The sequence below is a fragment of the Equus quagga genome, chromosome 20 (assembly GCF_021613505.1).
Source record: "Equus quagga isolate Etosha38 chromosome 20, UCLA_HA_Equagga_1.0, whole genome shotgun sequence".
In the NCBI taxonomy this organism is placed as follows: Eukaryota; Metazoa; Chordata; class Mammalia; order Perissodactyla; family Equidae; genus Equus; species Equus quagga.
This window is the reverse complement of record NC_060286.1, coordinates 7,989,873-8,055,111: the sequence shown is the minus strand read 5'-3', so window position 1 is coordinate 8,055,111 and position 65,239 is coordinate 7,989,873. Positions and strand designations below refer to the sequence as shown.

Below are 65,239 nucleotides of genomic sequence, written 5' to 3'. Positions count from 1 at the left end.
CACATCTTTTGTTGGATTTATTGCTACATACCTTATGTTTTTGTGTGGCTATTGTATTTGGTATCTTTTAGTCCCTTACATTTTCTACCTGCTTGATTCCAATAAATAAAAATGCAATTGAATTTTATATTGATCTAATATCCAATCCCCTTGTTAAACTCGCGTTACTTATAATTGTTCATCTATAGATTCTTTTAGGGGTTTTTCTTTTTTTTTTTGAGGAAGATTAGTCCTGAGCTAACATCTGCTGCCAATGCTCCTCTTTTTGCTGAGGAAGACTGGCCCTGAGCTAACATCCATGCCCACCTTCCTCTACTTTATATGTGGGACACCAGCCACAGCATGGCTGGCCAAGCGGTGCCATGTCTGAACCTGGGATCTGAACCAGCAAACCCCGGGCCGCCGAAGCAGAATGTGCGAACTTAACCACTGCGCCACTGGGCCGGCCCCTCTTTTAGGTTTTATATGTAGCTGATATCGGCAGCTATGAATAATGATAGTTTGCTTTTTCCTTTATAATCCTTATTCCTTTTATTTATTTTCTCCTCTTATTTCATTTCCCTGGCCAAGACCTCCTATACTGTGTTAAGGTATAAACGAAGGAGCATGAGTGTGTGTCTGTTCACTCCTAGACCACTGGCACCTAAAGGTGCTTGGTACCCAGTAGATGCTCAATGAAAAGTCTAGTGACTTTTTCATTTCAGTTACTTTACTTTTCAACTCTAGAATTTCTATCTGGCTCCTTATTAATAATTTCTATCTGTTTATATTCTGTATTTGATCAGCCAAGGCCACCATACAGTTTTTCACATCTTTAAGCATGGTTTCCTTTGGTTCACTAACATTTTTAATGGCGGCTTTAAGTCTTTAGGTCTGTTTAGTTGGCCACCTGGATGGTCTGATATGTAATTTCTGTTGCCTGCTTTTTGCCTGTGTGTGGATCAAACTTTCCTGTTAATTTTCATATCTCATAGTTTTTTTGTTGAAAAGTGGACATTTTAGATAATTTATTGCAGCAATATTGGACACTGATTGCTCCCCTGGGGCTCGTTGCTTTTGTTGTTTACTTGTTTGTTTGTTTAGTGACCTGGCTGGACTATTTTAGTGAAGTCGACTTCCCCCAGAATGTGCAGCCTGTTACGGAGCTCCTCGGAGGCTAGGCACCCGTCCCCCTGGGATGACAGTGGTTGTAGTGGGGCTGTCTTTGGTTATCTCTTTGCCTGACCTCTCTGTTAAACTGTCTGGCTCCTTTGGTATCACGCCCAGCTATTAGTCTCCAGTAATCGCTGGCTAATTGCTCTATTGTTTTTGACCACGTCCTGGGGCATGCGTTGCTCCACAGTCTAGGATCCTTTGCAGAGGTAGTCTTTGAGTCCAGTCTTGAGGTTCGTTCTCATCCCAAGAGGCTTCTTAGTTATCTCTTTCCCTGGCTCTGGCTGGTAACTAGCTGGCCTTCAGTTCAGCTTCTTGCTGTCACGGAGCTACCAGCCTCCTCTTAATTACTTACCACCAAAATATCCATTGTTTTCAAAAGCACCTTTAGATTAGAATTTTCTCACACTCATTCAAATAAAGTCAGTTCCTCCAGGGAGAGCTTCAGAGTTCTCTCTCTGTTCTAATGGACTTCCCCCCCCCCCCCCCCCCCCCCAGCCCCGTGAGAAAAAGCTCTGAGCCACCGCTCTGGAGCTGGGATGGGGACAGTGGTCCCATCTCAGAGTGATACTACTGCTATAGGAGCAGGGCTCTGGGAGGGAGCAGTAGCTTTTTTTTTCTTCTCAGACTGCCTCTCCTGCCAGGGAACTCCCATCTGACGTGGGAGCTGTGGTGAGGGTGATTGGGGTCCCAGCACTCTTGATCTGCCACACCTGGGGTAGAGCCTCTCTCCCATGAAGAATGTCTGAAAGAAAGAAAGGAGCTCCCAATCTCTCCAATCTCCAGGCCATACTTCCTTGGAATTAGCCTTTGCAGCGTGAAGCTAAGGAGGATGAGAAATGCTGGCAGCCTGGCATCTGGGGGTAGAGGCACTCCATCTTCTTGGCCATGCCCATAGAGTGGAGGTTTCATCGTACTGAGCAGGGTGAGGAAGCCAGTGGATCATGGCTCAAGAGCCACTGACTCTTGCTGTTCTTACCAAGATTCAGTAGATTTTCTTGAATAAATGTTTCTTTATCTGCTAATTCCCTTCAGACAATTTCAAAAAACTTTAAATGGTTATTTGAAAAATTTTTGCCTGGTGTTGTTTTTATAGTTGTTTCACTGTGGAGAAAGTCCATAGACTTGCTGCCATTTTCCTGGGGATGCATTTAAAGGCGTAACTCCTGTCCTCAAGTTGCTCACCATCGAATGTGGAACTCACCCTGAGTAGACCATTTTACCTTTAGTGTGATAAATACTATGGAAGAGTAAGCACAACGCAACCTGAGAACACCGAGGAGAAAATCCTAACCCAGTCCCTGGGAGGATAAGCTTCCTCAACTAGAACTGAGTTGTGAAAAGTGAGGAAAGAACTAAGGAGAGGAAGATGAGCCAGGAAGAGTGCTGCAGACACAGAAAAAAGCAAGTGCAGAGGCATAAAGTGGCATAAAGAGAGTAAGTCAGGAGGTTACTTCACCGGAACACGGGATGCAAGGGACAGAAGTTGCAGAATATGGAAAAATAGGCAGCAGATCCCGTGCTTTGCGCTGGGAAATCTTCTCCCTGGATTTCTCAGTGTTCCAGCACGGTCTAGACCTTCGGAGAGGATGCCCAAATATCAGTCCTAAAGACAGAAAACTCTAAGGAGGTTTAGGACTTATCTCGCCTGGAACCACTGGCTGACATTCCAGGCTGGTAAAGGAAAGATGAAGACCTCCCCCCTCCTTCCTTCCCAGAGCAATGTTCTGTGGGGAGGAGGGGCAGATGAACCAGCCGCTATACATAAGCTCCAACTGTCACAACGTGGGGGCTCCTCCCCTGAGGTACGAACCCTGCTGCACATACAGTGAACATTTGGCTCTCATTGTGCAGTCCACGGAGAAATGGGGCATGAGGAAGCAGCGTTAATATGCTCTGTGAATAATAAATAGCCTGTTCTCTGGCCCAGAGGTCTGCTGTTTCCGTCAGTTTATATATGTAAAAATGTCAAACCCCTCAGTTTTGGACTGAACACCAAATATAAAAGCATTTGAACTCTTGTCTGAAGACAATCAATAACTGCTAATTTTTAAAAGTTTTTCTTTGTTAACAAAAGTAATCATAATCCCTATAAAATACTATAAAGATACAGAAGTGTATTATGTAGGAGGTAAGAGTCTTCTGGCACGCCACCTCCCAAGGGCAATTATTGTTTACATTCATTGTACTATCCCAATGAGGGAATTTTAAATATGGAAATCAGTCATAGCTTTGTTGTAGAAAGGTCACTTTGGCACCAGCGCAGCGGGGCTGGGATTGGGCAGATGAGAGGGTGAGAGGAGGAAAGGTAGGTGAGAACTGATGCGGCAGGAGCAGTGGACATGTCGGGAAGCGGGGAACTGAAGATCTAGACACAAAAACCAAGACTTTGGGTCACTACTTTGATGATACTAAAGCAGTAAGTTTTTAGGTGTGATAATAGTATTGTGGTTATGTCAAGACAAAGAATATAATTTTTAGAGCTACATAGTGAATTATTTACAAACGAAATCATACGTCTGTAATTTGCTTCAAAATAATGGAGCGGGGGAGGGGTGGGTAAAGGTATGACAAAGCCACGAGCGACAGCTGCTGATGCTGGTCCTGTGGTTGATGCTGTGCTGAGACACTGGATGTCTCAGGCATGAGACATCCTTCCGGCTGCTGGGAGAGCAGCAGCTGATGGTCCTCAGTTGTCAGTCCTCTGTGAGGACCGTCTTGGCTGAAACAAACTACCCCTATAAAGGTCACAACTTTTTCTGGGGGTAGCCCACATCCAATGCCTGACCAGGGTAGGGGTGTAAAGGTCCCCGCCCTCCCTGTAACTGGCGACAACTCTCAAGGGCTATCCCACGACCAGAGCTCCCCATGTGGCTGCTGAAGGCCTCTGCTGAGACTGCATCTTGGCTTGATTTCTCCCCCTGCCCACTTCTGCTCTTTCGCTTCCACGTGTGTTGGTCCTTAAAGCACTCCCTAACAAATGACCTGCCATCTCCATCTCACTCTACTTCCTGAGGCCCCCAAACTGCAAAGACACTTGGGCATCATTATATTATTCTCTTTATTCTTGCACAGGTTCAAAATTTTCCATAATGAAAATTTAAGGGAAGAAAAGACTAAGTCAGACTGGACATGGTGGATAAGGGTGTGACAAGTGACCTCCAGACCTCTGGTTTTGGAGACTGACTGGTGCCATTCACCGAGCAGGGGATGGAGGAGGAGAAGCCATGTGGAGGACACATGAGGAGTTAGTTTTTGAGAGGTCAAATTTAAGGTGCTTGTGGGGAGCAGTCTAGCGTGGATATAGATTTTCAAGCTAGACATAACTCATGAAAAGGAAAGGTAATGGTGACTTAGAACATCCTAAATGGCCAATAAAAATTGTATTTAGCCTTCAATTGTGTTTGCACAATTACAGTTGAATGTGTGAGTATCTCACAGAATGGGAATCAACCACACGCTCAACGACAAGTAAACATTCCAGCACATTTATATCACCCACAGGTCTTAGAATAACATTGTCTTAGTCCATTCAAGCTGCTTTAACAAAATACTGTAAACTGGGTAGCTTATAAACAACACATATTTATTCTTCACAGTCTGTAAATCCAAGATGAGAGTGATAGTATGGTTGGGTTCTAGTGACAGTCTGGTTCTAGACTGCCGACTTCCTATTGTATTGTCACATGGCCAAAGAGACAACTGAGCTCTCTGGAACCTCTTTATAAGGGCACAAAGGGCTGGCCCTGGGGCATAGTGGTTAAGTTTGGCAAGCTCCACTTGGGTGGACCAAGTTCATGGGTTTGGATCCTGGGTGTAGACCTACACCACTCGTCAGCCATGCTGTGGCGGCAACCCACATATAAAATAGAGGAAGACTGGCACAGATGTTAGCTCAACGATAATCTTCCTCAAGCTAAAAGAGGACAACTGGCAACAGATGTTAGCTCTGGGCTAGTCTTCCTCACCAAAAAAAAAAAAAAAAGGAGGAAGATTGGCAACAGATGCCAGCTCAGAGTGACTCTTCCTCAGCAAAAAAAAGGGCACAAATCCCAGTCATGAGGACTCCACCCTCATGACCTATTCACCTCCCAAAGGACCCATCTCCTAATACTATCATCTTGGAGGTTAGGTTTCAACATATGATTTTGGGGGGAACACAAACATTCAGACCATAGCAAACATCTTGGACTCACTCAACCCTCAGTAGTTGTTCACTGAATGAACAGATTTCACTGGAAGAGCTAGAAAATGGTCCTGTTTCCCTCATTCCGTTCCTCTGATCCTAATTCTTCCCTGGTCCCATGTTGTACAAGATCCTCTCCCAGCTTTAATCCTAAGAGTTGTCCTTGTGCAAACAGAGTTGAAAGTTTTAGCAAGAATCAAAGATGAACCAGGTGGGAACCGTCAAAGATGAACCAGGTGGGAACCGTGCTCTGAAGGAACTAAGAGTTTTGTAGGGGAGATAAGTCATGCATAAATGATCATGGAAGGTAAAAAAATGAGAAAAAGCAAGCTATAGGTGAAGTGACATGGAAGTTCACGGGGTGGCACATATTTGCAGGTAAAATCACCCAGGAAGAGGCACAGTACCCATCCAGGCCGTGCTGGCCCCTCTCTGATTTGCCGTGTGAGTAGCTCAGTTTGGTTGGGTTTTGTTTTAAATATTCTATCAGCAGACTGGGGAGTCCGGCAACAGTTTATGACGCTTACCCCACAGCTTGAATTGTTCAGTGCTCCTGTTAAATAATTTGCCACAGCAGTTGTGTGTAAAACCATTAAAAAAAGAGATCCATTTCAAAGAGCAAATAGTATTATCCAAAAATATTTGGAAAGGATCTCTACATAAAATAGTCTTTCTTAATGTTTTACTATTTCAAAGATCTCTAGAAAATAGATTTGAGAAGAGTCTAATCTACTTGTCAAGCTATGTATGATGTTTCTCAACTTTTTAAAATGCAGTATTCTTTTTGATAAACATTACGGCCCCCCTCTTACCCCCACCGCCTGTTCTCTTCTCTGGAGAATCACCAGTTTATAATTATTATATCCATAGGACCAAAAGAGTTGTAGCACTCTCCTTAAGTGTTAAATACAAACACACACAATGATTGAGGCTACAGATCAGTTTCTCTTAGTAAAAAGTATTTAAACACCTCAACCACTTTTTAAAAATGGACCCTTACTTTTCAGGAAATTCTTTCGAAAAACCATAAACAATGAATTTTCCTGAAGCAACAATTTAAAATAAAATGTAAAATGCACTCAGCTGTGGATATGCAGAGGCGAGATTATTCTAAACAAACCTGTCTTTCTACTTTACAACAAACTGCCCAATCATAACATACTAATTCGTTGGTGGTGGTGCCATTGATCAGTGACTCCCAGCGACCCTGTGTACAGCGGAGCCGAGCCCTACCGCGTCTTCTGTGCCATCCTCTCATCCAGGAGGGCTGTCAGAGACAATGCTCCACTATTTATAGGGTTTTTGTGGCCAATCTTTCCGGAATTGGGTGGCCTCGTGCTTCTTCCTAGTCTGTCTTAGTCCGGGCTCCGCCGATACCTGTTATCCAGGATGACCCTGCTGGAATTGGAAACACCGGAGGCACAGCTTTCAGCATCCCAGTAAGACGCAGCCACCGGAGTATGACAGTCACCACAGGAACCCACTAATTACAAGAGATTAAATTTAAGGCCGCAAGCTTTTCCCTATTCGGTAAACTCACCTCCCTCCTGTCCAACAAGATTATCTTCTCCCAAAGGATTCTCAACAGCTAGCCTCGATAACGTGCAGGCACACAACAAATTCAAAAGACACGGCAAGCAAAAAACGAAGCAAAGGAAAACACAAAAAACACCTGGGGCAGCTAAAGTTTCGGGCTACTCATTCAGGGATCTCTCAGGGTGCTTCACTTCAGTCTCTGAGTGCCTTCCGAGGAATAGATTTAAATAGACAACTCTATTTGTGACCGATCAGTAGACGACTGCTTTTTTAAAAACTGCTACATCGTTACCCACGGTCCAATCTGTTAGGAGACCTCGCTATTCTTCTATTCTACAAAGCACAGCAACACCCCAAGCCTCACGCCCTCGTCGCGCCCCACCGAGCAAACGAGGCAGGGGCCGCGCGGGCAGCAGGCCGGCCGCGGCCGAGACAAAGGGCAGCGCGGGCCGGGCGCCCCGCCCGGGCGGCAGCACGCGCCCACATGCGCCCTCACACGTAGGCGGGAGGCGCGAGCAGCCGCCCCGAGCGCACACAGCGGCCCGCGTCCGCCCCAGTCCCCGAGCCGCCCGGCCGCGGGCGGGGGCGGCGCTGCGGTGCTGCGCCCCAGCACGTACCGGGGCGGGGCCAGCAGCGGGCGGGCGGGGCCTGGGGAAGTTTCTCCGGGAGGTTCAGGTTTCGCATCCTCATCATGTAGCACCAGCCGCTCTGAGGATAGGAGGGGTGCCTGGTCCCTTCTGCATCCTGGGCATTTTCTCGGCTGAGGGTCTGATCGCTGCCGCTCTCAGGCACCTGCCTTTCCTCTCCATCCCGGAATGGAGCCAAGACAAGGGAATAAAGGAAATAAAATAATACAAGGAGATCGGGTGTCTGGGCAGCGTCTTGGATAAAACGGTCCACTACAGGTAAGAATAAAAATTATGCCCAAGCCTCTGAAAGGTGTGAACACAACAAAGCTCCAGAAGGCGTTCATAGGAGGGTGTGTGGTGAGGTGTAGTTTTTATCTTACAGGGAGACTATTTCGTATCAAATTCTACAGATTGAACTAATTCTCTGTAAAATGATCTGGGACAACAGGTTCAGCGCTATTTAAAGGGATGAAATGAAATATAAGCAAACTGGTTAGTGGCAGACTTAAGAAAACACTCGAGTAAAAGATTTTTTTCTTTACACTTTTGTTGGTTCCAGCTAGCAACATGTTCGCAAAGGTTCCATTTAATCAAACCCTATTGTTGAAAAAAGGAAAAATTCCATATACTTTGCAACTTGTTTTTGCCGTTGCTACATTAGAAATTTGAACTTTTAGAATGCTTAAGTTTCTGCAAACCCAGTAACTTGAAGTTCATCTTTTCTGTATTTTAGAGATTGTAGAGGGAAATCAAGGTTTGCAATAATTGTGAGGATATGCAAACTTAAACATGCCTCTTATACTACTAAGTTCAACAGCTCTGGGAGAACCATACATTTGCACGGCCTTTTAGTTTATTAATGTGCTTTTCATACACTATCTCATTTCCCTGAGTTAATGTCTCCATAACCAGGCCCCTGCATCTCTAGTTCAGACTAAAACCCCACTAAATAGCACTTCAAAACACCACTTTTATTAATTTCCACTTATATCCTATATGATCTCATCTGCCTTCAAGGGCGACCCACCCTCAGTTCCTTACACACTGTTTTCTCCTGTTTGCTATTTGAACAGTGAACAATGGGGAAAAGGGTATGTTCTACCAGACTGGCTTGCACGGCAGGATGATTAGCACCACGGGCTGTGGAGTCAGGTAGCCAGCTCAAATGCTCTGCGCCTTAGGCCACCACTCCGAGACTATTTTCTCATCTACAAAAATGAGATACAAATACTAATTCATCTGGGTTTTTGAAGATTTTGAGATAACATGCAAAATGCTTAGCACAAAGTCTAGAATATAGTACTTAGCTATTAGATTCATTTTAACTCCTAAACTATGAGCCATTGAACCCAGTGGTGGTAGGGTCTCTGGGGAACTATTTCTAGTTCCAAGGTTAATAGTGAGGCATAGAACAAATGAACAAAATAAACTAAACTCTTTTGCCATACTTTCTTCAAGTGTGAAAATAATACTGTGGTCATTCATTCACAGCACCACCAGAGAAGGGGAAAGTATAGGCATGCATAAGGAGGGGAGAGGAATATTAAGGGGAAGAGAGCTTTTATAGAATTGTGGTTGCTAGGGTAGAGTTGTACTTCTTGATAAAGGCACTACACAGAAGTCTATAAAGACGGTGTCACAGAGAGAGGGCACAGTGCTGGGAAGGAGGGCTGGTTCTGCTATTTCAGACAGCTTCAAGCACTCCAAGGGGTTTGTTTTCTGAATGACCCAGAGGTGGGTACTTGTTTTCTTCCAGCTCTACTGCCCTTAAAGTGGCTTTCTCTTCTAAATCATTGCTCTCACAGATAATTTTCCCAGACTCCTGGTCATCACATAATCTGACCCCTTACTAATAGTATTTGAAAACTAGACATAAACCTCTAGTTTTCAACTTAAGCAGAATTTTTGATATTTTGACCTGGGAATATTAAGCAAATACTTTCTCCTAAAATACCACCTCTAGTACTACGTATCTTCTGTATTTAAATACAGAAGCAGTTTGGATCATAGTATTTACAGTGAAGTATACATGTGCCCCCAAAATCTTGGCTTGAGTCTTAGTATTGTAAACTTTTGTTCCCAAATCTTCTTCATTCTAAGATAAAAACAGCCACCTAAGATTTGTGGCCTAGTTCATTTTGTCCAGGTTATTTTGTTCCTGTATCCTCAGGCTACAGGACCTAAGACTCTGGCACTACCTAGGCAATTTGTCCATAAAAATAACTTGCTGTCACCTCTAGGTGCAGGGATTCACAGCAATTTCCCTGTTTCTTTTTTATATCTTTCTGTGCATTTTTTTAAAAAAATGAGAATGTATTACTTTTATAATCAGAAAAGAAATATAGTTATTTCATTTTTTTAAAAAAAGGAGAAAACGAATAAAGCTATTTTAAAAAATTTAAATATACAGTATCATTAAAATGAAAACAAAGCAAGGTTTGTTCTCAGTTTCATATCAGAGTCAGAAGACCTGAGTTTAAATCTTTGGTCTGCCATTTATTACCTTTAGGGCTCTGACAAATCGCTTATCATTCGTGGTCTAAATTTCATCATCTGTGAAAGGGAATAGGTTAGAAATCTTTAGAGGAACTTCTAGCCGTGACAACATTATGTGACTATAATGTTCAGGATTTGCTTCACTCATACCATTAATATTAAAACATTAAAATTTTGTTTTACTTTCATAGGTTCATAAATTTATAAATGACAAGTTTCTTTTCTAAAAGCATACTCTTTATAGTGAAACATTATGGTTTGTTGTTATTTAACATGACATTTAGGGGCACAGTATACATTACAGTGATAGCAATAAGATAAATGTAGGCATAAGTGATGCCAATGTAATTTTCATAAAATACTTAAATTGTTGGTACATAATTTTAAGAGTTAGAGGTGTTGAAGTAAATATTATTTTAACATAAAAGCTGATCAAGGGGGGCCTGGTCCACAGAAGATGTTTATTTGATGTAACAAAACAATACAGTTAGTGTTAGATCCAACCACAAAGAGCAAAAGGAATGAAAAATTTGTACAATGCACATAGAAAAACAAGATGTTTACTGTGACAACTATATATCTCTAAAATAATACCTCTAAAATTACTCAATTATTGAAATCTATATGAAAACAGAAGAATGTTAATAGCGACAAAGTGCATAAACCAAACATCAAATTTTGAGCAAATTAACATACTAGGCAATTTTGCTAACGAAACATGATTTTTTTTCTTGTCCACAATCTGCTCAAAATATCTTTATACCAACAGGGTGGGCAGGACATTTAGGTTTAATATCAATTACACAATATTAGCATAAACTTCCACAACTACAGAGAGGGTATTGTTTTCTTTTGAGCTGGCAAATTGACTATGGAAACATCAAGATCATTTCTCTGAATTGAGAATTTTATCCAAATAAATGCCACATACCTTCCAGATATATGCGTATCTTTCTATATCATGTAAATGGCTTTACCCATTTAAATAATAAACCATACAAGCATTTAAGAATCACTATTATATGATTAACAATGTCATGTTCCAGGTTTAACAATTTCATAGGCCAAAAAAAAGTTCTTCTTAAAAACTAGTTTTATAAATGCAGAATATATTGCATGAGTAACTGCTGGTATTTTTTAAGAAAATATATTGTGCAATTGTGGCTACCATGTACTGCCGGCAAATCATTATTGTTTATGTAAAATGTGAAAAAACTGAGTAAAAATTTTTCAAACCGATCCTGATGAAACGTTACTGCCTCCTTAAAAAATTATATTGGCATTTTATTAAAAATAATTCGATAAGGGACAAACTCCCCAGCCCAAAATAAATAAATAAAAAGGTGCATTTTAAAAATGATGCTACTGCAATGCAATGGTTTAAATACCAAAGAACTGTGAAAATGTGCTGTGATCTGGCATTAAAGAACATACTAAAAAAGAGCATAAATGTAAATTAAGTAAAAAGGGGATCAAAATTGAACTAAGAGAGTTTGTGCAGTATTGTAGCCAGGCTTCTAAAATTAGATATAGAAAATATAAATAGACTGCTTTAGGTAATGAGCCACCAGTGTCCAAAAAAAGGAATGAGATTATGAAAAAGCTCAGTTAACTTGATCCAAAGCTCTGAGTAACTCTTCACCCTGCAGTAGGTTTCTGCTGCCTTGTATGGGAGCGTTAACTTCACAATCGTAACTGGTCAGCTGTGGTAGTCCACTCTCATCCATTGATTGCCCCAGCAATCTACATGCTAAATCTGAAAAACAAAGAGATACTTCAGTATTCACTCATCTAGTCAGTAAATATTATTAAACACCCACTATTCGCTAGGTATTGGGAAAAATAAGGCAAATTAAGCTTTGGAAGGTTTTTAGTCTATCAGGCAGAAACCACAGCTATGTCAAGCAATAAGTGCAATCAGGCGTTACTGTGCCATGTCAGAAGTGTTTACAGGAGACAACAAAGGCACAGAAGTTCATAGATCGATTCAGAAAAAGGCGTAACAACTTACAGTTTCAGCTTCTATTCAACACTGATAGCACAGACATAGATATACCAAAGATAATTACTAAAAAGTTAAAATTCCATCTTGAAATAGCTATTCCTGTGTTAGAAGCCGTTAGATAAAATGCTGCCTTGTTTTTTAATCTTGCTAAGGAACAAAAATCACTCTCACTTGAAGTAAAGCTCTTAAATAAAAAAGTTTCGTGTATTTTAATTCTCTTTGTGAAGGGCAGAAAGAATAAACTAACCAGAGGGTATTAAAATAATTGTCTTCTGCTCCATTCCATTCTGCTCACTAGATTTGCATCCTTTTATGCGTTTCCAAGAAAGTGATGTAGTCGTTGCACGATCATCTGGCTGCTGTAGTAATGCGCCCTAAAAAAAGGAAAGTTAGTTCAACTTTACTATGTTCAAGTTTTTTAAAATCAAAAACTTTGAAATCAGAGTAAGTTTAGTAACAATATATAGGCAGGTTTCTTAAATCAAGTACTGCCCTAAATTATTTTTAATTCTTTCTCTTAATACTACAATGATAAAGTCATTTGCCATTAATTACAGCTAATGTGTCTGTAAATGCTTTCTAGTTAATTTGGTCTGAAAATATCAGTGTCGATTACACTAGCATTGACTTAACCACCGTGTTTTCGGGGTAAGAAGTAACTTAAAGCAAAAACATCAAGACCAGTGGTGATGTCGGAGCTGGAATAAGGGAGAACTTTACTTTTTACTCAAAATACTATCTATAATGTTTGGAAGTTTTACACCCTGAATGTATTCATTAAATGTTTATGTTTTTAAGAAACAGTATAAAAGTGAAAAAACCAATGTATAACTTCTGAAAATATAACTTTAAGATTTGGAAAAAACAAGGAATTACCTATATATATAACTCAGAAATAGCACATTAGCCAGAATAGAAAAGCAAACATATATTCTAACACTTACAATTCCTACTGCTTGAAAAAGTGAACCATCATGTTCTATTTTTCGCTTTCTCTGAGCATTCTGCAACGCCAGGATCTTTGGATTTAGTTCTTCCTCAGGAACGGTAGTTCTGAAAAAAAATGCAGTTCTTTTATTATCTTTAAAAATATCCATCTAGCTTTTTTAAACAAAATATATAATGCCTGTTTTCCAAAATTAATATACATAAGGGGACTTTCCTGATTACCAAAGGTTATCACTTTGAATGCCAACATTCAATTTTTAAAACAGAAAATTTCCTAAAATATGCATTTCCCTATTTAGAAAATAGAACTGGACAGAACTAAACTGGTATTTTTGTAAGTCAAAAAAATATTGGCCTTTCATTCCATCTAATATAATACACGGATATTCTTGGGACTACTGTAATACAAGATTAATTTCACATTTGCATAACATTTTCAGTTTATAAAACATTTCATGTTCTTGAGTTCATTTTAGGCTCACTCCCATCCCCAAGATAGGTAACACAGGTACATAATACACATTTTATAAGTTAGAAACCTGAGGCCTGTCAGGTCACTCGCTCAAAGTCCCACTGCTAATTAGCTGCAGATATGAAGTACATTCTGGGTCTCCTGATACCCACTCCCCTCCCAATGATCTTCCCAGTACGCCAGTTTGCCCTCAGTATTGATCTGGTCATCAAACCTGAACCACCTGCATCTAAAATTAATATTAGATAGTGAAGAACTGTTTGATGTGTCGAGTCCATCAATTTTGTTGTATCTATTTTGTCCTTCAAGAACTCCCCTCACCCCCTCTACATAATCATAATGTCTCCTTGCTGTCTGTTCCATATAGCTGAAAATGCCATATGGGTAAGTGATATGTTACTCTAACTGCTCTGCTACATGCAGTTTTGTTTTGTACTTTTAAAAAGTCTATAAAACCTCCAATATATAGACAGGCAGGTTTTAAAATCCTTATATAAATACATTATCTTTATGAAGTATAACAGCATATCCTGTTAATATCATCTTAGTAACAGTACTTTAAATGGTTTATCTTTAGTCTTTGCTCTAAACTGTAAGTCATGTGATTTAGTACAGTACTTCAATTTTTGCAAATAATTACCTAGAGAAGTAGTAAAGAGAAAGCCTCCATATAGTTCCGAAAGGTAAGTTCATCTCTTAAAGTGTGTAGTGCATACTGTATTGGAACTAATGTAAAAAAACAATTGCTAAATTGACTAGATTTAGGTTTAATAGACTAAAAATAGACTTTGGTTTTGACAAGCACACAGTTGTTCAGAAAACAATATCCCATAATCCTCTGTAGCTAATAGTAAACTGTAACTTACAGGTCATTGCCATTTATATTACTATATTCATTCATCTGTCCATCCAATAACCATTTATTGAGCAAGTACTATACATTAGGTACTGAGGTAAGTACTAGTACCACTAAAATGTCCAAGACATTGTCATTGCCCTGGAGGAACTCAGAGAGTCAGTCAGTTGATGACATGGTAATTTATCAAGTAATGTAAAGTACCTTACATTTTGTTCTTTATTAATCTAAAGCCCCAAGATCTTTTCCTAGCTCTAGGAAAAGGCCTCTCCCGGCATTCTAGGTCAAAGTAGAGACGCAGGGCAGGGGAACTAGCTCTGGCTCTGGCAGTGCTTTCTCCTGGTGCTGTCACTGTCTGGCTTGGTGGAGGCACAGGAGAGGAGGAATCATTTCTCTCCTCCACACACCACACCACTGACTAGCCAAAACTTACTTCCTGTGACTATAGCCTCAAATTTAAAATATGTCAAATCCCATTACAAATTACATACAGAAATTATAACTTAAAATTTGGGTGGTGTCCAGATGTTTGCTCACATTAGCTCCACAGAAGCAATGTCATAAATCATGCTTAGATTCCTGCTGTAGCTCTTAAAAATCTATTTAACCTATAATATAGCTAATGTTCTATAAATATTTAATGAAAAATAAAAGCAATTATAAGTAACTATACATAAAATTTAAAAAGAAGTATTATAAATATCTATGTTGAATACTGAGGATTGAAGACCATCAGGCTCAATTTGGAATGGGGAATTGGAAATACCCTTAAGGTGGAAAGGGTTTTTTCAAGAAAGCTTAAAAAGAGCTCTAAGAAATGGAAGCAGTGAGGGTAGTTAACTAGTCTGATTTAAACAACTGCAAGAAACGGGGCCAATTTTTGTACATGTATGGAACTTATTGGCTGGATTTTATTTTTAAAGGTATTAGAAGACTTTCCTACCTCCTACATTTGGACAGGTGATATGATTATTTTAGAGAAAATAAATACACAACCTAATTTAGAAACAGTTTCTGGAGTGCATGTTTTAAGTTCAGAATTTGTATGTCAATTTTATGTTCCTTAAAGCATATATATCAGAAGGTTTCCAATGTTTAGAAATAATTTACCACCACACACATTTTCTAAAAAGACATAAAAGAATTATAACTTTAATGTTACAAATAAATACCTTTGACTCAAAGTGACAGATAACACATTAGGGCTTCTTGGATGAGATTTTTCTGTCTGTTCTATGACTCCTTTTCCTGCTCTGTTTGGTGAGGCTGTTCGACTTCGAGTATCACTATATGGTGATGTTGTGGCACTAGTAGTTTCTTTAGGGATGTGGGTAGGAGATGGAGATGCAATCAATATTTTAATGTCTTCCATACCATCTTTTGTCACTGTTTTTAATTCATCATTGGCGGCAGTGTTAGTGATGGTAGTAAGAGCAGGTTCTTGCATTTGAGTCGGCTGGAATACTGTAATTGTGCTCGCACTTTGAGGGCTTGAAGAACTGCTTTCCAATGGTGACAACTGATCGAAGGAACGTAACTGGAAATCATCATCCATTGGGATGTAAGGAGCTAACATCTCCAGGTCTAAGTCCGTGTCCTTTAAGACAACAAGTACATGAGTTTTTACAATGGCCACACCTTATAAAAGGAAAACAAGCTAAACCCAAAGTCACTTCAGACTAAAAATTAATAAGGTTTAATATAAAATATAGGGGCTGGCCCCGTGGCTGAGTGGTTAAGTTCGCGTGCTCCGCTTTGGTGGCCTGGGGTTTCGCCAGTTCAGATCCTGGGCATGAACATGACACCACTCATCAGGCCATGCTAAGGTGGCGTCCCATACAGCACAACTAGAAGGACCTACAACTAGAATATACAACTATGTACTGGGGGGCTTTGGGGAGAAGAAGAAAAGAAAGAAGAAGATTGGCAACAGATGTTAGCTCAAGTGCCAATCTTAAAATATATATATATATAAATATAATAAACAAGTTCATATACCTGAGTGGAAAATGGATTCTTTGCTTCTGTGTCTTCAGCAAAAAGTTTCTCTACCAATTCCAACTTGAATTCATTGACCATATCACTATCCACATCAAAACAATATTCACTGGGACTGTTAGGCTGTAAAAGGAATTAAATATTTACTTCTCCCTGAAGAAGCCAGCATGTTTTGCTACTTGGTAGAATTCTCAAACCACATCTCAGAGAATACACAACAAAGTCCACCTCTTCTGTCAAGTGGTGCACCTACAACATGACTGACAAACATTAATGTACAATTGAAATTTCACAAGATTGTAACCTATCAATAACTCAATAAAAAAAAAACTGAAAAAAAAAAAGTCCACCTCTTCTGTCAAATTTTATCTGACTAGTGAGAAGTTTAATTTTTGAGCTTACACTTAAAACTAATTTTGTCAATATACACATTTCTGACTGCATGTAATATAACATCATTTATAAAATTAAGATTAAAAGATGCATTCATCTGCTTATTCTAAGAATAAAACTCATCTAATAATTCAACTCCCACATGGTACTCAATTGGCCAATAATTAGACGATATCCCCAGTGGAGCCTACCTTGGTACTGAGAGGGCACACTTCTGTGGCCATCTACCCGGAAATCTCATAGCCACCCGGGAGGTAGGGGTGGAGACTTAAGTCCTTTTACTTGCATTCACCTTAATGAATGTGCTATTATTTTAGAAGTTCTGAGCAAGAATTTTAACCAAAAAACTACAGCTATGTATTCTAAGCATAAACTTCTGCCTCTCATTTTAACATTTTTTTTTAGATTTACTTTTGTTAGATTAAAAACAAACTAAGTCGAACATTTTTGTGCTAGGCAAAATGAGCAACCAGAGCATAGGATATATTCTCTAGAAGGCTATGAGATGTCAAATCTACTCTCAGCTTGCCAGTTTGAATCAATAAATATTTAATGTAAGACTATTTACCACTTATTGAGGCTTATTTGTGCCTCATTTATCAAAGCATAATATTCAGATCTTGGTCACCCTACTCTGGAGCATATTTTTAGACATATGAAGCTCCGAAATTGACTCATTCTAGATTCAGAAATAGAGCTCTATGTGATACCTTTAGTCTTGGCCCAACCTAGCCCTTAAAGACTATTTTTATTGTGTTTATAAGAAAACTAATATCAAGACAGAACTTGAATAAAAAGCAGTTATTAAGTATTTATTCTGTGTAAGACTTGGTATTTTCATGTTACACTTATCCAGAATTTCAAAACAGTGATGGAAACTGGAATAAACTGGGCAAAGAGCTTAGAGTCCTTTCTAAGCCTGGCTAAGCCTTTTGCACTGGACTATTTTCCAAATCAAAGGGTATTATGTGTGGGCTTGGAGCTCTCGTACACACACACACACACAGTATTGTTCTCTGTGGATGTCTAAATTCAAGACTTTGTCTTATTGATATAAATATAGAGAGAAGCAACATAAGTTTTATGTTTCATGTTAAACCAGTTCCTTCCCATGTTCCTATCTTTGACCCTAAAACATGCACTGAGGTCTAAGTTAGGCTCATAACAGCTTTTGTAGTAATTTTAAAGTGCTAAAATTCACAAACAAAACTGTGACACGTGGTTCAAATCAAAGTTTGAATCAAAATTTCAAATACATTCCTGAATATTAAAATCTGAAAGTTATCCTTTTCTTATTAGAGCACAACACCTACCTCTGGTGAACTTTGTCTAGTGCTTCCATCAGAAGGACTAGCTGGCTGATCCTGAATCTGGGGCATGGTAAAAGAAAGTTCCAGTGACTCTGGATTTGGTTCCAATTTTAATGCAACTTCCTGATTGAGTGCAGGGTCAGCACTACTTCGAAGTGGCTTTGGAGTTTCAGAGGCAGGTAATGGAGACATTGCCAAATTTATATTCTGTATTTTTTCATTGGATAATGGGAGCATTACATCATTATACAATGGAACTTCCTCAAGTTGTTGGTCATCAGTGTCTGTGTCTGTAGGGAAAAAAATTAGTCTATTTAAAGAATATCTAGATTTTAACATATAGGAAAATTTCTGTCCCCTTTTATCAGAGGTTTGCCTAGTTCACTCAAACAAAAATGTTACCAGATTTTCCTTGATCAGAAAGTTTACAGATATTATGGTATAAGTCTGACTTATCTTTCCAATTCACTATTGACAACTCCTATTAATCTAAATTGCATTAAATCTACAATTAAACTTAATACATTAAATCTACAATTCCAACCTTTTCATAACTTTTATGCATTAAAATTTAACCTACTTTGAAATTGTAGTTTTCATTTTCAATGTCTGATATTATGGTATGAATGCTTATGTATCCTTTAATGCAATGATACCTCTTGCAATACAACTCTGCTAAACTGTGGAGGAAATATGACAGTAGGATATAGAAATGAGAGAGTAGCTGAGAAAAATTGAAGTGGAAAAAAGAAATACCTTAAGGACACTTTGAAGCACAATTTCCAACAATGTGACAAAAAGCAGGAATGCTGAGAAATTACAGGGGCAAAAATATTTAAGCAAGTACTTTCAAGCAGACTATGAAAAAAATAGATAAAACCACAATATCCAAATGATTACCAACAAAAAATGTCAGAGTAAAGGTCAGTTAAAATGGGCTTGCAGCAACAGACATAGCTTAAGCAATTAACAAAATAACTAAAGACCCACCATTGCTGCCAAAATCTAAAGATATGATTGTGTCTCCAGCAGCTGGGGCAAGCAAAGTTAAAGCATCAGGTTCCTTCTTAAGTTTATCAAAGAGGCTACTTGTATCTTCTGATTCAACTTTGGTGAATAGCTGAGAAATTTTCATATCTGAAGATTCAACTGGTTTGAGGACACATTCTGTTTGTTGAAGGGAGAAAATCAAGTCGTGCTGAATAATACCACTGTCAAAAAAGAGATTAGTAATTCTTAAATGCGCACTTGACACAATAACGGGGAGAGGCTCTGAAATGACCCTGTCTCTCAAAAAAATTCTGCTTTATGAAAAGGAACATTTTAAGATGCCTTGACCTATAATCTCTCATGCATACTTGGTCACATTCAGTGTTTAAAATAACAATATGAAATAAAGACCTATTAAAATTCACAGTATAATTCAAATATTCTACTAAATTCAATTGAGAAATTTCAGCTATCCCTTTGGGAAGAGTTGTGATGACAAAGAAATGTAACAATCAGGTACATGAAGGATATAAGTAGATCTTCATCATTTTTGTGCTGACTCACATACAATGAAATTGGCACAGAAGAACTCTTTGGTGCTAATATATGAAGCATGACCTAAGCATGGTCCTGGATTATGAAGATATATGGATAAATGACCAAGGTCTTTCTAAGAGGGGTGCCATATCTTCTTTGGTGGTAGGAAAATGATATGGTGAGATACTACCTATGGGATAGAGTTGAAGAGAGATGATGAACAGCAGCTCCATGTTCATGTTTGGTTTAAAAGAAATTTTACTGCTCCTTTAATCAACAAATATTAAGTGTTTACTATGTGAAATGAACTGAGGATGCAAAGATTAAAATACCCATCCCTTGCCCTCAAGAAGTTTATAACTCAGTGTGAAAGTAGGTGTGCCAACAATTAAAATACAAAGTGATGATTGCTAAATTAGAGAAGGCTTGCTTCACAGAGAGGCCAATAAGCTGAAACTTGGGCTCAAGTAGTATTTATTAGGCAGACTGGGATTGGGGGGAAAGGAGGACATTCCAACTAGGTGACTCTTATATAATGGTAAAGTCACAAAAGAACTCTTTGGCGCTAATATTAAAACATTAAAGGATGGTGTCACAAGTGGCAAAAATGAAAACAAATGACCAAAGTCTTCCTAAGAGAGGTGGTCACAGATTTTGGAAAAACAGCTACATCTATGAAAGCATGGGAGTATAGAAAATAATAAAAAATGATGCTATGCAAGTACGTGAGGGTTTATCGTGGGGTTGATAAAGGAATCCTTAAAACATTTCTAAGGAAAATGAGATAATCAGATATCCAGGCAAGAAAACTCAGCCTGGTGGTAATGCAAAAGATGAAGTAGAAGGGGGCAGTCGCCTACTGAAATAGATCAAATGAAAGATTAGTTTATGATATCCATAATAGTCACAAGCCAATCAATGAAGCAAACGGTTCATCATTATACATGAGCCACGCATCACATTATACGGCCTCTTACAGTAAGTGCAAATAGAATTTCATTTAATCCACATTATACCCTTTTGTGGTAAGTATTATCATCTTTCCTATATGGATGAAATTCAGAAAAATGGGGAGACTTCCCCAAGGTCATGGAGCTAAAGAGTGACAGAGCTTTGAGACAAACCTAACTATTCCAAGGCCAGTATTCTTCCTACAAAAAGAACACAGCTGCCTTGAGATGGTATATGGTGATAGCTGTATGACTAGTACAAACTCATCCATACATCTGGTATTTTTTCAAGGTCTTTTAAAAAATGAGAGTGAAAAGGATGGGGGCAGATAGCTACTGAGAGGAGTCAGTGGAATCACTCTAGAACAGCTGACCTGAAAACGCAGGTCAGAGCACTGAAAACCATAATTAGGCAGAATGTGAAAGTAAAATAAAATTCAGTTAATGTTTATAATCTTCTCTTCCTATAAAAGAACAGAGTATCCAAAAAACGTTACTACTAGCTCCCCCCAATATTTATTTTCCAAGCTTACCTCACAACATAATTTACACATACAATGCATTGTGGTTGAGAGTTCTTAGTGTTATATATGACAGTTGCTTGAGTTTCAACCCAGACATATCCCCCTCTTTTGGCAAGCATCCTGTACTGTCCTGTGGTGACTTGTCCTTTAGTAAACACTAGGAGTGAAAAGGAAAAAGAGTCATGCAGTGACAATAACTTTGAATTTTTAGTCGAATGAATGGACGTTGAATGTTGATCAGTTGTAGAAAAGGGGAGAAATATTTATTTTAATGGAGTCCGCTGTCACTGTTTGAATTGAAAGAGAGAATAAGCCGGAGCATAGCTGAAAATGTACCCATTTCAGTCTTCTAACCCGCAAAGTAAACTCCTTTCCTGCCAATCCTCACTTTAAATAAAATGAAAGCCAAGAATGAGGGACAGCAGTGACTAAAATTCCTTTAATGACTTACATGTTCAAAGTATTAGACAAACCAGAGAATGAATAATCTTGATTCCACAGAGAACATTCAAGAAAGTGGTGCTGCTATAATTTTCTTAAATTCCTGCTATAGTTTCCAGAGAACCAGATGCTTCAAAGAGCTGTGCTACTGCACTTGAATCTCAGTTGATTTCATGCTGACGTCTTTTGGCAATTTAGGCAATCTTAATTAATTATTGATTTGGGAGAAAGTACTACATAAATAGTAATGATGATATTATGAGTTATTGGGGCCCTGACTATAGACTTGGGCCCTTTCTAGTTCAAGGCTAATCACACTAACTCAGTGACATTCAGGCATGCCCAGTCACACTGAAGTCGTATATCGGTACACATTAAGCAGGCAAGTGAGAAATCCCAGAGTTTTACTTAACATAGGATCTTCAAATAACATTCATTTGAGTCAAACTGAGAATGCTATCTTATGCCAAAGGTACTTATTACCACTAGTGCATGATGCTGATCACCTTCACTTCATTGAACAATTATTTTGAGTGCATTCTATGTGTCAACCACTGTTCTGAATACTTAGGTATGAATTCTGAAAATAATGCTGTAATATTCTATATTTTCTTGCCTTTGTATTTAAAATACCAGGGAAGTTTTATATATAATTAAATGATTCTGCTTTAACTGGTATTGGTTGTAACAAACATAAAACATAGATTTAGTGTCAAGATCCCTTATGAAGAGGTCGGTTAAGATATTTCGTCTAGAAATAAGGGTTAATTTTAACCAAAAGTTAGGTGTATGACCAAATGGTAAAGAGATTACAAGAGTTAAATAATTAGAATATCTATGAGTTCTTCCATTGTACTTACTATCATGATGAGTTTTGGTCAGATGATCCGAGTCCAAAGCATGGTAATATTCATAAATTGAGCGGCCCAAAAGTTCTTCTGGCTCATATCCCATCAATTCGGTAATTCTATTAAGTAAAAAATGTAAGAAAGAAGAAAAAAGAGAAACTAACTGATAAAGAAAATTTTTGCTTCTCCAGAGTAACTGATATGCATTAATTTTATGGACAAATGAATTTTCAAAACTAAAGATCATCTTTCTTTGCTTAGAATAAATTTACATCTCACCTTTAGCAACTCTACAGTTAGTAAATGTGGAAGCCCTCTAGGTTCCTCGGCTATTTGGCCCTTTTATCCCCTTCACCCAAACTTGTTACATATTTTTATCACATTTTATTGTATATACTTTTGGTAACAAGACAGGGTAGTGATATGAAGTGCTGCTAAATTAAATGATTAACAGTTATAAAGGTAGTCACTGACATTTAATTGAAAATATAGATTAAATCTATAACATTATTTTACCATAAGTCAGATTCTTTCTATGTACAAAACCAGATTCTTTACCTAACAGTTCCCCTAGGCAAGGTTTCACTTTGGGGGATCCATCGTCACTATAAAATTTTAGTATCAACCAAAGAGTATCCACACTAAATGGGAACTAAAAGAATACCTATTATTATGTTGTTTTGGAAGATGCTCTTGTACTTAGTTTTTGAAATTAATTACATAAAATTATAGGAATTGATTTCAGATGAAACAATGTTATCAAACTGAAAACGCACCACAAAGTAGTCTAGTTATCCCTTCTCGTTCCCTGGCAGCTCCTTTAGGACAGTCACTAGATCTTATTACTCTTTGTAACCACAGTCTGAAATGTAACCCATTTCACGAGAAAGAGAAATCTGTCTTAGCACCGTGCTAAACAGAAAGTTCTCTTCTGGGAGCAAAACACGAGTTAAGCTTCCCAATTTCTTAGCATTTAGATTTCATAGGACATTCTGAATGAGGTAATGTACTGTGTCCAAAAAAACAGCTACAGAAAGCACAGGAAAGATACCCTTCTCCTAAGAAATGTATAAAAGTAATACTGTTTATGTTGTCACACTTTAAGGCAAGATCTGCCATAGTTTATTCCAAAATAAATAAATAGATAAACAGAAAGCTGATTGGTAAAAAAACAAAAACCAAAAACCAAACCAAGCCAAAATCCAGAATTCTTTACAAAGGGACATCTCTAAATATATCTAACACTAGGTGGCAGCATTTCAAAGGAAACTACTGTTTTAAAAAAATCTTATTTCTTTAAATTATTATGCTTTAAAAGTCATTTTAATTGGTATTATATAGGTTATATGTTTAAGTAAAATTCCCATGGAATTATAATTTTTTCATTATTTAAATCTTTTATGCCTATGTATGCCTGGCATTGTTCTAGGTGTGAAAATGCAAAGACAAAACTCAACATGTGGCTGATCTTCTAGTACACGTAGTACTTATGAAATGAAGTGGCAAGTGCAGGGATGAGAATCTGCTGCAGGAATCAGAGGAACCATCTCTATCCATGAGAAAGGATGGTACGGGAAGGGACGGCTTCTTAGAGGAGACTTATGAGTAGAGTATAGAAGAGAGTCAAGCAGAACCATTTCAGGAAGAAGGTGTACCACAAGCAAGAGAGATGAGAAAATGCTTGACATTGTACAGGCAAGAAAGGCTCTGATGTGGTTAATGGGGTCAAGTGGGGAGAGCTGAGGCTGGAGAAGTAGGTAGGAGGATCAGATTAATGAGGGCCTTGTATATCATGTTAAGAGGCTTTAAACAGACATCAGTGCTTCTCAATCTGAGCTGAGGTATGTCTATCACTAAGGAATAAAAGATGGCAAAATATAAAAAGCATTTATTTTCTGAGAAGGTCAATTTTGTATTTGAGGAAGGAAGGTGAAGCTAAGTTAACTTTAGAAAATTACATAGCTTATATTCTGTACCAAAAAGGGGAGGAGTGATCCAGAAAATTTGATCAGAAAGCATTTTTAGGGGCCGGCCCGGTGGCGCAGCAGTTAAGTGCGCACGTTCTGCTTTGGCGGCCCAGGGTTCACCAGTTCAGATCCTGGGTGCAGACACAGCACTGCGTGGCACGCCATGCTGTGGCAGGCATCCCACATATAAAGCAGACGAAGATGGGCACGGATGTTAGCTCAGGGCCAGTCTTCCTCAGTGAAAAAGGGAGGATTGGCAGCAGTTAGCTCAGGGCTAATCGTCCTCAAAAAAAACCCAGAAAACATTTTTAATGGACTAGGAAACCTGCGATCTAAATCAACTATGCAGTATACGATTCATTCATTGTGTTTTGAGGAAGGACCTGTTCATCTTCATGTCTACATTAGTGCTAGTTATAGCTCCACAAACAGAGCAGGTGCTCCAATAGATGTGGTTGAATGATTCTAAATGGAAATTAGTATAGGAAGTAATAGGTATTTGCAGGTGTTTTGGATGTTAGACACTTGATATGTTAGCTTTTCTTAAAACTAGGCAAAATTTTCTCTGTATCTTTGTTCTTAGGGGTTATAGATGTGAGAAGTTTCTATAGAGCTCTAACCAGAAAACTAACAATCAAAACCTTACTTGGTTGATCTCCAAGCTGGCTGTTTTTACTCCTCTGTCATGATCATTTTGCTAATTTTCTGATATAACCAGAAGGTGAATGTCATTGCCTTTCTCATTTTCTTATTCTAGCTCTATCAGTGTCCTTTCTCCCCATTCTATCCCTATACTTTGTTACCGAGTTCAAAAAAATACAAAATAATTCTTCAAAAAAGGATAGGCATCTCTGTTCTACCATACATTCCCATGAATACTGTCAGTAAACACAATAAAATACTTCTTAGTTTTTCTATCTTCATCTTTCTTAAAGTTGACCCAGTGGTGGAACATGTGCTATGTGCACTAGGCACTCAACAAACTCCTTTAATCCTTAGAACAGCCTTTTCAAGTATGGCCCTTTTTTTCTTTTCCAAATAAGAAACGTGAGATTTAGAATACTGAAGTTCTAAGGCCAAGGCCACACTCTAAGTACCAGAGCTGCAAGCCAGGACTGAATCTAGGATTATGTGATTCCAAAGCCAGCGCTCTGTCACGTTTCTTTGTCCAGTGGAGTGGAGGATTCTTATCTACTTTATATTATGGCTAAGTGCTTAAAATTGGTTTTCTTATATAATCTTCAAGTTGACCACATATAAAGCAGGTGTTATTAAAGACGAAGAAACTGATCCTCAAAGGGAAGAACTAATGTGTCCAATATTATTTGGATATAGGCAGCAAAGTCAAGATTTAGTAGTCTGGCTACAGAATTTATGCCTTTATCCACTATGATATACTGCATTATAGTAAAAAATGGAATAAGCAGGCAAATAATTACAACAGCAGAATAAATTCTACATCAGAGGTTTGTACAAGGAATAATATAGTTTCTTAAAGGAACAAGGAAAGCTCCACAAAGGAGTAGATGCAATAAGTGGCTCTTGGAAGGTAAGTATGTGTTACAAGTTGAAGAAAGTGTCGCTGCAGAATGGCAAAGTATGTGCAAAGGCACTAAGATGGTCAAACAGCAGGTAGAGCTCTCCGGCTGTGGAGGGGGGGGCGAGCGCTAGATCATAAATATCTTTGTCATGCTAAGAAGTTCAGATTTTATCATGTAGGTCTTTTTTCTTTCAGCTTTTCAAAATGCACGTTTTTTGATAAATAAAAATCTCCTGTCCTCCTTTACTATTTTTATAAACAAAAGTTTTTTGTGTGTGAAGATGAAGGAAAGCAATTGTGGCATTTTCAATAGGAGAATGACGTGATCTGGTTTTCACATTAGGAAGTCTACTTTTTGGAAACCTGGATGACAGATTAAAAGGGCACAAATGTGCTGGCAGAGCAGCAGCTTAAGAGACTGGCAACAGTTCAAGCCAAAGGTAATAGTGAGCTGAAGAATTCAACAGCAGGAGGGCAAGGATGGAAAGGAGTGAATGGGTCAAGAGACATATGATAGGAAACCTTTAGGATTTAGAGACCAACTGAGTGTAGATAATGAGGGCCAAAGAAAAGTTAAGGATGACTTCCAGATTTTTCCTGAAGTCATGTGTCTGCAGTGGTATATTTAACCATGATAGGCATTATAAGAGAGAATGCAGTTTTTGAAGTTGTTTTGGGGCAGTAGTGGTGGTTAGGTTACAGAAATATTTAGTTTATAATACAGAAGAGTATCTATCCAGATAAAAATATCAAATTGACAATTAAATAGAAATAGTTATGAACATAATTTGGGAAATGGCAATTGAAACCATGGGGAGGGATGAAGCTGCACAGGGAAAACATGTAGGGTGAGGAGAGGACCAAAGACTTTCCTTTCTAGTCTATAACCAAAAGAAATCTAGCCTTCCTGAAATTATGCCTTGTATGTTTTGGAAGTTTATTTTCTCTTTAAATAAATTAGAGCCCCTAAAGGAAAAAGACTTAATCTTAATAATTTCTGGATAGCACCTACATAGAAAGTGTTTAATAAATATGGCTGAATTAATCTACAAAGTTAATCTAATACTACTGAGTTCTAGGATGAATCATCGTATTCAGTTTAGTGGAAGGAAGCATACACAGTCTTTACTATAGTGAATAGTAAAAAGCAAAAAATGCTATGGACTAATTAAAAATTTCAAGTTATATTTCATGTCTTATTTACCTTTCATCACAATAAGAAAATTTCATATCCAGACTGTGACGACTGAGAAAAGTCTTGCTATCTAAAGGAATTTCAATATTTGAAGGATGAGGAATGGGTTCACAAATCAGCACCAAGCACGTCATGGGTGGTTTCTTATACCCACACTGAGACTGGTTACTGTTGGTGTCATATACATGAATGTGGCCTGTGCAGTGAAGTACCTGTGTAGGAAGAAAACAAAGTAGTTTTTTAAAAAATATACAATGCCAGAAAAACAAAGTAGAGAGATAAGTAGTTGAAATGATGTGGCAAGTAAGCTTTCACAAAATTTACAGTCATTAGTAGATTAGCTATACTTTTAAAAATCACTAAATGTTTTCCTTATAACACCACATATGACCTACTCCTCAGGAACCATAGATTATGCTTTAAAAAATCTCCTTTGTACAAATCTGGGCTGATTTTTCATTCATCTGGTCATCGTAGCTGTTTGATGGTTATTTCTTGCTTTGATGACTGTATTTCAACACTAAGCAAAGAAATGATACAACAATGAATAGAAAATTACGCTCTGTCAAGATTCAAAAACTGGGTAACTGGCAAAGCCAACTGATTAAGTTAGCTCAGTACACCAGTGTCACAGTTCACATAATTTAAGTTCATGCCTCAAACTGCAAATTACTACACTGTTTTGGATGTTAAATCTGCAAATGCCAAGGAGCATTTAGTAAGTTTTCCCTCACAACTCTAATGGTGTCTTAATACCAGCAGTGTCAAGATGTATGAAGTTATCTATAAATCGAGTGCATCACCACTCACAAAGCATTTTTATTCACCTTCCATGTTGCAGACTTTATGTTCATAGTTCTCCCCCGGCTTGTTAGGGTACACTTCATTCTGAGAAAAAAGCTTCGCTGTGTATTTTGCTCTTTACCCTTTTTCACAAGGCCTAAGGAAAGCATGAAATAAAGTTTAAAAACATAATTGAATATATACATTTGTTACAGTAAGAGTAGTACAGTACCTAGCACCTAGGTGCTGTTCAATTAAAAGTCTCAGCATGCACACAGTGATTCACACCCACTTTGCCCACTCCAGCACATCCAAGGGATCTAACACACTGCAGTCAGCACCAGAGGTTCACAACAGCAGTGATTCCCTGAACTGGTGGGAGGAGAATCCATATTTGGGATAATGGTTAATCATATCACATTCAAGCCAGTAAAGCTGATCAAATTATGAGGAAATATAAGTATGGTATGAATTTGCCCCATAACTGTGCTATCAGTGTTAAGCACACCCAAAGAAAGAACTTTAGTGAACTGTTCCAAACCTTTACTAAGTGTTAGCTCAATTCATAAGAAGCACTCACATATATATAGAACTTTCAAAATAGCAAATAACATTTTTATATATCTGATTTTTCCTTAAATCTTCTTTTATTATAAAGCAGGCAGGAAATCATTTCTACTTTGTTACTAAGAAAAAAAATACGGAATGACTTTTCAAAGCAGAGTTAAAATTAAATAAATTCAAGTCTATTTATCCATTCCAAACTTCATGTAACTAAAAAATGAGATTACATGCAGGTGACTAAGTATATAATAACTTGATATCTTCATTGATCAGTCTGATTCAAAACAAATACAAAAATATTCATTATTCAGGACCTGGGCTAGATATTGCAGGCAATACAAAGATGAATAAGACACACTGCCTGTCCTGAAGAAGTTAAAAATTTAGTAGATGTAGTGAGGCCAGTGACAATGCAAGACAGAGTAAGTGCCTAAGACTTACAAGAATGTTTTAAAGAAGTATAGAAAGAGTAGAAGATAACTTCTAGTCAAGAGGAAATGAAGAAGTCCTTCTTAGACAAAGAGACATTGGAATTTCACAAAGTAGAAATTCTTTGGCACAAGAATAGAGAGTTAGAAGGGTATCCAGGCAGAAGAAAGAGAATGAAAAGCACAGAGGGGGGAAAAATAGCACGTGTGGGGAAGAGTAGATAGTCCAGTTTGGCTGCAACATAAAGTACAAGCACAAGAGAAGGGAGACCAAGTTTGAGGAACGGTGAGGGCTATAACTATGGAGGCCTTGGAGGCTACAACGAGTAGTTCAGCCTTAATAAACAACATGGAGCTTCTAAAAATCCTGAGGTGGGAAGCACAAGCAGTAATTTAAGGAACATTAATCTAGCAGCAATATATAGGATGTGTTAGAATTAGAATACAATGATGGTAATGAGGGGCTGAACATAGCGGAAGTGAAAAGAAGGGTGGCAAAAGACAAATGAAGACGTAGAATCTATAAAAACTTGAAAATTGATGGAAATAAGGGAGATCAATTTTAAAAAGATCTGGAGACTTTAAGGCTAATATATTGAAAGAAAAGTGTCAAGTGAAAAAGAAACGTAAGTTTAAATTTAGGCCTGGTTAGTTAGAAACGCTGGACTCTTGAGGAAGAAGAGTTCTAGTTTATACTAGCTAATAATGGAACTAGGAAAGCTGGGGCAGTCTTGGTGCTGATACAAGTTATTTGGCTTTACTTAAATAAGGATTCCGTGTGCCCTCCCTAGAAGCACTTGCGAGTGGATTTTTAAAAAATGCCACAGAACCACACTGGTCTCGGTGATGGTATGTGTGAGGGCAGGGATTGTGGTGGTGGCAGCAGAGACCCAACTGTAAACTCTTTGGGGTATTTTCAGTTCTTCATAGTCTAAGCTTGAATTGGACTGACCTTTGAAAACCCAAAGCCTTTGAATTGGGACATGAAGATAAATTTTTAAGCCAAGGTAACTGAAAAGTATTCACATTTTCCTAATTGAAAGAAGCATTTTAAAAAAACTAAGTTTTCAGTCCTCTGAAAACATATTTTATAATAATTTCATGAACTCCCAGTCATCCTTTTAGAATTTAAATGGAAGAGTAGTAGGACTGTGGTATGAACACGCCACTGGCTCTCAGTGTCTCACTAAAACGGGATGTGCTGCAGCAGCTCCGCTTTTCTAAAAACGACAATCTGCATTTTTGTTTCCCAAGAAAACATCAAAAATGCATTAACTGCATTAGGAATGATTTCAAAAAATATTCATGTGCTTTCAAGAAACATTTGGTTAAAAACATAAAACTATATAAAGTAGATTATATCTGATTTAGAATAATGCATTACCATGATTACCAAATCAAAACAAGATTTCCTAATATCCATCCATTTACAGTCTAGCCTAAGGGAAGCATGGAGCAGCCAGCACAACCTCAAAGTCTAAACACTAGAACTCACGTTAAACTCACTGACAGCCCACTTAGGTCCTTGCTCAGAATGTATTTACTCCTCCTTTATACAGAATTCTAACAAGTATGCATTTGCTTTCCAAGTTCACAGTAAACACACAATATGAAATTTAAAAACAGAAGAGGGCTTCTCCTGACAAGGTGGAAAATGGCAGTAGAACATAGTGAGAGCTAGTGAACAAGGAAAGAGCTCTCAAGTACTGAGAGTGTGGACTCTGGATCCAGTCTCCCTGAGCTTAACCAAGTAATCCTGGGCAAGTTACTCAGTAACATTGTGCCACGGTTTCCTCAGTAAAACAGAAATAATAACAGTAACTTCACGGGGTTGTTGTGAGGAACAAAGGAGGTAAAGCACATACAGTGCAGAGAACACTGTCCTGGCACAGACTGATCTCTCAACAGAGGTTAACTATTATTATAAATGAGGCGAGATGAAAAAGGAAACCATTAAAAACTATTCAAAAAGTACTGTAAGGTTGTTTAACACAGAAGCAAACAAATTTAGACAATTAAATTGCAGAGCTGCAAAGAACAACTGCAGAGCATCATGACAACTTTTCTTTGGGGTGACTTTGTATGAGGAAACAAAGTGTTAAATTATGATCAATACACTCTGTTTGAGAACGCCCGGGTATGAAAAGACTTTCTTTAACTGTTAAGTTTTTGTAATTCAAGAAGTACTTTCCCAAAATCTTGGAACATTTGATTATTTTTAACAATTCATTCCTAAGAGTTAGAGGTCTCAGCAGGTCTCTTTTGATGTTGCTAATGTGGGGATATCCATAGTGTAATACTTTGTACTCTAACAACAGAGTCTCAAATTATTTTGAACATCCTGACAGGTCAAATAGGCAGTTAGTATGCTCTTTAAAATCTGGTGAACTTTCTCTTTTCCTTTTCTTGGGCCTTTAGAAAGCCTGAACCCAAAGTGGTACCTCAACTTTAATAACTGTCTAAAAGCCTATTACATACCATTTGAATTATGACTTCTCCTTGCCTTAAAGTTGTATTTTAATTTATAACTTCCTTGGTTCTGATTTTTATTTATTTTTCCATTTTATTTTATCTATTCTGATATCTATATAATTATTTTTGGAATTAGATGGGCTTTAAAAAATTTTTTTAGGTATTTTAATCAAATTCCTAAAAAAATAGAATAACATGGATTTAACAAAGAATTGAGTAACATTTTATTAAACATGATATGGTGTTTTGCCTTAGGTTAGTACAACAGTAAAATTTTAAAATGAGTAACAGAATCTGTTTAGGTAAAACCACCTGTCACATTAAATCAAACAATAGACTTTTCTTCTCACCATTTCTGTGTGTAAGCATTTCTCTCATTTCCTCATGGTCACACGGATGAGTAAAATCAAACACACTGTGTCCAGTTAGTTCAAACTGTAAACACATTTTAAAAAATTAGATCTATATCATAAAACCATGAAAACATACAGAAGGGCTCTTAATATATATGGGCATTTTACCTGAGTTAATCCCATGTATTTGTTCACATTATCAGAAATGTAAATCATGTCACCATCGTCTGTGAGAACCATAACAAAACCATCCAGAGCTTTCAAATAAAAGCAATTCATCTGTGCCTTCATTTCATCTTCAATATCCAAATCACCTAAAAAGGGCACGAGAAGAGGAAAATAGCTAAAAAGCTATACTTAAATAATAATATCTAAATATTTTTATGAAGTTTTCCCCAGATACTTTAATAAAGACAGCGTATATTTTTTCTGTATATTTAAATTTTGCTTCCTGTCACTCTCCTTTTAACACAGAACTCAAGGCCAGACGACAGGAAGACTAAAACCAGATTTTCCAGATGCTTTTAATGATTATTTAACGTAATGTAGCAAGGCAAACAATTGAAAAGAGAAAGAACGGTCATGCTATTAAAAGAAGAAGGTGGGCAGGTAGGTAAGGCAAGAGAAAAAGAGGTAGAAAAAGCCAGAATCTTAAAAATTCCTGACTGAAGCTGTTAAAGCAGGTAATAAAAAAGATATCATGTTAAGGAAGAATTGAGAGTATGACCACCTTCTAAATACGATTTCTAATTACTTTTAATTTCTAATTTTTAGGCCTTTTATGCCCTTGTAAAACAACTCACCAGCATCCAGAAGTTTCCTCACACGCAAATAGCTGATGGTAAGCCTCATAACAGATGCCTTATCAAGATGTGAGCTCACATTATGAGGAAGTGGCAACTGATGAGCAAGCTCATAAAAAACTTCAGACTCTTTACTCCGCCGAGATCTGGCTGCATCTCTAGACTTTTCTTTTCGACGCTCAGAACTTATCCTATTTAACAAAAAAGGAGGGAGAGAAAAGAGGAAATTTATATGTTAGTTTGCCTTTGCTCGAATAAAACTAATTTTACATTTTTCTGTTTACCATAGAAGGATTAGAAGAAGCCATGTAACTAAATTATGCACAGATTTGTCTACTACATGAATGTATTTTTGTAAAAGACAGCTATGCAAATTTTTGTATTACTGCAGACATAAGGAACTCTTACAAGAAGTCCAAGACGAAGCTTTAAGCCTGTGTGAAACAGGTGTTTCCTCCCTGGCATGTCAAATTGGACAGGATGTTTTTGTTTTAGCCAAAATCTGAAAAAGTAGCTTGTACATCTAAGGCTGCATCTTCAAAGCCATTCAAAAGTAGTCTCAACATAGAGAAATCATGCTTAAGCCTAGGGAAACTAAAAAGTTGTACACACTAACCTGAAAAAAGGCGTTGTTAGGCAGGTAGAATAGTAATAGCTACAAACTAATTTCTGACTCAAGTTTCTTTTGACTCCAATACTTTCCCACCCTCCTCCACTTTCCACATGAGCAATACTGACTATAAGCTATAGATATTTATATCGGCAGCTATAAGCTATTGTTTTCAGGGTATTTACTCCCTTAGCAGCCCCTTATCTATTACTGGCAGAACAGTTACCAAATAAATGCAAGGGTATGGAAGAAAAAAAAGATGGGGCACAATACTAAGAATTTATAGGAATAGGTTAACAAAGATTAATAAAGGTGTCAATACAATGATGTATCTTTAGGGAACTCCTCTAAGAATAAAGTCAGTCAGAAAGATTTTCCTAAGTCATACCAAGCAGAGGTATCTTCCTTTGCTTAACTGCAGAGCAACATCTATTCCTCCTGACCCAGCTGAAGGTAAACAAGGCTAAACTTGGTTCTGTCCTTAGCTGCTTCTTTAATAGTCATTTATTAAAACCTACTATGTGCCAAACACTACTCTACTGGGAACTAGTTCTCTCATGACAACCTATAAGGTTGAACCCAAGTGTTCTTTTACTCCACAGCCATTGATCTTCCAGGGTCTTGTCATCTTAATGGAGAATACTGCTTGCTTCTATCTTGAATTCTCAGGTGCTCTCCTATGACCCTCAACTGAATCCTGTTAAATCAGTTATTAAATATTGAAAATGCCATGACCATTTATTGAGCACTTAGCAGTATACTAAAGACTTTGCCAGCATTATTTCACTTAATCCTCCTTACATCCTATGAAGTAGGATAACTGTCTCCACCTCAAATCTCTTCTCCTTCCAAATGATCTGCAAAGCTACAAGGTTCAATTGGAGACACATTCTCAAAAAAGAGGCAGGGTTCTCAGCGTAGGCTCCTGTGATGTTGTGTAATAACAAGTGAATATCCAACAGTTACAATGTGACAATAGTGATAATATCATTTTAGAACTTACTCAAGTTTGTGCTTACCTGATTTTTATACTTTAATAAGGAATAGAACATTTGCTGTTGTTAGTAACTGAACTTTGATACAAGAATTTCAATTCATGCCTCTAGATCAATTTAACCTGAGTATCTTGAGATTTAAGGTAAGCTATTAAAAACTTCTGCTACTCGGGGCCGGCCCGGTGGCGCAGTGGTTAAGTTTGCACGTTCTGCTTCTCGGCGGCCTGGGGTTCGCCGGTTCGGATCCCGGGTGCAGACATGGCACCGCTTGGCAAAATCCATGCTCTGGTAGGCGTCCCACATATAAAGTAGAGGAAGATGGGCACGGATGTTAGCTCAGGGCCAGTCTTCCTCAAAAAATAAATAAATAAAATAAAAACTTCTACTACTTGCAACTACTTATCTGTGCAAATCAGGATTTTCTCAATACTGTACAATTTTAAAAAGCCACAAAAATAAATTAGATGCTGGGGCTACCATGAAAATGCAACAATGTCAACAGTCAACAACTTAATGTTTTATCTGCATTCGAACTGCCTCATTGTTCTGACTTTAAGTAAATGTTTTAAACTTAAATAAAATGTACAATAATAAAGTTTTTAAAATCTATTTTACACCCATACTGGAGTTCTTGGAATCTAGGGGAGAGACCCAGTGTGTCCCCACTGGCCCTAGCATCTCGATACTGTTTCTCTCGCGTCCTTCCCCTCGGATTGGCAGGTGAGAGGCAGTGATGGTATGGGAAACAGATTCCCACCTGGTTCAAGCAAAACCACCAAAAGGGAGTGATGATCGATGATCTCATGAGAAACTGAATATTAGTTCAAATGCCACAGTTAGTCCAGGTGATCAGAATTTTATCAGCAACTTTCATCAGACTGACTTACTTCCCTCTTTCTCTTAATTACTCTACCAAATCTAAGCTACCGACAAATGACTACCCAAATGAAACACTTGGTGAAAAATTTAAATCCTTGTATCACCTGCTGTATGCTTTTAAAGGGTATCTGATCAAGGTAAACATGGTGATGGATTATCTCCGTCTTTAGAAATACTTGTATTGTCCAGAACTTTGAAGATAATGATTGTCCAAGATGTGGCAACTAAATTTATAAGGCAAATCTATTAGAAATGTGAGCTTGGATAAAACACTTAAAGGACAATATATTTAAGCTAGTGAAGGCTGTGAAAATAAGAATTTGAGCATAAGCCAGAATTCTAGAAGAAAAATAAGCCTCAATAAAACAAGTAATATACTACTTCAAGAGTTGACAAACCTAAATTAGATGAAGAAGGTGATAAAAATCAGTATGTCCTCTATTATGTAATCAATCTAGACATAAAGCAATAAGGAGACCTGCAATAAAGAGTTAACGAAGAAATTTATCTGATCTTCACATCTGACTATGGAAGCTCTTAAAACATTTCTAAGCTTACAGCTAAAGCTTCGAAAGTTCTTAGAGTTTCAGCATCTGAACTGCCAGCTTCTTGTCTATTCACAGGAAGACTCTTTTTATCAGGTCATACCCCCACAGAATTTACAGTACTGATCAGGAATTATTTCTGTTAGACTTGTGGTCTAGGTCCCACAGAGATGAATCCTGTACTGTTAGTTTACTTACTACTTATATTACACAATAAAAGGTTTATAAACCAGAAGGAAAGAGGCAGATTTTTAGCATGCAAATAAGGTCACTATTATCATTCTAAATTATCAATTCCATTTATGTTGTTTTTATTAAGTACAGATCAAGTAAAGTTCTGCTACTGGTATGTCTGCATAAGGTACTATTTGTCATTCTGGAAATCAGTACGAGTACAGTAAAAATTCCGTCTTTTGGATACTTTGCTTACTCATTTCCATTACTGTTCTAGAACTAATGTTTGAATAAACTAGCAAAATAGCTCACTCTTTGTGGTACTATTGTTTTCACATAGTTACTATTTTATTATTATTTAACATAGAGTACTGGACAAGAAGCTAACAATTACATGTTGAAATTATTTTGTGTAGGGAATATGTTTAGGAAAATAATTTAGAGCCACTGTCTCATTAAGCTTCCTGTGTACAAAGTTCATGAATATGCAACAGCCATTTTACAGAGAACGCCTGTTATTCTTTAGATTAGCAAGAACACAAAACAAGTGCAGATATTTGAAGTCATCTGTCTGTGTTGTCTACTAACTGCACAAGAAAAGTCTGCTAGAACTCCTGATTCTAAACACAAGCGACTTTAAGAACTGTGATTCAGAATCATTCAAAATGTTCAAAGATAAGAAGACATTTCTAATAAAGTTAATGCATACATTAAAAAAAAACCTCTCAATTCTATTATTTGGTGATTTAAAAACTTTCAGGTCTGTACCCATTTTTGTCTTTGCCAGTCCATGAATGTGTGTATGCATTTATCTATTATGGATCTTTTTTATCTTTTTAATTTTTGCCAAGCTAATAGGTGAAAACTATCTCATTGTTTTAACTGCCTGCACTTCTTAAAGTCTCAGGCCAGAGGAAATTACAAGGAAATTTCACGTTCTTCAGTTGGCATTTTGGCCTGCAGCTTTAAACCCAAACATCTATACCTGGTGCTTACTATGTTATGCACACAGCGGTATTCTAAACATTTTTCACCTATCACCTCATTTAATCTCTATTACTACGGCCATGTTACAGATAAGGAACCTGGTTAAACAGCTTACCCAAGATTACACAGTTAATAAATGGCAGAGCCTGCATTCATGCTCAAGCAGTCTGACTCGGAAACAACTAGACTATGCTGCCTCTCAGAAACGCATTCTAATTCCAAGATAAGTATTCTTAAGTCTAGGCCATTATTGTAAAGTTCAAAATTTGTCTACTCCACATCGCCAAAGACATAAAGGAGAGGAATAGCGGCTGCCTTTGGAATTTAGGACTTGATCTTAAGCTATTCTGAGGAACTCATGGCGAGGCTCTTTCCTGGAGTCTGCTGGTAAATCCAAAATCCTAACTGAAAGGCACCTACAATGGCGATGCTCTCTGCTCCACTGTCCACTAGCTGGTCAAATCAAGGCAACCTTTCACGGGTACTGCCAGCCAAGAAGGGGAGAGAATCAGAGGACACAAATTGAATCTACCTCATAAACTCCCACTAGGCTTTATTTGTAATTTGTACAGAGAAGCCATTTGAACATCCTAGCTCACTACTCTTGGTGTTCTGTTTGCTCAACATCTGGATCCCCAAAGAAAACATATCTGCATACTCACTTCAGGAGATCTGTCCAGGCATAAGCCAGCTGCCAGGTATCTAATCACACAAAGTACCACGAGAGAAATTCTCCCCTTCTAACATGGGTGCCAGGCACTGTGTTAACAGCTCTTGTTGTTAGTGTCTTCAAGTCAATTCCAACTCCTAGTGACCCTGTGTACAGCAGAGTGGACCCTGCCAGGTCTTTTTGCACCATCCTCCTCCTTCTGGTGCTGTGTTAGACAATGCTCCACTGCTATTTATAGGGTTTTCATGGCCTATTGTTTCTGAAAGGAGCAGTCAGATTCTTCCTCCTAGTCTGTCTTAGTATGGAAGCTCCACTGAAACCTGTCCACCATCACAGCAACAGGCAGCCACTACAGTATGACAACTGACAGACAGGCGGAGTGATTTCCTGACTGGGAAACAAACGTGGGCTGCAGTGGTGAGAGTGCTGAATCTTAACCACTAGAGTACTGTAACCATCACAGACCAATTTGTACTGGCCCTGTTGTATCAATAACAAAATATCAAAGTTATCTTGCAGGGGCAATAAGCAAAATCTGCAAGTCATGTAACTGCAGCATGCTCAGAAGATGGAAACTTTGTCCTCTGATGACCTCAAGCCACAAAGGAACCAAGAGTTCCCTAACTATGGAACTCAAAGTGAGGAGAAAGTAGAGCGAGGAACCTAATTAAGAAGCAAGTGGTCCCTTGATTTGTAGCACACCGGACTTTAAAGACTTACACTCCCACCCTCCAGTCAGACTCCGCCAAGCTATCCTTTTGTATAACCACTCCCACTCCCAATTCCTTAAAAGTTTTTCCTGCTTCAGCTCCAGGAGACAGATTTGAGCTTTGCCTTCTGTCTCCTTGCTGGTTGGCAATGCAATAAAGCTCTTCTCTCAAAAGCTGGGACCATAGTATTGGCTTCTATGTGCATCAGGGAGCAGACCCTTGCCCAGTAACACCACCAGGGCTAGAGAGAACCAAACATTAGATGGAAAGTGGCCTTTCTGAACCTCAGAATAACCTCCTTTTCTCAGGAAATATACATTCAGTAAATATTTATTGGGCATCTATTGAGTGTCATGCACTGTGTAGGTACCAGGAACGTAGTCATAAGCAGAACAGCCCTCATGGAACTTAGAAAGCCTCCCACTTAGTCTACTGAAATATTTACCTAATGCTATATTTCCAAATGCTGGTCTAACTGCATCATAACTACTTGAATTCAACATTTCAAACTTCTGGGCTCCGCCTTTGTAAATTCTGATTCAGTAGATCTGAAGCAGGGCCCCAAAATCTGGGTTTTTAAAAACTCCCAAGATGCATATGATACACAGTGAGATTTGGGAACCCCTGACTGAATTAGTCTTCATTGTTACTTTGCTTTAATTTCTCCCTCAAATTACTACAATGATCCTGCCTAAATAACAAATATGATATTATCTCACTTAAAATCCCATCAAACATACACAGGACAAAGTGTAATTATTTTAAAAGGAAACCCTCCCTTCCCTAGTTCCCTGCCCATCTCTTCCTCCTCATCATTTCCCACATTCTTTGGCCACAAGGCAGTTACTCAAAAGCATAATATTTCATTCCTTTCTGCTTGCTCACCCTGCTCTTTGCCTGGGGTACCCTTCTCAATATGTGACCTGGTAGATTTTTGTGAAAAACTTTCAAGATTCCACTCCAAAAGCACTTTGTCTCTGTTCTGTCTTCCAAAACTGCTCCTCTCCCCTACATCTGGCCACTCTGGTTATTTTGCTGTATTTATCTTCCTCTACAATTCTTAAAGCTTCTTGGAGGCCTCATTCATCTTTGTATTCTTAGCAGGGATGTGCATAAGCTCTACCTGACTTTAGTATTTGGCCCAAATCTGCTATTTGACCTTGACTTCAGCCCATGGTAGGCTGACTGCCCCTTCAACATTCTTTTTGGGATCCCTGAATTTGTGTTTCATTAGTGCTCCTGTGATCCTACAACATTACAATCATACTTAAACAGCGTAACAATATCAGTACTACGAACAAGGCATACTATTTGGACTTACTGTGATTATCTGGATATGCACTTTCAAATATAAGTGAGTATACTAAATGTAAGTTAGAGAAAAAAAAAAAGCTATTAAAAAAATTCAGGGGCCGGCCGAGTGGTGCAGCGGTTAAGTGCGCACATTCCACTTTGGTGGCCTGGGGTTTGCCAGTTCGGATCCCAGGTGCGGACATGGCACCACTTGGCAAGCCATGCTGTGGTAGGCATCCCACATAGAAAGTAGAGGAAGATGGGCACAGATGTTAGCTCAGGGCCAGTCTTCCTAAGCAAAAAAAGGACGATTGGCAGCAGTTGGCTCAGGGCTAATCTTCCTCAAAAACAATATAAATAAATTAATAATAAAAAAAATTTCACCAGCAGTGTAACAGTGAATAGCACCAATATCATCACCAAGGAAAGTCACTGATCTTGCCAGAGAAAAGATTTAGAGGAATAGGGAGAGACCTGAGAAACTAGTATACCAATTTGCTGAAAAAAGGCTTATGATTTAAGATTACTTCCCTTACCACTGTGATCTAGACTCAATTTCTTACTGTTTTATCCTAAGCTAATGTGGTCAGGAAAATGCATGAGTTATAGTTAATATTGTTAACCAATTAAATCAACACCTTTATCACCTTTATAAACGTGTCTTCCTAGCCCAACTGGAAATGTGAGAGTTGACTCACTTTGTTTTCTACAATATTTTTCAAGAAATTGTTGTAATTCTCATCATAAGACATAAAAGTTTTCATTAAGCTGATTTCTAATCCTATTGGCTTTTTCCCCCAAGATGGATTACTCTTAGACAAGTATTTTACATTTATTATTAGGAGTATTATTACTATTGATAGGATTTGTGGTTAAATTTTCCATCCGGTAATTGCTGTCAAACCAGAATACTTCAAACCAGCAATGTTTAATATTAAAAAAAATCCCTACTCAATGGAGAAACAGCAAAAAGTTGATACTTCAAATTAAATATAAACTACATTTTCAGGACAGCTAGCTAACTATTATTTATAATTATTTTCTCTGGGAAAATGTATTCTGAGTTCTAATCAATAAACTTAATAATGAATCTTTAGGATATTTATGTTCGAGAATGTCATTCATTTATTTAACAAATATTTCTTGATCCTTTTATGAACCAGACATTGTTCTCAGCATGGGGCATATTACAATAAACAAAACAGACCAAGTCTCTACCCTCGTGGAGCTTACATTCAAGGACAAACATATCTTTATGTATCTTGTCTTTATTCAACAGTAGTTACCAGGGTCAATCCGTAACTGACAAAACACTAGCCATGGGAATAATCTTTCTTTAAAACCAAGTAACATAAAATTTTAGGAGATAAGACAAAGTCTACAAAAATTAATCTGTGCTTATAGAAGATAAAACAATATAGTATTATGTGAAAAGAGCAAGTAATACAAAATTTGAGCATGAATCCATTTACGTGTGTAATGCATATGTATATATAAATGTATATACATGTATACACAGACACATAACTTATAAACCCAGAAAGATACAATGATATACAGTGTTAACAAAGTTTACAAATACTAACAACAGCAGTTTCAATAGCACATTATTTTGTACTTTAAGAAAAATTCACCAGTGAACTGACACTACTGATGTACCTGCATTTGTCAGAAAAACCTGAAATAAGCAGTCATCTAACTTTTAAACTTGTTTTCCAGAAAGACTAATTAAAAACAGTTAAATTTTTTCTTCACTTTCGGAATAAAGCAGGAACGATCATATTTCTTTCCAGGAAGTGGAAAGTAAAGACTGAGTAAGCAATAATATAATTCACTATTTTCAGTTTCTCATTCTAGTCTAATTTTCAGATTTTGAAAATTAGGCATTTCATATTTGAAATTCCAAAAACCACATAAAACAGTTTGTTTCTAAAGAAAAAAATATTCAGAATGCATATACTATTTTATTTTTGAAAGCAACTGAAATTTCTTGGTTTGTGTAATCATTATCTTACTTGTATGGTAATATCTCCTAAATTCCCTCAGTTAGAGAAAAGATGGATTATTCCTTTTTCAATAACCTCACAAAAATGCTTAAATACTTGATTTTCTAATGCTGCAGTAAAACGGACAAAAAAAAAATCATTTTTTTTTTTTAAAGATTTTATTTTTCCTTTTTCTCCCCAAAGCCCCCTGGTACATAGTTGTGTATTTTCAGTTGTGGGTCCTTCTAGTTGTGGCATGTGGGACGCCGCCTCAGCATGGCTTGATGAGCAGTGCCATGTCGTCGCCCAGGATTCAAACCGGTGAAACCCTGGGCCACCAAAGTGGAGCGCGCGAACTCAACCACTCGGCCACTGGGCTGGCCCCAAGAATCACTTTTAAATTAGAGGGTACATTTTGAAAATGACATCTATACCACATCTGGGTTAGCATTAATGTGTGAATATTCTACTTACACATCAATAAAATTTATTAATTAGCTAATTTATAACTGTTTACATTAATGTGTACTGAAGTTCTGTTTGTAAAAAGAATATGCTTTTTTTTCTAGATTATTCCTGAATAGTGGTTTAAATCAGATCTCTCCTGGTTCAGAATCGGTATTCAGCCTCTCAGAAAGTCTTTGCTCCCCTACTGTATAAAGTACTAGCTAAATAAAACCAAAAACGTGTAAGTGAAGCTTTTACTCTAAGATGGAGGTTCTCCAACTTTAGCTTGCATCATAATCACCTGGAGGGATTCTTAAAACACAGATTACTGAGACTTACCCCTAGAGTTTCTGATTCAGCTCCAGATAGGGCCTGAGAAGCTGCATTTCTAACAGATTAGCAGGAAGTACCAATGATGTTGGTCTGGAGAACTTTCAGCCTCTCTTTTCTATCATTGTGTGTCCTTCAAAAGTGCCCAGAGAAGTAAAAGATTGTTTATCAACACTCAAAAATGGTTTATTAAATACTTTTTCTTAAAAAAATCTGCCCAAATGCTTTACAAATACAGGAAACATATCCAACCTCTAAGACATTAAGACGGCCACATACTTAGAACTCAGGAACTACAAAATATGCTATGGACTTAGACTAGTCAATGGTTGAACTGTGGTGTACATCACAATCACCAACAGACCATTTTTTTTCAGATATACATGCCTAGATTCCAACCCTGGAAATTCAAATTGTAGGCTTGATATGTCTGTTTAAAAAGCAATCTCACAGATGACTCTGATGAGCACTCTTAGCTGTTCAAGGGTCGTGTTTCATCTGAGTGCTTACACAATTTACAGATTACTGGTTGCCATCACAAAATTACCAAATCAGAATCTCTGGGGGTGGGTACTTGGGAATCGTTATAGTAAGTAAACACCCAGCTGATTCTTAAACCACAGAATTTTGAGAACCATGAGCAGTTCTTATAGTAGAGGTTTAACAGGTTAGCTAGCAAATTCTGAAAAACAAGAAAAATTTATTTTTAGCTGCAACTACATACAAATACTATGACAACTATGTCTGTCAGGTGGAACTCTGAACTAAGTGGGTTGGGCAGTACTATGGTGAGCGAAGTACAACTGGCGGGAATAAGAAGCTACAGGTGCAACTCAATGACAAGCCAGTAATTGAGTGCGTGTTTAATAAAACCCAATAACTGTGCCTCAAAAATATAAGATCATGGTTAGGCTTCAAAAGTGACCAAATGAAAAATGTGATAACAGTGGAATGTTTTTTTCAATCCTCTGAAACAATTTTTTAAAAATCGCCTTTTCATCTCTTTATGAATGCCAGACATCAAACAGTTAAGAACCACTGTCCCTGGGTAACAGCTGTGTGTTAAAGGCTTTCCGAAATCATATCACCTACTCTATCACTCTTGTCCCTTTGCATTACCTCCCTCTCAGCTTGTAAATGCTTTTCTCTTTCCCTTTCTGACAGTAATAGAACTGAGACTAACTTTGTGTGCATGTGTATATGTGTATTTAGAAGAATGTGTCTTTATTTGCTTAAATATAACAGAAGATACATAAGATATAATAATATGATATAAAAAAATCACATATACAGGAATAGAAGTATACACATAGAAACCATACCCTGAAGATTTTTCCTATTTAGTTCTAAACCCTGACCATGATGAAGATTCTAGAAATGATGACAAAGGAGAAGCTCTCTTGAAGCAAATGTCTTGGTTTGCTACCTATACTAATCCATCCAATTCAATGCTAACAAATAAATTTTCCCAAATACCCTCTGATCCTGCTTTCTTGTCTATAAAAAGGGGATAAGTAACACTACTAGTAAGTGGCAGATCTCAGATTCCATCTGAGACTGAAGTCTCCATATTTAATAAAGCCTATACCTTTCCACAAATCAGATGCTTAACATATAATTCTTAAAAGATTAAAGAAATTTGAGGATGTTTTTACTTAGGAATAGAAGGAAAAGACATAAGTACCTTCATATATTTGAAAAGAATGTCATATGGAAGGCAGCTTTGATGATTTATGCAACTCCAGAGAGCAAGAAGTGAGCGTTACAACACGGCAGGGGCTTTGGTCAATAGAGTTAAAGCCGTGTTGAGGGTAAACTCTATGAGATAAAAAGTGTTCTCATTTTGGTGGCAATGTAAGAAAAAGAGAAGAAAAAGCATATTCTGGATCATCTAAATGATCTCTATACAGGCCTATATTCTTGCTACAAGCCTTCTGCGTTTGAGGTTGCATTTGTTTATGATCCAGTTGGTACCAAAGGATCACCAAAAGGAACAGGGTTCTATTTTTTAATGTGATATACTCGCATTGAGGTCACTGGACACATCTCAAAGGTTATTACTTTGAGGGATTACTATGCTCCAAAAGACATCTAAATGTTAGTCTAAACATTAGTCAGGGTTAAGAAATACTGAAATAAAGAACTTTCTAACATTTAGAGCTGCCAAAAATGAATAGACTGTCTTGTGAGAGTGTTTTCTGTGTGTGTCTAAGAAAATTCTCAAAGCAGACGGGCCAAATTAGTAAATACAACTATAGAAGATGTTCCTGTGATGGCTGATTAAAGTAACAAAACTTAAATCCTAAAGTCAGTATTTTGCAAGAACCTCAAATTTGAAATCACAGTGTACCAAAAAATAAAAAATAGAATACGTTATGGATGAATCAATTAATACCAAAAATTGAATATTCAACTGTGGCCTGAGCCATCAAAAATTCTATGCTCTGCTTGACAAATTAGATGCACACATATCTGTTGAACAAATAAATGCACAATACAGCCATGGGCCACTTAATGACAGGGATACATTCTGAGAAACGCGTCATTAGGTGATTTTGTTGTTGTGTGAACACCATCGAGTGTAGTACACAAACCTAGATGGTACAGCCTACTACACACTTAGGCTATATGGTACTAATCTTATAGGAGCACTGTCATATATGTGGTCTGTTGACCTAAATGTTGTTATGCAGTGCATGACTGTAATCTGTTATAGCCCATAGTGAGTAGGTGCTTGAGTAGTGGTCTAGGGTTGAAAAACATTTTTTAACTATTGAAATAAATCAACTTGTTCACATTATCCAAGAAAATACCCCTTCCACCATTCACACTGAAGGCTCCAACAAGTGGTTTGACATATAACCCATTTAAACATTTTAGCTATGTTATCTGCAAAGGCAAGCAATTTCCAACTTTCCTCAGCAAACAGGTTAAAACACATTTAATGAATTCTTGACAACAAAAGTGCATGCCAAAGTAGGCTTTCTTAATTTCCCATTCTCTAAAAGCCAAATAAACACCCTTGAGAATATTTTTCTTCCTTTACTGTTATCAATATGGAAAATGATTATTTTAGAATAACATGTCTACACAATAAAATATCTTCATTTAATTTGCAAAGGCCAGATATTCTTGCGGAAAAAATCAACGTAGAGGAAAAGCAGTACTAACTATTCTACCATTATTATAAGTTCACTGATGGTTTGGTCCAAAGGACATCGGCATTTGTCAGACTGTCCCAAAGAAGGCTTGAGTGATTCTAGACAACATCAGGAGACTTCAAGGGAACAAAGCGCTTCTGAAAGCAACTTAATAAATGTTATAATAATATGAATATAATGATAGCTTCTAGTTTATTAAGCCCTTACTTTGTGCCAAGAACCATACTGACTATTTCATGTGGGTTAATATCTCTTTTATCCTCACAACAATCCTCAGAGACAATTATTCTTATCATCCTGATATACAGATGAAGAAAATGAGACCCAGAGAGGTAAAGCAACAGCTAGTAGGTGGCCAAGTAAGCAGCCAGACTCTAGAGCCCATTAGTCATTACTACCTCTTTCATAAGGAAATGAAATGAAAACCCTAATCCATAGTAGAAGAGACTCTAAGCTTCCCAAACCGCACAGCAAGAACAGCTGCAGAATGACTATGTTTGGTAGAAAACCCTGTAGAATATGAATTCAGGTGATTTGCAACAAAAACCCATAGCCTATTCATTACAAGACCAGCACTAATCAAGAGACCTGTATAAAGAGAGAATTAACAATTTACATCAAGACAATCAAATAACCTACAATAAGACATTTACTCATACAATCAGGGAACCCCACTGACATGGTTAAAAATGAACAGGCCAAGCAAGGGAAACTGGCATTCATCCAGGAACCCGACACATGGACACTAGAAGAGGGAGATTCTTTTCATTTTTTAATCACAAACTGTGTGGATGCAGGCTTGGGAACGCCAGTGGCCATCTTTCATATCATATAGATAGCCTGTCAGTGGCAGAATGAGGCCAACATGCAAATAGAGCAAAGGCATATAAACCAAATAATATTTAAGAGAAAGTCAGGGATGACACTCTGAGGACATCACTTGAGACTCTGGACCTAACTGTCCCTTAAACAAAAGCTAGATTGTGAGCCAATAACTGCCCTTTTCCCCTTTAAACCAGTTTGAGTTGTGTTTCATCATTTGCAATAAAAAGAATCCTAATACTCTTATTCAACTGCCAGTGTTTCAAATTAAAAACAATTTTAATGATGATAAAGTACAAGAAAATAACATTCCTATATACAGTTAGAGAGTATAAACTGGTCCAAACTTTCTGGAAGTTTAGAGTAGACTTAAGAAATGTTTGCAGAAGATGAAATAAGGGTAAAAATACTTTCCACACATATACTGAACTGACTTTTCACAGCCATAACATATGCCTCTTTTAGTAAACTTTTTACTCAGTGTTCTGATTATATAGAATTGAGAGGCACTAACTTTTAACATACCTTAAAGTAGTGTACTAAGTTACTTTCAAGCCGAATACATGTTACACAGCTGTATTTATTAACAAAATATGTTTTCTAGCCTGGTTCTAACACATACCATAAATATTTTTTAAATGACAAAAAATTAAAATTCAAGACCAAAGAAAGTTCTGAAGCAGCATAAGGGATTCCCAAGTATAAGAAAAATCCCAATGAAAAGTGGGACACAGAAGAGGGAACAATAATGACTTCCAAAAAAAATCTTTTAAAAATCTTAAAATCTTTCTCTGCTTTTTCTTCAAATACTTATTAAGAGTTCACTATGTGCCAGTACTCTCCTTTATATCACAAGTTTCAAGTTCAGTCTATTTATGATCTTGCCCATTGAAATATGTTTCAATTTTATAATTGAAAAAAGAGGAGGGGGTCACTTTAAAGAAATTTGGTTAGCACTGAATTTACAAGAAAAGATTTATTATCAACAGAAATATATCCCACCTCTTAAAGACTTAAGCTTTCTGCCATTAAATTTTATGCTTATTTTTACCACAGTACTTTTCAGTTGGAAAAACGAATTCTCACAAACTATCAGGAAAAGGGCAGAAGCACAGGGAACCGTCTCTAATGAGTGAAAACTGCAATATTAACTAGTAAACACTTTTAATTTGTCTAAATATATTGTGACTTTAAAAACAACTGGGTGAAGAACTACAGTTATGTTCCATCAACAGATTTTTGTCCCATTTACAAAACAATAAATTTTGAAAATCATCTTTATGTTTAATATTATAACCAAATGAAATTTAAAATGGAGAAACACTCATAAGTGACAGTTGAGATCATGAGAACAACTAAAAGGTAACATGCTGGGGACAGTTTTCTTATAAAAATAAGTCATTTCAATTATTGTTTCAAGTCTTGTTAAACCAAAGTTACTAATTAAATGGGATTTTATCAACAACAGAAAAAGTATACACCATTCTAAACAATAAGTATTTTTCTGAAAAAGTACTGGCAAACCAAATCTTTCTAAGTCACTAGAAAAACTTAATTCTTATTTTAGAGGTGCTTAACTTCACTTCTGATAAATCTTCCACTGGCAACTGTTCTCTGTCATTAGCTTTAAGAAGGTTAATTATCCAGAAACAAACCCTTAAAAACACAACCAATTCAACCCATCCATTAGGATGGCTACCACCAAAAAACCAGCCAGAAAATAACAAACGTTGAGGATGATGTGGAGAAATAGCAACCTTTGTGCACTGTTGGTGGAAAGGTAAAATGGTGCAGCCACTATGGAAAACAGTATGTCGGTTCCTTAAAAAATTAAAAATAGGGTTACCATATGATCGAGAAATCCTACTTTTGGAGATATATCTAAATGAACTGAATGCAAGATCTTGAAGAGATATTTACACCCTCATGTTCACAGCAGTTAATATTCACAACAGCCAAGAGGTGGAAGCAACCTAAGCGTCCATCTAAAGATGGATAAAAAAATTGGTACACAACTGAATATTATTCAGCCTCAAAAGAAAGGAGATTCTCACAAATACTACAACATGGCTGAACCTTGAGGACATTTATGCTAAGTGAAATAAACCAGTCACTAAAAATTAAAAGCTCTATGATTCCACTATGAGGTATTTAGTAGTCAAATTCTGGGAACACAAGATAGAATGATGGTTGCCAGGGACTAGGAGGAGGGGGAAATTGGGAGTAGTTGTTTAATCATTACGGAATTTCAGTTTTATAAGATGAAAAAGTTCTGGAGATTGGGTACACAACAAGGTGAATATACTTTATTGAACTGTACATTTAGAAATGGTTAAGATGGGAAATTTTATGTTACGTGTTTTTTATCACAAAAACCCCACAATCACTTCAAAAGCTACAGAGAAAAAAAATCATGAGGTAATCACTTAAATTTTGTTATTATAAATTTAGATTTTACATATTATATTTTCCTAAAAGGGTCACATCTGGCAAACAGATATGGGTTTATTAATTTTTATTGCAGAAGGCACAAATTTCAATATAAAACTCAACGCACATGCAACATAGTTCATTCTCGATGCTCCAAGAGACAGAGGGATACAATTATTTTTAAAATTTCAAGACCTACAGTGAATTTAAAAATTCTCACCATACTTTTACCAAAAATACTGAGCAACAAGAAGATTGGCTTATCTTACTTTCAAATTCTTTTTCTAACCCTCTAGTTAGAACATGCTTAACACATACATCACAAGTAGCAGAAGGTCGGGTAAAATCCACTAACTGGATTAGTCTCAACATTTAAAAAAAAGAAACAAGAAAAAGAGAACGTTCTTCTTATGAACGAAAATCAATTTCTTAATAGAAAATGAATCCAGCAGCACTTTTAGATTATTTTCTCCTAGTTGAGAAACAGACCTATGTTAACAACCTTAGATAAGAATGTATTATTTTAAGAAGTTTCTAAATTTTTAAAAATTATATTTTAAGAGGACATGTACGTGAACAAGCATAGTAATCTAACCCAAATATTTAACATCCAGGCATGATAACCGTTTTTTATTTCACCACCAAACACAACTATTACGAGTTCTTCAGAAAAAATTCAGTCAAGAGACTAATCCCCCTCAGCCTCCTACACACCACTCTTAAACAACAATAGAATGTAACCACAAAATCTTAAGCTTGAACCCAAACACCATTAGAGCTGCAAAGACAACCCAAACACCATTAGATCTGGAAGCCAACAGGCAGAAAGATTAGACATTGTCCAAACTGCACAAAATGTTTCGCAGTGGAGGACAGAATGAACTACCACACTTTATCAGTCTAAAACAACATGATAGTTCAGTAAACACAGACATGTGGACAAGCGCACTAACAGAGATTTCATACAAACAGAACCACAAAAATTAGACTAACAATTCAGGCTCAAAGCCTTGCCTTGAGAGGGAAGCCAATGCTCTTAACTCCTGGAGGAATTTATAAGCAAAGGACAGTTTTTCTACCATGCAGGTTCATATGCTTTACTGGGAGTAGTTTATCAACTCATTATGTTTAGCTTGGATTAACATTTATAAAACTGTCTACTCTAAACTGTGACGTCAAGACAAAAAACGTTTTAAGTTCCTGCCAGTCCCTAAGACTGTCGTGCCTTGCTCATACTTTGCTGAAATGTACTGTATTACTAGTATATGTGTTTATGACTCTAGTCTTCAAAGTAACCTATTAGGGGAGGAAACAAAGGGATAAGGAAGCGTGATGAAGGCTGCCTAAGGTAGACACCAGATCAGATGCTCAAGAATAATTGATGCTAGATGCCAACATAACTCAGACATGTACTGTTTTAATCAGAAAGAACTCCTTTTAAAGCTCTGGATCCAATGTTAGTCTTTTCACTTTAGGAGGTACAGAGAAGATGCATGAAGGTGGGAGAAGAGGATCTAAAACAAAGAAATATTTGGAAGGATCTGCAAAAAAGTTTTTAATTGTTGTGGAAGTTCAAACTAGAACATTAAACAGGTGATGCCTACTTACAAGCGTAGAGTTACCCAAACTCTTAAACCAGGTACTGGGCATTATCTCATTTAATCGTCACAATAAGTGCTAAGACGGTTAGTATTATTATCATCACCTCAAAAGGATGAAATAGGCTCAGAAAGCATTCAGTAACTTACTCAAGCTCACAAAGCTAACAAAGTGAAAATGCTGGACTCTAACTCACAAGTGTCTGGCTCCAGATCCTACGCTCTTAACCACTAGGAGAACTTCTTGACTTTTAATGACCAAAGTTAAAGAAGGAAGTTAAGGAATGTTCATTCTCAGAGATTTTACCTGAAGATCCAATAACTACTTGCTTTGGAAAACTTTGAAGGAGCCTAGCCTGAAACAGAACAATGAACCTTTTGACATTTCTTAGAAATCTCAAAATCGATATCAATGTGCTATTAACTAAGTGCAGCCCCTACCACGAAGGAATCAACACGAAATGCCCTATGTTACATTGTTACAACCGTACCTACGCGCTGCTCTGATTTCTTCCAATCCTTCAGCTTCTGAGTTTCTAGAGCCTTAAAAAAGACAAATTTGTCTATCCGACCTGGACTCTGGAAGGCTCATTTAAGTGGAAAAATTCTAAGCAGAAAATCCCTGCCCCTCAATCTCTCAGTTATCTTTTCAAAACGTTTTAAAATTATTAATTAGAAAAGGATAAAAACCAGACATCTCTAACAAATAGCATCTAAAAGTTGAGTACCCACCATTTATTAAGTTTTAACTGAATTTTTCAGTTATAAGAACCTCTATATTAAGAAATATGATTCAATCTGATCCAAATTTGCTAAACTTTCAAACAAGGAAATTTTAAAAATAATAGATGGGACTGAGGAAAATCTAAGAACTAGTTTAGAATTAGGAGTGATGCACAGTAGCTAATTAATTCGCTTTTATCAAAGCTGCTTATGATATTTTCAACTGATGAACTGCAAAGGAGAAATATGTACAATATTGCCTATAAAAAGGAAGTGACTGGTGCATTAACTTGATGCACAGTTTTAAGTATGATTCAGCATATAAGGAGAGAAAATTGGCACTACACAGAGGTAATCTGTCTTAGGTTTACAATATAGCAGCCCCATCATTTCATCAAAAGCACTGTAATCACTTCTGCAAAATTAACTGCAATTAATTCCTGGCAACTCTTGGAATTAAGTCTAGACCTGTTTACTTACTTTTTGAATTTTATAAGAGCTTTCTCTGGTGTACACAAACTGAGAACTTAGCACTCTACTGAATAGGGACCAGAAAAGGATCTACAAAATAGCAAGAACACAAACAAGTTTATCTTCGGCTGATACTGATTAGGGAAGTTAATCTCTCCCAGAAGGGTGGAAGGACTTAACAGTAAAGCCAGTCTACACTAACCACAACTTACTATAAATCTTCAATTCCTTAAAATGATTTCCTCAAAGGGTAAAATATCAAAGCGGACCCAATCGTGCGTGCGTGTGTGTGTGGAGGCGGTCATTTTTAATCCCCTTGGTTCGACTCATAATTCTTAATCCTACAGTATACCATTTAGACTCAAACTTAAAAAGTGTTTTTAAAACTTGCATTAAGTTCTAATACAATGATTATTTACTTCGCATATATTTTGAAGGTTTTCCTTTAATAATACTTCAATTTCAGGAAAACAAGGCAGTTTCAAAAATCTTGCAACATTTTCGTGCTGCATTTCATTTGCTCTGATCATACACTTTTTTCCAATCTCATTAAAAATGATCGTCCAAATTCAGCCAGCCGCTACATTTTCACCATAATATTTTCAAGAATGAATGAGGCATCTATTCACTTACACCGTCTGGGCTCTCTTGACAGGTGATATAAACAAAAGTATCCAATTCTGATGTACTCTTTAAAATGTTGCTATTTCTCTGAATTCCCGTTACTCCGACTCTCAGTCAAGGCAAGTTTTTCAAGGCCATTAAAACAAAACCAAATCTGCACGTGCAAACTCAAAAGTTAGCATCTTAAGGCCACCGCGGCAAATCCGTAATGCACAAAGGCCAGCCCCCCGCCGCGGCCGGCCCCGCGCCCCGGGCCGGGAGCCCCGCGCTCGGCGCCTCCGGGAAGCCGGGACCCGCGCGCAGGGTCCGCCCCGCGGCCGAGTTTTCAATGGAACCGGAGAGGATGGGGGCGGGAGAGCGGAAGCTCGGGTGCACCGCGGCGACCGGGCCCGGCTCGCTTCTCCCCGGGCTTTCCAGGCCGGGGAAGTCCACCCGGGTCGGGCAGAGGGCGAGCCGGCGGCGGGCGGCGAGGGAGCGCGGCGCGAGGCCCCGCGGCGGGCCGGGCGGCCGAGCGGGCTCAGCCCCCGGCCCCCGAAAGCACTTTCGACGCGTCTCCCACCCCCCACGACAAGATGGCGACGTGGACAGGGGAGCCGGGCGGCGAGGCTGGGGGAGAGAGGGGAGGGGAGGCGAGGGAAGGGGAGGGGAGGCAGAAACAAAAAGGCGCCCCCCGGCACGCGAGGCCCGCCCGCGAGAACGCGGCGGGGGCGCGGGCGGAGAGCGCGGCCGGCCGAGGGAGGGGGCTTACTTTTTCTTGTCGTTCGCGCCGCCGGCGCCCTCCATGGCGACTAGGTCCCCGCGACGCCTTCACGGCCGGCGGCCCCCAGGCTCGCTCCGGCCTACGCGCTGGCTCCCTGCACACGCGGGAGAGATGGCGAGGCACGGCCAGAGGAGGGGGATGCGAGGCGGGAAACCCTCCGCGAGACGAGAGGCAGGAGGAGCGGGCGGCAGCCGCAAGGGTCCCGAGCCAGCTCAGAAGAGCCTCCCCTCGGGCTGCTTGTCAAGGCCCAGCCCGACGCGCTGGCCGAAGCGGCAGCGAGGGCGATCCTCGCGTCCCCTCGGACGAGGCGGCTCTGTGCACTGAGCAGCCGAGGCAGCGGCAGGGGGCGGGCTAGGGCGGAGGCGCGCTTGGGGGCGCGCTCACGGGCGGGGAGGGGGGTGGGTCGGACAGTATCGGGGGCGCGCCCGACCGCGAGGACCGGCGCGCGCTCACGCAAGCCCGCCTCACCTGAGGGGGAGGCGGGTTCCTTGAGAGCCAATGGCGGACGGCGCAGGCGGCCAGGCCCCACCCCAGCCCACGTCTGTCTCAGCCAATCAGGAGGCAGCCAGCTGAGGCACAGCTGGGCCGGGCTGCCGCGCTCACGTGCTCGTCTGTGTGCAGCGGCGGAGGAAAGAAGATAGCTGGGGTGCGGCCAGCGTGGGTCTGGGGACTCCGCGCCTTCTCCTAGGGAAGGCAGTGGCTGGCTGGCTTTGGGAGGCGCTGCTGAGAAGGGATTTCGGCTTTTGGGTCCCAAGCCTGCATCACGTTTCTTGCTCTCTGTGCAGCAAGTCTCTCGCTCTCTTTCTCCTCGGCGGCTGTGCTGTGCAGGGTTGTCGCCAGCTCTGCTGAGTCCTAGTTCAAAAAAGCAGACTTTTTGCGTCGTGGCAGCAAACTCCGGTTCCTTTGCTCAGATGTGTTACAATGGGGTCTTTCTTGCCAGGTCGCCCAACGACGGGCCACGTCACCGACCACACTTTAGCATAGAACACAAGAGTACTTTCCTTGTCCACTAAGTTTTTCTGTGAAGTTTGATTACTGAGCAAATGCAAATAAAAATATAAAACAAACTCCTCTTGTAGTAAACCTCTCAAGGGAAGTAGGTAGCTGGAAATCTTAAAATCTGAAATTATTTTAAGCGTTTACAAATAGGTATATGTGGCTTTAATAAAAGAGCATAAACCTGAATTTCAGGGACGGAGTACGAAAAACGGCTTCAGGTAGACTTTTACTTTCTTGTTGCTTTTGAAAGAGCCAAAAATAATCTTAGAAGGATTCAGAAAAAAGTGGAAGACGACCCTTAGATTGAGACTTACCACCTTGAATTGAGTTCACTGTGTAGACTGGAAAGAAGGATTCCTCAAACCCCTCACTAAGACCGGGGCAGAGGAACGCTGAACCGGAATTAACTCGATATGGTGGCGGCCAGTGTTGCCTGTTTGCTAACATGCTTTGCAAGCTACTGAATAAGACAATCGCTTTTTGGCTTTGGAAGCATACGTTTCAAGCCTGTCAGTCTTTTAAACGAAAACAGAACGTATTTTGAGCTCAACAAAGAAGCATTGCACATATATCACCACTTCACACTAGATTATAGTATTTTACTTTTACTTCTCACCTTTTTGCCTTATTAATTATGTTGTTACCATATAGGTTTGGGTTGTATATTAATGTGGATATCTGTAGTGGATTCAATTCTATTGTGTGAACATAATGCCCTATATAATATAGCATTAAACTCTGATAAGACAACAGCGGATTCACATAACACCTCTTTATAACTGGTCTGTAGACCCATAAAGATATGGTTAAAGAGTGATCTTAATCCCACTCGTTTTTCAGATCTATGATGCTGAATGATAGGTATTCTTGAAAATTATTGGGGGAAATGCCTGAAAAGAGGAAAAAATCAAAAATAATTACTCATGTTTTCTTTTTTAATTGTGGAAAGTATAACTGTAAATTACAAACCTTTTAATTTAATATTCTGAAAACTCACTGTTAGGCACACTGGTGCCAAAGTCAAAAGTGAGCTTGAATACAGGTTCTGACACTCATAAGTCATTTAACCTCTCCGTGCCTCAGTTTACTCATTTGTGTCTATACCACGGAATTATGGAATGATTAAATCAGATAATCCATGTAAAGCACTTAGAACAATACCTGGCACATAGTAAGCAATCAATCAATATTATCCATTAGTATTGGTGGTGGTCTTGTTTTCATTATTCTTATCATTAATACCCCCCAATTTGTGCATCTGCCAGCAGTAATTACTTGGGCTTCTGCCACAGTTCAGCTAGTTTTAGCTATCCAAGAATGCCAATTATGTTCATATACATCCACATATATTCTCTATTTTAAACTTTGGAACTGCCCACACTGTTCCCACCCTCATTTAGAAGCATGGTTGCAGAAATCTTCAATCATTTCCTTTGTCATTTACATTTAAGAAATTCTCTCTGGCCAGTGATTATAGCTAAAGCGTATGATGTTTGTTACACACACAAAAATGAACATTTTGTAATAGGAAATCTGAGTCATTTTTAAAAAAATTTTGAGCATTTCAAAAGTTTAAGGTAGAAGGATAATTCAAACAGCAAGAGATATTTTTGAACATTCATTAAATTTACCCCAAAGTTCTGGGGCTGGCCCAGTGGCACAGCGGTTAAGTTCGCACGTTCCGCTTTTCGGTGGCCCAGGGTTCACTGGTTCAGATCCTGGGTGCGGACATGGCACCGCTTGGTAAAAGCCATGCTGTGGTAGGCATCCCATGTATAAAATAGAGGAAGACGGGCATGGATGTTAGCTCAGGGCCAGTCTTCTTCAGCAAAAAGAGGAGGATTGGCAGTAGTTAGCTCAGGGCTAATTTTCCTCAAAAAAAAATTTACTCCAAAGTTCAATTTTCCTTTCCAGAAATGTATAAAATAAGGTATTTTATGTGTGTGTGTGTATACATATGTACATATATATGTGTATACACACACATACATATATGAACATGGAAAGTGGTAATATTCAACCAGCTTGTTTTCATATAATTACGAAGGAGCCAACTACTATTCCCTAATTCAATCAATCCTGTTAAGTAATAGAATTCTAAAAAGCAAAATTTTCTATGGGATAAAATTTTAAATCATCCTCTTTACAACCACCTATTAATAAATGCATTTAGCTTATTCCAATGAAAATAAGTCTTAATGAACAGTCTCCTTCAATGACTTTCTAATCTTTGTAAGTGTCCAAATTTCATTCCAAATCGCTCTGCAGAACTTGTAAGGCGACTGAAAGATTATTTGCAAATGACTCAGTTGACCCTTAACCCATATTTAGTAGGAAGTTGGGCAGTGAGTCAGGAGGGGGCAAGGTAAAACTTGAAATTTGGATTACTACTAAATAACATAGAACATTCAGCCTTTTAAAGAGTGAAACACATCAGATTCAGCTAGTTTAGAACGTACCAAACTATATAAGAAGACCTGAAGGTCAATAAGTGATTCTTGACTTATTATTACCCTTAATCCCCAACCCCCACCCCTCGACCTATTATATTACAACAACAACAACCAAAAAGCCTATTTGGAAGGAAAGTGCCTAGAAGTTAATAGGTATTGATTTTTTTTTCAAAGATCAAAATAGAAAATAAATATGTATATTTCCTGAGTTTATGGAAAATAAGAATAGACTGAAAATTTGACGCTAACATTTTTCAATTTAACAGACATTTTAAGCATAAATTTATAAGGGAATGCCAAGAGATTTTCAGTTTCTAGTCCCACGTGCAAAGAGTTTGGGAACTCCCATCCTTACAGTAAGAAAAAAAGTTGAACAAACTGAAAACCAACATCTCTTCTTAAATCCCTCAGAGAACTGAGGTCACGGGGCAAACTGCTGCCTGAAAACTGGAGAGACAGACAGATGGATGTAAAGAATTGCAGCTTACCAGAGGATCACGGTTTAACAGGAGTGGAAGCCAGCAGCTGAAGCCAACAGCACAGTTGGAGCCAATTATCACTAGGAACACTTTAAACCGTAACTGAGGAACTGATGGAGGCTCTGTGTGGACCAGCTTGAAAGTTGAAAACTCCAAAGGGGCTCAGCCTTAGAGAGGCCCCACGACTTTTCTGAGTTTTACCTCTAGAAGCCCTAACAGAATCTCACTGTGAAGATCTGAGAAAAATCTCCTCTTGTATTTTGCAGGAGGAGGGGAAGATTAACCCCTTTGAAATAATCCCATAGCTCTCTGTTCTTCTTAACAAGGTCTGCCCTCAAGGGAAACATTTTACCAGAGCTTAACTGACCTTGGGGAAGGAAAACACCCAACTCTAGCCCCCTATAGTGTTCAACTTGGGAGAAGGGAAATACTCAACTCAGGTTCGCTAGAACACTGAGTAACACTATAGCGTGCTTTCCCTCCTCCCACACCTTACCATAACACCACACCGGTCCAGCTCCTACATAATAACAGGGGATTACAGCTAAAAGAACTGCAAGCCTCAGACCCTATTTAAAGAGTCACTAGGGACATCCAAAGACAACAAGAGAAACAAAAACAAGGATCCTAGAGGAAATTTTAGCCTCAGACACCACAGCTACAGCAAACAACACAACCTAACACCTAGCCAGATAAACATAACTTCATAGTAAAGGCCTATCTTTCTAAGTGCCTTTTACCTGATACAGCATATCTGGCTTTCAACAAAAAAAAAATTTACGAGACATGCTAAAAGGCAAAAAACATGGGCTTGGGGTACTGTGCCGCATCTCTAGCTGACAGAGGGGGCCACGGACTAAGACGATGGATGGTTGAGCTTTTGCTTCTTGCTGTATTTCCTTGAAGCTAGTTCATTATCCTACAGTCCCTTCATCTTCTACAACCAGCCTGCTTTTTCAGCCCTTAACCTAATCCATCAGGTAAATAGGTTCATGAAGAATGTTAAGTACTCCTGAATCATGTGACTTAGAACAGAGATGGCAAATGAATGACACACCATCATTCCTCACCACCCTCCCCCCATGGTAGGTACACTAACCTGCTTCAGAATGTTTTCCGCTAATCCCCAGTGTAGCCTCATTTCTCAAGATTCCCTCAGCAGCTGGTATAAATGTTGAGACCTATTTGCCATCCCTAGCTGAGATACTGCTCTCCTGTGGAGAAGTGTTTCCTAAGATCTTTTCTTCCCCTCTGAAAAAATTTTTTAAAAAAGGCAAAAACACAATCTGAAGAAATAAACCAAACATCAGAACCAGACTCAGACATGGCAGAGATTTTAGAATTATCAGACCAAGAATTTAAAATAACTATGATTAACCTGCTAAAGGCTCTAATGGAAAAAGTGAACAATGTGGAAGAACAAATGGGTAATGTAAGCAGAGATATGGAAATTCTAAGGAAGAATCCAAAGAAAATGCTAGGAAAAAAACCAATGTAACAGACATGAAGAATTCTTTTGATGGGTCCATCAGTAGACTGGACACAGCTGAGGAAAGAAATTTGTCAGTTTGAAGATACATCAATACAAACTTCTAAAACTGAAATGCAAAGAAAAAAATTAATGAAAAAGGTAGAAAAAAATATCCAAGAACTGTGGGACAATTACAAAAGGTGTAACCTGACTATAATGATAATATCAGAAGGAGAAGAGACAAAGAGGAACAGAAGAAATATTTGAAGAAATAATAACTGAAAAATTTCCAAAATTAATGACAGACAACAAACCACAGATCCAGGAAGCTTAGAGAATATGAAGAAAGATAAATACCAAAATATTTACATCTAGGCAAATCGTATTCAAACTATAGAAAATCACAGACAAAGAGAAAATCTTGAAAGAAGCTAGATGAGCAGGGGGCTGAAAATACCTTATCTGTAGAGGAGGAAGGATAAGAATTACATTGGACTTTTCTTCAGAGACCACGCAGGCAAGAAGAGAATGAAGTGAAATATTTAAAGTGTTGAAGAAAAAAACCCCACACCAACCTACAATTCTTTACCCAGTGAAGTCATCCTTCAAGCGTGAAGGAAAAATAAAATTGAGGAAATCTGTTGCCAGTAGACTTGCCTTGCAAGAAATGTTAAAAGAAGTTTTTCAGAGAGAAGGAAAATAATATAGATTAGAAACGCAAATCTACATTAAAAAAGGAAGAGCATTATAGAAATAACAAATGAAAGTAAATTTTTAAATATTTCTTATTCTTAGTTGATCTAGCAAATAATAGTTTGTTCAGAAAAATAATACTAAAAATGTATTTGATGATTATACCTTAGGGATAAGTGAAATGAATGACAGCAATGTCAAAAGAGACTGGAGGGAAGAATTGGGGAAACTCTCTTATAAGGTGGTTGTACTACTGGTAAAGCAGTATAATATTATTTGAAAGTGTACTTTGATTAGTCATAAGTGTACATTGCAAACTCTAGGGCAACCACTAAAATGTTTTTTAAGTGTAATTGATACACTAAGAGAGGAGAGAAAATCTAATCATATAGAATGAATCACATGGAATGCTTCTTTTTAAAGTCAAAGTAGGCAGAAAAAGAGTGGAAGCCAAAAAAGAGACAAAGGACAGAGGTAACAAATAGCATTTCAAGGAATCAGCAAACCAAAATGAAACCAACAGAAAAACTCTAGGACAAAAAAGCAATTACAACAAGATTGCAGGATATAAGGCTAATATACAAAAATCAATTACTTTACTATATACAGAAATGAGCAACTGGAATTTGAATTCAAAGCACAACACCATTGACTATAGTTAACAATACTGTTTTGTATACTTGAAGGTCACTATGAGAGTGGAGCTTTAATGTTCTCACCATAACAAACAACAAAATGGTAATTATGTTAAGTAAAGGGTGTGTAAACTAACCTTATTGTGGTAAGCATTTCACAATATATATGTGTATCAAATCATCACCTTTGTATACCTTTCATGATTTCTTTCATGAAAGAAATCAAAGAAGAGCTAAATAAATAGAGAAAGATTTCATGTTCATGGATAGGAAAATTCAATATAAGATGTCAGTTCTTCCCTCAATTGTTTTATGGACTCAATGCAATCCAACTCCCCAGCAACTTACTTTGCAATATCAACAAACTGATTCTAAAGTTTATATGTAAAAGCAAAAGATCAGAATAGCTAACACAGAAGAAGAAAGTGGGAGGAATGATATGACCTAATGTCAAGATTTACTATGGAGCCGCAATAATCAAGACAGCGTGGAACTGACAAAAGAATAGACGAGTAGAACAATGGAATAGAATGAGAGCTCATAAATAAACTCACACAAAAATAGGCAAATGATCTTTGATAAAGGAGCAAAGACAAGTCAATGGAGAATGGATAGTCATTTCAACAAATGGTGCTGGATAACTGGACATCCACATTCAAAAAAATGAATCTAGACTCTGACCTTACTACACCTTTTGCAAAATTTAACTCAAAATGGGTCCTAGACCTAAATGTAAAATGCAAAACTGTAAAATTTCTTGATGATAACATGAAGAAAAACTAGATGACCTTGGCTTCAACACCAAAAGCATGATCCATGAAAGTAAAAAATAGCTAAATTGGACTCCATTAAGTTAAAAAATTCTACTCTGCAAAAGACACTGCTAGGAGAACGAAAAGACAAGTCAGATACTGGGAGAAAATATTTGCAAAACACATGTCTGGTAGAGGACTTGTATTACAAATACACAAAGACCACGTCAAACTAAACAATAAGAAAATAGACAACCCAATTAAAAAGTAGTCAAAAGATCTGAACAGACATCTCACCAAAGAAGATACATGGATGGCAAACAAGCATATGAAAAGACACCCAATGTTGTATGTCATTAAGAAATTGCAAATTTAAATAACAGTGAGATACCATTATACACTTAAAATGGGTAAAATCTGAAACACTGACAACACCAAATGCTGACAAGAATGTGAAGCAATAGCAACTCTCATTCATTGCTGGTAAGAATGCAAAATGGTACGGCCACTCTGGAAGACAGTTTGTCAGTTTATTACAAAGCTAAACATAGTCTTACCATACAATCCAACAATCACGCTCCTAGGTATTTACCCAAATGAGTTGAAAGCTTATGTCACAATAAAACCTGCAAACGAATGTTTACTGCAACTTTGTTCATAATTGCCAATAGGTAAATGGATAAACAAACTGTCATACATGCAGACAATGGAATATTCTGTGCTAAAAAGAAATGAGCTCTTAAGCCATCAAAAGACTTTAAATGCATACTGCTAAGTGAAAAAAGACAATATGAAAAGGCTTCATACTGTATAATTCTATCTGACATTCTGGAAAAGACAAAACTATGGAGACAATAAAAAGATCAGCGGTTCAGGGATTAGAAGGGGGAAGTGAGGGATGCGTACTATAATAGTGGATGCATGACATTATGCATAAGGCAAGACCCATTGAACCCTAATGTAAATTATGAATTTTATTTAATAATAATATATCAATATTGGTTCATCAATTGTAACAAATGTACTAAGCCAATAAAGATGTCAATAATAGGGGAGATTGTGGGTTTGCCGGTGAGGGAAGAAGTATATGGGAACTCTGTACCTGTGTAATTTTTCTATAAACCGTAAAACTCTAAGAAATAAAATCTGTTCATTACAAGAGAAAAAAGGAATATCCTTCCAAAGTCAAGTTATCATGTCTTTCTGAATAAAGCAACAGGCTTAAATTTGTAGGAATGAACCTTGAGGAAACATCTCTTTGATTAGAAAGGAAAGTGATATTTGGATACTTTTCTAAAATCAAAGTTAGTTGGAAAATTCTGAAAGACCACAGTTCCATAAGAGTTTCCATTTTTAGAAAGGAAAGACATAAGAGAAAAGAGAGAAGAATCTTTTATCTCCAAAAATTAATGATAATAATACCTCCTGTTCCAAACACTTACAGGATTTCAACATCTTTTTTCACCTGTATATAACTTGGTACATTAATAAACCAAAAAAAAATGTTTATTAAGTATCTGCCGCGCCTACTTTCTATCCCCAATCCCAGACCACACCAATATGTTAGCATACTTAGAGTATATTGTCGTTATCATCCATTAATTCAATATATATCGTGTCCATTCTATTAAGGGCCAGACATATAATTTCTATTTAATCTGCAGGTTTGTGTGCCGTTGTGGAGTGTGAGCTCCTTAGGAATGGGAACACTTTTATCTTGGCAGCCCGAAAATCTTGGATGCTGCCCAGCACGCAAGAACAATTGTTTCTTGAGCACTGGCCATATTCTAACCACTGTGTTAAGCATTTTTAGATACAGTCTTTCATTTAAGCACTATGACAGCCCTGTGAAGTAGAAATTGTGGTGATCATTTTATGGATCAGTGAGTTAATAGTCAAAGAGGCAGAAAAATAAAGTCACAAAGCTGGGAATCAGTGGAACCAGGATTATAGACCATACTACTCCTTTCTACTGTTCAAACTGTGATATCTGTGAGTAAGGAAATACTCAAAGCTATGGAAGGTGGGTGTGGGAAAGACAAAAACATAGTTCATCTTCCTACAGTGTCAATTGTAGAATGAGAAAAAGTTGGGTAATATAACTGTATATGTGTGTTCCCGGGTATGTTATGCATTTGGCTAGAGAAAATTGAAATACAGCAAATGCACAAATATAAAAAGTTCTGACCTCTCTTAATTCTTCCTTCTCTATAGAGGGACCCACTGTCACCAATTGTTTGTGTGTCTGACCAGAGATATTCAAATAGCATACTTAAAGGTCTGTTTCGTGTCCTTTTTTTTTGTACAAATGATAGACAGGTGTACACTTTGTTGAATTTATTTTATGTAACAATATTGTTTGTAGATGGTCTCTTATCAATTTGCATATATCTAATATTTTCAATATTTATATTGAACAGATGTACAATGAAGCAGAATGCAAAATCACAAGAATTTTATAATAAAACTAATGTAATGTTAATATCTATGAACAAAGACCTTTAAAATTTGACTACAAATAAAATTGGATTTCTCTTGGTAGGTTAGAAAAAGGACATTTGACAGCTAGAAAGACAAACTCTTATTTTATAGTTTGCTTTGGGAAAACCCTACCATGTCAATTTCCTTATCTGTTTGTGAAAGCTATCAAGCTTAAATGAATTATAAATAGAGAAAATTGCTTTCTACCTATATTCACTATTCCAACTAGTTAAAAATTTATTTGTTCTTTTCTTTGTCATTACTATCTTTAGAGGAACTACTCTCATTTCGCCTATCATACATCGTCTTTTCAGCTGCAAGAGCACAAACCCTCTTGGTTGTGAATAACCAACAATTTTAAAATTCAGTTCAAACCAACTCAGTTCCAGCTGATTTTTACAAAAGGAAGAGTGAAAAGTACACTATGAATCTAAGAATTCTTTAGTAGGAGTTTTAAGAATTCACTTGCTAGATTTTGAGCATTTATAGTTGTGATGTGAATTAATATTATATAATTATTCTTTATTTGGGGCAAAAATTCAGATTTGCTCACATATCTCTAGAGGAGAAACATCTTCAAGTTCTATACGGTCTGCTGAAATTGTGCCAAAACCCTGCTAAATGAGAAGCTCATGCTAGACTGTTCCCTTCCAGAATTTCTGTGCATCTCCATCCAACTTCATTTCAATGCTACAAGGAAAACGTTTTTTTTTTTTCATAGAATGATACATGCAGTCAGATGATGGAGGGTAGGTGAGAGAATCTCAAAATAAATCTTAGGACAGAAATACTTACTTTTATAAACTGTTTGTGTGATGTAGTCATTCTCTCCAAAACAACTGTGGTTTCTATCAGGAAGAAAACACTACCAGAACATTAAAAATGCCAGTGAATATGGCATTTAAAAGATATTTTTCCTCTAGATGTTAATTTCAACTACAAGTTGTATCATTTTTATCCAGGGATTAAAAAAATTTTTTTTAAATCAAAACTGTGACAGAAAAATTAGAGCAGAAAGAAAAGAAAGATCTTACATTACTTAATATTTATCCTAGCTTGGTTTTCTTTCCATGTGCACTAAGCCACTGGAGACTCATATTTTCCAAATTTTGGGTGGGTAGTGTTTTCCCTTTGATTTTTTTGTGGCTAATGCAGAAACATTAGCTGTTTGGCTCTTATATTGGAAAACTTACAAAGGTTCCTCTGGTTAAGTGTGTCAGAACTTGCCTATGAAGAAACAGAGGCAGTCACAAGAAGTTGATTAATTTTATACCTGGACTTGCAAAGACAGGTTAGCTCCTCTCCTGTGTGAGTGTAAATTACATTGCAGGACCAAATAAGCCAAAGTTTCACAGCATTATCTTGTTATCAGGGCTCATGCTATTAAACATGCACTATGTGCCAAGATTTGGGGTGGATCTTGGGAATTGTAGACATTGTCTGTTATTACTTCGGCCAATATCTTCTAGTGCTGACCCTCACCTCCACTCCCCATTTCCTGTCCACTCTTCTGGGTTGTGAAGGACAAAAGGAAGACAATCCAGTGAGTTGTTAAAAGTTTTTGTATTTGGACAGATATGCATCTGGATCCATGAACTGATTGTTCCCACCACACTCCGCATGTGGTCAGGCAGCAGAACATCTGTGCTCCTTGCTGCATGGATGTTCTCCAAGCGCTTTCCAGATCCTGTTGGCAAGATCTGTGGCATCTAGGTTCAGGGACAAGAGTTTATCTCAAGATCTTGTTGCTACTGGTACTTCATTGATTACTTTCTGTTGGAGCAAAGAAAAATCCGAGAGCTTGGCTATGCTAGGAGCTGCAGGAGGAAATAAATGAGAAGATTAGGTGGTGGGAAAACAGGAATCCTTCCTAAAACACTATCATATTGGTGTGTTGGTGGATACACTAGTATGTCCATATTTCAAAACACATTGAATTCGCATAAAATAGGTTTATTTTATTGTATGTAAATTATACCTCAATAAAGTTGATTAGAATGGACGCTATCATAAAGAGACAGACCACCTGTTCACTATACCAGTCTTCTAGTTTCTGGCCTTTTCTTTGTTATCATCCCTGCCAGGCTACATTTCAACTATCAATTGGTCCATCACCTGAACGTTGTCTACATCCTAGCCTTTGGTTGTTCATCTTGGCTCTGTCTATGGCCCATTGGCTTCTGGATCACAGCTTCATTATTTAGAGCTTTACATGCCCTATTCTCACTAGTCCAACCAGAAGAATACATATAGCAGCTGATTGTCAGCTAGCATACGGCAGAGGAATTTAGGAGGATAAAATAGCTGAATGAATTCCCTCTGCTCCAAAATGTGGCGGGAAAATGGAATGGCCAGCCACAGATGTTAAAAGCTAGCTGTTTGCTCCTTTCTGCTCAACCAAGGGCTGCTCCATGTTTAGAGAATGAATGCCAACAAGGGTATTAGCAAAATACGTGTGTCATTGGGTACAAGGCAAACTCCTGAGACATACAGGTGGTTCTCATATTGCATATGGGCTTCTGCAGATATATTCTTAAATGGCTTAAGGACTGGGAAACTACCTCTACGAAGAAATATTAGTCCAATATGGAGAAGAACTGTTCCAATAGAGCCTTCCAACTAAAGAAATACATTGCCAAGGAGAGCATTAGCTGTATGTCCTATAAGCTTGAGAGAACAGGTTACC

The 65,239-nt window shown here is 37.8% G+C and overlaps 1 protein-coding gene across 2 annotated transcripts; it reads right to left on the bottom strand.

The window, feature by feature from the left end:
* Positions 1–10,441: 10,441 nt before the first annotated feature.
* On the bottom strand, positions 10,442–52,926 carry HIF1A (hypoxia inducible factor 1 subunit alpha). 2 transcript variants are annotated; one of them, XM_046647297.1, is made up of 15 exons: positions 52,579–52,926; positions 32,377–32,567; positions 31,742–31,887; positions 31,571–31,655; positions 27,801–27,913; positions 26,983–27,185; positions 22,284–22,390; positions 20,992–21,139; positions 18,972–19,192; positions 17,985–18,271; positions 16,279–16,401; positions 15,453–15,877; positions 12,949–13,057; positions 12,252–12,378; positions 10,442–11,755 (listed from the first exon to the last, which is right to left on the bottom strand). In XM_046647297.1, exons 1-15 carry the CDS (start codon positions 52,611–52,613, stop codon positions 11,604–11,606), a joined length of 2,472 nt encoding a protein of 823 aa, XP_046503253.1. In that variant the 5' UTR covers positions 52,614–52,926; the 3' UTR covers positions 10,442–11,603. The 2 variants fall into 2 exon arrangements, with proteins under 2 accessions (XP_046503253.1, XP_046503254.1); XM_046647298.1 differs by lacking the exon at positions 52,579–52,926 and adding an exon at positions 34,006–34,185.
* Positions 52,927–65,239: the final 12,313 nt, after the last annotated feature.

What these genes read in the sequence shown, in the direction of transcription:
- HIF1A (XM_046647297.1), bottom strand. Translation starts at nt 52,613, where the DNA reads ATGGAGGGCGCCGGCGGCGCGAACGACAAGAAAAA. An exon ending in GGCGCGAACGACAAGAAAAA is followed by an intron (nt 32,568 to 52,578) that starts GTAAGCCCCCTC and finishes TTTGTTAAATAG; the next exon opens with GATAAGTTCTGAGCGTCGAA. An exon ending in TTTAGATTTTGGCAGCAATG is followed by an intron (nt 18,272 to 18,971) that starts GTGGGTCTTTAG and finishes TTTTCCCTACAG; the next exon opens with ACACAGACACTGATGACCAA.